The following is a 72,089-nucleotide window of genomic DNA, read 5'->3' on the forward strand; positions in this document are numbered from 1 at the left end:
CGTTTGCAATAACTTCCAAAGTTTCGTACACTTCAGGGAGCTGCTCTAGAATTACATGGATTGCTTTGTGTCGAACTGTCCATCTAGTTCGAGACAAGCTCACCAGTCTTTTCATTTTTGTTTCTCCGCTTTGCTTACATATTGATTCAAATATTGAAAACCTGTTAGCTGATGCATTAATTAAGTTATACAGGTGATTTACTATGGATAAGCAATTCCGAAGCTGTCTTATTTCTTCACAAAATCTCTGAACAGCCAGATCAAGCAAGTGGGCATGGCAGTGTGTGTACAAAGCTTTAGGCTCTTCTTCTTGGAACCTTGAGGCAACACCTTTGAATTTGCCGCTCATGTTACTAGCTCCATCATATGCCTGGCCGTGCATTTTATTTAAGCTTATACCCAACTGCTGCAGATACTGTTTAATAGTGTGATGTAAATTTTCACCAGTAGTGTCTGACACATCAACGAAGCCCAAAAACCTTTCATTGATTTTAATGTGTCCATCTATTTTAGTAATGTATCGAATGCAAATGCTAAGCTGTTCACGGGTTGAAATATCCGTAGTTTCATCACAAATAATTGAGTAGGCCAAAGCCTCACTCACCTCTTGGACAATTTGTTGAAGCATTTCACTTATTTCACTATTATCTCATTTTGTACCTGGGCACTTTTGTATGAATGGACTGGGGATTTCATTAATGTTTGGATTCCTTCCTCCATTTGAGTAGATCTCAGTTGTAGCAGTTCTATAAAGTTCCCCCTGTTAAATGAAGCAGTACTCTCATCATGTCCTCTTAAGGCAAGATTCTGTTTTCCAAGGAATAGGATGTTTTCAATTATGAATTTTAAATACCTCCTATTCATCTCAACCATTTTAGTATGTGCCGAGGACAACGAATCTGCTACCGTGCTTCCTGCTTTTCTATACTCATTGAGAAACTGTTTAGATTTTTGATGCATTTCACTATTCTCATATTTCCTGAATTTTTCCAAAGCTTTCTTCCAATTGTTCATGCCCAGTTTAGTGAATGACTCCTCCCCGCGACCAGACTTATGTTGACAAAATAGTCGGCATGGGTAACAAAATGCAGCGTCTTTAATGGGGCTATATTCGACCCAATTAAATTCACTGTACCAGGATTCTTTGAACTGCCTCGATTTGGATTGAATCTTGCTTACCTTAAAACAATCAACAGGCTGAAATGCTCCTTTTGCAATATCTGCACTTTGTACTCCCAATGAAGGATCTCTACTTTCGCCCTGGAATGTAGCATCACGATCTGGGCGTAAACAAGATGGCGATTCATCACCAACGCTACCTCCAGTGCTACTTCCCGCTAAATGTCTATCTTCATTTACACTTTCACTTGAATTTCCAAGTTTTTTAAAGAATGTTAGTACAGAGGACCAAGGGCGGATCCAGGATTTTTGTGAGGGGGGGGGGCGGTCTGAGATTTTTGGGAGATTTTTTTACACATATGATTCATGTTGGTAGTCAAAGCTCTGTAATTTGACATATAATGTTATTATTGTATTACTAATGAAAAAAAGGGCTAAAAGTGATAAATGAAAAACAATGTAATATTTCCAATAAAACTGTATATAATCTGACAAAAGTTGTAAAAATACAAAATTTTATCTTTAAAGTACAAAATCGAGTCTTCTGTTTTTTTGGCTTGCAAATCTGTTAATGACTTTTTCGGGGCATACTTCGATGTCCCTGTGCACGTTTAGCAGAGCGAGTTCCAGTCAACCTATCCTCTGCCATCCTTGTTCTGATCCATGACTTCAATTTTCTCAGAGTTGAAAAAGATCGTTCTGCCGTTTGCTGTTGGAAAAAAAAACAATAAGTTCTAACAGATTGGCAAAAAAAGGTCAAATGTTTCATACCAATGAAAAAAAATACTTTTTACTAAACAACCACACGATTTAAGAAAATACTATTAGTTTTACTGGTTTTAGAAATTATCTGCTAATAAATAATTTTGAAAAAATAGTATAAACAAAAATTACTTACCTATTGAAATTGGAAGAGTAAGCAGAATTTGTACCAAAGCCCTTAGAAGAGGGTAGCTGTTTTTCATTTAATGCTTCAAAACATTTCATTGCTTTTAGTTATAGTCTTCATAAATTCATTATAATTAGGAATGTTCTTGAGGGAGCATACTTCGTTCATAAGTTTCAGTAGCATCGTGTTTTTGTTCAATGACACTAAACTGCAATACTTCATACATATGGGCTCAAAACTAGATTTCATATCCACTATTTTGTCCAAGTTTGTCGGAACGGTTAGGTTCAGCATATAACACTCCAGTGAATCGCTTGAAAATCTATCTGTCATATCTGCAATAATGTTATCCAGGATTGTTATGTATGCGGATTTTTTCCAATGTTGTATTGTACATTCCCGACTGTCACTGGACGTTGAGGGGTAGTTTGGTCTATTTACTTGCGGTCCCACAATTTCTTGGAATACGAACTTCTATGCCCATAGACTCCATAGTCTTTTCAGCAGTATTGAAAATCAGAGAAAAGAATTGATCAGGATTTTGCCTTTTATTCTGAAGTACTTTATTGTGTGCATTACTTTGTCTCTTGCTGAACACAAGTCTATGGTTTCTGACTGAAGATATTTACTAAGAACACAGGTTGCATCCGTTATATCACTAAGACAATGCATAGTTATTATAAACTCGCAAGTGGAGATAGAGCACAATAAGCAATTTGCTTTGCTTGCTGTTGAGCTATCATTCCACTTTGAGACAATTTTAAGTGCCTCGGCTATTTTTGTTAGGTCTTCTGTAAACTCAAAAATTGATTCATGCCGTTCTACCCAACGGGTCTCACAATATCCTCTCATTTGATGTCCCAGTACTTTTTTCAAAATAGAGTTCCGTTTGGCCGAGGAGGTGAAAAATCTAGAAATCTCTTTTACAGTTGCCTTACTGCATTTCTCACGCTTTGGACTTTATTGCACTTTGAAATAGCCAAATTCAATGCATGATTACTGCAGCCACATAAGGTGCTGTTTATGGCAATTTTTTTAATTTCTGTCACTGCTCCTCGCATGTCAGACATATTGACAGAGCATCCATCACAACCGATCCCTACACAGTTATTCATGTTCAAACCAAGCTGTTGCATGAATTTCAGCACAGACTGTCCTAAAACCTCCCCCGTGATAACAGGTTCAACTTCTTGATCAGAATAGTTCGTACCCGTACCGTGGAGATCAACAAAAACCTACAAAAGTCTTCTCTTATAGCATTGTTATACAGGTAACGTAAACTAAGGCTTAGCTGAGAAGTATGAGACGCATCTGTTGATTCGTCAATATTATGCTATAATATTTAGCTTCTGATACTCGTTGAGTTATCACTTCCAAAATTTCATCAGAACAACATTTTATAAGGCAGTTAGCTGTTGTCTTGCTGATGTAAGTGGCGTTTGCTCCTGCAGACTTCAAATGATCTTCAAGCTGAACATCCCCGCTATCTATTCTAAATCGCAAAAGTGCCCTGAAAATTGCCGTCATTTTTGTTACTGGGTCATCTCCAACTTCAATCAAACTGCCATCATCCCTATGACCTCTAAGGGGTATGTTCTGCCTACCATGCAACAAAATAGTTTTAATTATTGGCACAAGCCTTGCACGATTCTGCATGGTTTGGGCCTTCCTATTTTCGTTTAACAAAATTAAGAATTTCTCCCTCAGGGTTTTCAAAAACAGATTATAAAATGTTTGGCGTCAATTTCAGCATCTTTGTGATATTGTGTCGCTGCCGTGACTTTCTAAATCTCCGTCCTTGCCTGAGAGTTTAGCATATTTCTGTAGAGGTTCAGTAACTAATTTCTTTAAAGAAAACTGTATGCTGTCCTCCAACTAACTTTTGATGGCATAGTACTGCACAAAATTTACAAAATATAGCCCTTGCTTAGCTTCTGAAAAAACTAACCATGGATACTTTTCAAAATGGCCAATATTAGCTTTTCTTTGTTCTTCCCGTCCTCGTTTTTACATGAGAGGATGTAGGAAACTTAAAGTCCTTTTTAGGCTTCCAATGATTAGTAAAAAATACTATACTTAGTATGGTCACTCATCTTAGAGATGTTGTTAATGTGAGACCCCGATGTCGAAAGAGCACATGTTTTCGGAGATACTAACTTGTGAATTGGAGGATGATGGCGCCGATTGTGGTGGCAGCGGCACGTCTGTAACGTCATGCTGGGTGGAAACCTCAACATTTGAAGAAGGAACTTCACTGTCTAAACTTTGGTCTTTTAACAAGATAAACGATCCATATTGCACAAAAATCTGTTAACCACTCAAAAAGCTATTAAACACAAGCGAACGGGTACTTCACGATATTCACGAACCGTACGCACTGAATTAACTGAGTGGCCGTAGTAGGCGGTGTGGTGTAGGCCTATCGTTGGGGCGGGCGGACTAGGACGACTCATGCGCACGCACCGCTCCCCCCACCCCTTCCGGTGATCATACGCACTGTTACCACCTCCCCTCTACTCATACACGAAATTAAATCTACAATCTTAAGTACAAAATGTATGTTTGAAACACCGACAGTACCAATTACGAATAGTGTGGCCGATGAAAGCACCCTTTACTAACGAAACAATATAGTATTACTTTAAGCTTAAATCTTTTATAAACAAACAAAAAATTTGAATTTGTGACTACCGAGGGGGGGGGCGCGCGCCCCTCGCGCCCCCCCTCTGGATCCGCCCTTGCAGAGGACTGTTTCTTAGACATGATAACAAACGAACATCCGCAAAAATTACACAAACAATAGCAGCTCAGCTAGTAACAATAAGCTTATTGAACGAATAAAACGTGGCGACCACCTACACAACACAACACACGCGCACTGAGCTGGTATGATATCCCTCCGCCAGGCGTCGTCAATGCTCGGAGGCCCTCGGCCGGCGTCGGCTGGGCTCGGGTGCATTCGATCGGCTGCTCCAGCTCGGGCGCAACCGGCCAGAGTCGGCTCACCGGCACTTGTAAATTTAGTTGTAACACGCGCATACTTTACACACACAGAATCAAATTAGATGCATACAGAAAAATAGACTAACGGGGGATCTATATTAGTTATTCATTCGTAACTTTTAGTGTATACATATACGTAATTTAAAGATAATTTATATTATTTTTTTCTTTTTTTGCATAATGTTGGGGGGGGGGGCACGTGCCCCCCCGTGCCCCCCCCGGCCCGACGCCACTGCTTGGGATAGATTTTGGCTATTTTTAAATTGTTGGGGAAAATTCCTTGTTTGAATGATTTATTAATGATATCTGCTAGGGGGCCACATAGTTCAGCTTTCAAGAATCAAGATCTTTATTGACCATTAAGTAATACAAAATTACAATAGGCTTCGTCAGTTCCAACATTAAAATATCACAGCTTGCTAATTTAAAGATACATAAAATAACAATACTAATAATAATATAGTAATTTTTTGGTTAGTTCACATATTATATAACAATAACATATTATGTGCAATAAATAACACAAACACCAATACTAATATAATACAATACTACATTACATAAAATTTTTAAAATACCCACATTTAACTGTCACTAATATTATATTCTAAAAATTCTCTTATGGAGTAAAATGCACGACTTGACAGCCAACTAGAAACCTGCCTCTTAAATGAATTAAAATCTAATAATCTCCATGATTCAGGGAGTTTGTTAAAAAATTTTATTTGTAAATATTTATGACTCTTTGCATATTTTTCTAGTCTAGGAATAGGCAGGACTAAGTTGTTTACATTTCTTGTTTGATAACTATGGATACCATTAAAACAGAGGAAGTCATTAATATTCTCTTTTACATAAATTAAATGATGAAAAATGAAAATGCAGGGTACAGTCATTATATTATGAGTAGAAAAATAAGCCTTACAACTACTCCTAAACCCTAAACCAAAAAGGATTCTTATTGCCTTTTTTTGCCATAAAAAAACTCTTTCCGCACCAGTACTACCTCCCCACAAAATATTTGAATACAATAAATGAGCATGAAAAAAACTAAAATATGACATTTTCATCAACTCTTGGCTTACACAGGTCTTTAACTTTCTCAATAAAAAACAAACACGTGCCAATTTAGAGATTCAGTTGTTTGTATGATCCTCCCATAAAAGCTTCTGATCAATAGTGACACCTAAGAGTTTTATTGGCTTTGTCATTTTACTATCTATCTGCATTTGTCTTAAAGTAAACACTATATGTTCCGTTTTACTTTCATTTATTTTAAGATAGTTAGAATCAAACCATACATTGGCTGTGTTTATTACTCTATTAGTTTGATTGAGCACTTTATTTAAACAATTTCCATTTACTAAGATAGAGGTGTCGTCTGCGTACAGTATGGTATCACAATCTAAATTAACAGGCAAGTCATTAGTATATAGTACAAATAGCAAAGGACCTAGGACAGAACCCTGTGGAACTCCAGCAAGAACCTCCTTAGCAGATGAAATCTGATTTCCAACCGATACCATGTGCAATCTGCCACACAGATACATCTGAAAAAATTGTAATTGCTCGTTATTTATTCCGTAATATTCAAGCTTTTTCCAAAGAACACCATGAGAAATTCTATCAAAGGCCTTGCTTAGGTCTAAAAGGGTCATTCCCACAAGTTCATGATCCTCAAAGCTCCTTAAAATCTTTGTCACAGCAATATCTAGGGCCTTAACTGTAGAGTATCCTGGACGAAAACCAAACTGGCTACATGAAAGAATTTGATATTTATCAAAATAATCTAATAATTGTTTTTTAACGCAAGTTTCTACAATTTTTGAAAATACTGATACAATTGTTATGGTCCTATAGTTATCAATACACATTCTATCACCCTTCTTAAACAAAGTTATACTTTTGGATGTTTTTAAGCAGTTTGGAAAGACAGAAAACGACAGACAAAGATTAACTATATACACTAAAGGTTTAATTATGAACCTTTGCAAGTCTTAGCTAATTTTGATTAAATCTCGTCTATACCAGCTGATGTCTTTGGTTTTAGAGAGTCTATGATTTTTTCTGTCTTTCTGATTTACAGGTTGAAATTTAAAATTATTTATTGTTGGTGATGGCAAGTCCTGCTGTGTGATGTGGTTTGTATTATTATGGCTATCTTGGAGTGTTCTTTGTGCAATTGTAGAGAAGAAGTTGTTGAAACAGTTTGCTACTTCCAGTGGCTGACAAATTTCTTTTCCGTTTGTATGAAGGTGTATCTGTTTATCTGCACTATTGCTAGCTTTTTGTTCTGTGTTTATTACATGCCAGAATGCTCGGGATTTGTTGTCTGCTCTATCTATGTAGGATGTTGTATTTTCTTTTCTCAGCATTTTGAGTTTCTGGTCGTATTCTTTTTTCCTGGCTGCTGTTTCTGCTTTATCTTCAGCTCGACCAGTACACTGTTCCCTCTCTAGGGCCTGGACATATAGGTTTTTTAGTCTAGCGCATTCCAAATTCCATGTCTGTGTGTGAGTATGTTTTTTTAACTTTGAGAGTTTAATGGGACAGGTGTTATTCAGTGTGGATTGTATAATGGTCTGGAAGTTGTTGTATTCTTGATTGATGCCTTTAGTCTGCAAAACAGAATCCCAGTTTTGTGTACTTAAAGACTGTTTGAATTGTTCTATTGATTTTTTGTTAAATATTCTCTTTTCTACTTTATTGTTACTTTTGTTGATTTTAAATGTGTTAATTATGGCAGACTGTGCTGTGTGGTCTGAGAGGCCTGCGTTAATGACTGCTGCCTGTATGAGTTGGGAGTCCAAATTGTCGTTGTAAATTGTCAACATTTATATCTCCCATAACTACTAGGGGAGCATTGGTTTGGAGCACTTTGTCTAACTCATGTGTTAGTATGTTAATGGCACGATCCAGGTTTGCACTTGGTGGTCTATACACAGCAGGTACTTTTATAATTTCCTTCCTGAATTTTATCTCAAAAGTGGCAGTTTCACAAATTAGTTCTGTATTATCTTCACTTGTCCCTAGGAGCTTTACATGTTTTTCAAGGCCCTGCTTTACATCCTGCCACACTTACTTTGGAGTGCCTTTTCCTAGTAAAACCACCAATGAGTGAAAAGCCTTCAATGTGTGTTTGTTTTAGGTTAAGGCCATGTTCTGTTAATATTAATATGTCAGGATCATTATCATTTAGAAAATGGGATAATCTGTCTATTTTACTTGAAAGCCAATTTATGTTTTTGTGTAATAGTTTTATGTTTTTCCCAGTATTTGTTGTGTATTCCATTTTTGACCCAACTTGTTTGTGTTTTTGTTCATAAGTATTTTCTTGTAGTCCTGATTCCAAAATGTTACCGTTTAAAATTTATGTAGCTTTTGTGTTTTTCATTGGGTTGTTTGGCTTTGACTAAAAAATTATCCTGGTTTTTAATGAATCCTGGGGTATAATGAATGGTTTATTACAGTAACATAAAGGCTCTTTGAGTTAAATTATTTATTGGATGATGAAATGTGACAGAACTCTTTGTGCTTTTGGCCAAACCCCTAAGCAAGAGTGTTTTAAAAACCATTCAGGTTATTAAGGCAAAGTAGAAAGGAGTGCTTGCTGATGATCTCCATGGCACATCTGGTGGTGACAAGAACAAACCTGCACCTTACTGTGTCAGTAGGCCTACACTACATTCATTATTACTTCATTGTTCATCCGTATAACCAAGAATGCAAGAATAAAAAAACAAGATTCTAATGTACATGTAAAAGGCATCATATCCAATATTAAAAAAAGTTGAGCTAAATTAAATTGTTAAAAAATGGGTGCACATTTAAAAAATAAAACACTGTTCACTCCCCTCATTTTTACAAGTGTAACAAAATTCTGAAGTACATTTTGAAGAGTATTTGGAAGTAACAATACTTTTAATGTATTACTTGGTTTTTTATTTGTGTACATTTAAGTGGACTCCTCCTTTTATTTATTCTGGTCAGACTTGGGACTTTGATTTGTGACATCATGTGTATTTGATGATACAGAACATGGGGTATAGTATTCAAATAGAATAGTTCTAGAAAAATAATTAATAATTATAAACAAATATTCATTAAATTTATTTATGTAATCAATTTATACTAAACTGGGTATTACTATTTGATTGAAAATACTATTTTCTGAAGATCCGTAGATAAGATATTGTTTTGTGTTACTAGAAATTTTATTTTGAATAAAGTGCTATTTATTGTACATTATATACAAGATTTATAAATATAATTTAGATTAAGATTTTAAGACAGAGTATAAAAAATGGCCAGTTGTCTTTTTAAATAAAGAATTTTTATGTCATTGTTCTAAAATTTCCTCAAATTCTTTAACTCTCAGAAATACCTGACACCTTGCATGGATCATTCTTACATGCAATCGTCTCCTTCCAATCATCATTAGTACTTGGATGATTATTCTTGAAAACCAATTTAGGAAAACACAATTTTGTTAAACATGCCATGATTACAGTTGTGGTCTGAAACGTTGATAAATTATGCAAAGGTTAGAGGTGTTTAATAAGATACAGCAGTTCAATCTTAATATTCTGTACAGATGTTTTCAGGAAATTAACTATTTCAAGTACAAAAATAATTTCCTCTCTTGTAAATTATAAATTTGATTGGTTTATTTCTGGTGGTTTCAATAAAATAACTTTCCTTGTGACTGTTCATATATTTCTGATAATGGCACAAAAGAGAGATTTTAACTATAGCCAAATTTATATAAGTACATAAAGCATCCATTTTACTCTAAAAATAAAATAAAATAGGATAAGGCATATACCACTAATGAAAATTTGATATTTGCATACTTAATCTGAGATACTTATAATACTAACTGACTGATTTATCAGCACCCAGCCAAAACTATATTGTATGTTTTGTGAATTTGGACATTTTATCCTCTTTACTTATGGACAAAGAATGGAAATAACTGAGTCGAAAACCTAGCTATCAAATTACAAGTGACGACATCATCAGATTGTTTTTAACAATATGAAGTCAAGACTTTTGGACTATGGCTTCCTGATAATCGATAGCATTTTAAATGTGAGTGGTGGCTAGCTTTAAATTACAGTACCTTTAATAAAAAGTGGCCAACTTGAGATATATTTAACCTAGATAATGGGTGAGTACTTTTATGAAAATATCTGTCTCATAATGTCAATAATACATTGATTTAATGGAATTTAAAAACTTCTTTGTTATTATTATAAGCAATATGTTCTGAAAATTTAAGAAAACATATCAATCCATACATAAGAAATATTCAAATACAAACTTCACTAGCTAGTACATTTTTCTGTGCACATTATCCATAAAAAAATATTCATCCAGAATGTACTGCACCAAAACTTCGTTGAGTTTTGCTCCATAATAAACATGAAAACTATTTTATTCCCTTATTTTTTTAATATGGTTCCATATATTTTTAAATGATCACTTAATTTAAAGGCATTACTAGTATGTTGTTTTAAAGAGATTTTTAAATTTTTAAAGTATCATAAAATATTAATTTTTTACATTTGGCTATATGATTTATTCTAATAAGTTTGATAATTTTGTTATTGCATACACGTTGACAATATTAACAAAAATAAATTATTAAAATCCATACAAATTATAAATATCAAAGACGAGATATCTTGTGAAGCACTACACAAAAATTAATAAGATACAATACATACAAAGAATACAAAAACAGTATTGCTCACATGTATCGTTATCAAATATGTCTTAAGACAACTGACATAAAACCAGGAGCATTTTACACTGTAGGCTACATGAATTATTTATCAACTTACGGATTAAATATGCAATGAGGGTAGCATATCGTAATCCTAATAATATTTTAAATTCGAAAATGCCTTTGTTTGTTTGTTTGTTTGGTTTTTACGCCTAAAATATTCAACCATTGTACTGAAATTTTATATAGACATTCTTACGGTGCCTGGTAGGAAATATGGGTCTATTCTTATTTCAAAAATCCCTTCTGGTAAAAATTCCCATTTTGTCTCTAAATTTACAAAATTATAATTGAAAGAGCCTGTAAAATGCAATCAACTGTTCTGTGAAAACATTGTTTTTTGTCCTCCTCCGTAGACTAATGGTTATAGTCTCGGCTCTCTAACCGAGAAGTCACGGGTTCAAATCCCGGGGAGATCCAATCATGTAATTTAAAAAATAAAAATCAGTGCACTTTGGCATAGCTGACGCTGAGGCTTAAATGAGATAAAAAAATATTGTGGTCTGATAACACAATCATATGTTTAGTTAACTACTATTTTCAATTTGTTTACATTTATAATGTGAAAGCATAGAGTAGGCTTAACAGTAACAACAATCCTTATTTCAACCTTTACTGGAACTGCTGTTGAGCACAGGGTAAGAAAATGTTCAGATAAGAAAATTAAAGGTTTAAGTAAAAATATACTTTTAATTGTACGTTTTTACCAAATATTAGGTATTCTTACCAAAGTATTTAACAAATATATAAGTAAAATATAATAAGTATAAATATGTATAAAACAAAGTTACTATTCAACTTTTACCTTAAATTTGAAGGCTGTTAGACTGTTATAAAACCCATTTTAGTGATCTTTTTTAGTTTATCTTAGTTTGAATTTTATATTTATATATATATATATATATATTTCTTTTTTTATCAGGAAACATGGCAAGATCACTATGCAGCAAAAAGTACTAAGACTCAAGTAAATTATAATGGCCATAAATATACACTTTTTCACAAATTTTCTTGGTCATGGCAACAAGGCAAACTCAACATTGTTATCGAAAATATAAATCACTCAAACCAAGAAGTTCTCATACACGTGTAAAGCTACAAAATTGATTTGAAGCCGCGGGTATCTGCTAGTTAATTAGATGTTTTTAACTTTACTGTTAATTAATATGATGATAACTTTAATTATGAGTTATCACATATTTATAAATGATTGTAGAAGAATTTAATGTATGCAAAATGATGAGTTTTGCAATATAAATAAAATTTCTGCAATAGTTTATGAAATTTATGGGTAATTCTTATATGTTGATTACATGTAATCATGATTGCTATCAACAGTATAACTGGAACCTAATTAAAACGCTGCCCTTTATAATCATAACTGATAAAGGAATGTAAAAATACAATTATTATGATGATTTGTTAGTGATACAAACAATATTTTGATTGTTACCATAAACATTTATAAAGTAATTTCTCACATAACAAATTCTTTGTTTATGTAATAAAAAGTTTGATCTTACAAAATGTATAATAAAATACAATTTCACCATAAGAAGCCCTTTTTATTTCTCTAAAATCCTCAATATTTCATTTTTAGACTTTCAAAACTAAAAAAAAACTATATATAGGAATGTAAAAAAGATGTACTTGTATAGATCATCCTATGTGGAAAATGTTGGAGTCATATATTAGATAAGTAAATTTAATCAAGAACAACGTAAAACATAATTATGTAATAAATAAAATGTAAAATATTAGTAAAAAGTACTTTTTAGGTTATATTCTATAAAAAAGTAATTCAGTAAATAAATTTAAAATGTCTATAAATTTTTTATCTTTAATAGTTTATCTTGCTTTATTTGAATAGTCATTATAAATACAGTACCTTTTTCCTTAGATAACACACACACAAAACACTAAAACTGTATCAACAATTTAAACACTGCAATGTTACTACATAATTGTGTTTTATGTTTATTAATGTTAATTAATCTATAGTCAATTTTTAAGCACTTTTCTTTTTTTCAACACTATGATAATACTCTAACAAACCATTCAGAAGGCATCATGTTCCAAGGCTAAAGCAGACACAGATACAAACTCTATTTTGTTGCCAGTATAAACATGGACAGGGATAGTCTTGTCAGTGGCATCATTGCACAAGCAGGTGAGAGGAGTTACTCCAGTCAAAATAAAATGCTATTCTTTCTGTTTGCCTTTTAAACCTTGTAGTATAACAAGTATAGCTCGATGGATAGTATAAGACCTGTGATAGCATGATGTGAATTATATTATTTTTGACCAGATTAGTTTATATTAAACTTACAGTTATTCTGTACCTTTTATTAATCATACTATTTGTAACATATAACATGTAAATTTTACTAAAGTAGGTATAGTCTAGAAATATGATGATTTAAATGATGATAAATTCAACTTTGAACTTACCTTTGCTAATATAAGTAAATATGCTTTTTTTTGGACTGGGAGTTTTAAAATTTCAAACTTAAAATGATAAAAGCCTCCTCCCTCACCAGAATTACCATAATTTTTAATGAAAAACCTTTTTTAAATTTGTGTGTTGTATTTTTTTTTTTGTCATACCATGTAAATTTTGTCCTGAAATAACTCATACTAAAAACAGTATAGTCTAGTTTATTTGCTTCAAACATTTTCATAGCTACAAATTAAATAAAAATCCTTGTGTCTGCCCAAGAATTTACTTTAATTAAACGAATTCAAAACAAATACTTTAAATAATATACATTAAACATACAAGTATTGTAGTTTCTTTCTAAACACTTTTACACTTTTCAAATGAGAAAATTAAGCAACTTTTTGTAATATTTGAAGAAGAAAAGTGTTATCAAATATATTTGGTTCAATTTCAATCAAACTTATTTGATCAGTATAGGGAGAGAGAAGGACACTTTTTGCACATTATACCTTATATTTTTTATTTTCATTCTTGTATTCTTGAATTGTACATAAGAATGACTGTGTGCTCAAAGTCTTACTCAAACACAAGCTGAAGTAAAATTGAGTGCAGGGAAATAGTGACAGTCAGCCAGCAGCACAGATCTGTCCATGTCACTAGCTGTGTCATGGGTATGCCAAAAGTATGCTCCCCTCTCATTTTTGCCCTAATAACCTGAATGGCTTTTAGCAACCCTACACTTGCAAGAGGGCTTGTATAATGGCACAGAGATATCTAAGCCATGTTTATTTAGTATATTCAATTTGGTTCAAAAAGCTTGAATGCTTTACAATCAAGTTCATAATATAGTATTTCAGAATCATAACTCTAAACAGTATTGTTAAGTCCATTAAGGGTTCACAACATTAAATCAGACTGTGAAAGATGAAGCAAACCAAATTTCAATGAATACACCACAGCTTTAGTTGTTGCTACTATGAACAGAACACAGTTTAATAAAGTACTTAGCATAGTTCATTTTATAATTTCATATTACGAATAATCTCCACTGAACTATTTTTTAATTACATAAACTAGCTGATAACTATCGCTTTTCATATATTGCCTTACAGTATCTATTTGGTCTAACCTTGATTAGATCTTTGAAAAAGGTGGCTTCCAAATAATGTTATTGTAACAGTCCTCTCTCTACACACTAAAATACTCCCAGAATCTCTGAGCTTAATGATAACCACTGAGGCAACCTTGATTCCAACAGGCCAATGTAATTTGGTTGGGCCGTTCTCTAGATATTGAATTTCCCATCAGTGTCACTGGGTACATTAATAGTAATAATAATAACCATTTCTATTGAAATTTACAACATTAAGTTATGTACTAATGTTAACAATACTCAAAAATTTCAGTTTACAGGTTTTTTGTACAACTTAATAACTTTTTGATATTAAAAATATATAGAACTAAGTATAACCTTATCACTTACCACCATGACTTATGACAGGTGCATTTTAATCTCACAAAGGATGTAAAATTATTAATGCCAAGACAGAAGCCTGATTTAGATTGTTGACCATGGTCAGTGACAATTTGAAGAAAACTAATTTTGATACAACAAGCACTGCCACATTAGCCTTCAATAAGAACCTTATAAGGGAACCTTTCTTGGGCTGTGAAATGTTTTTAAGTGTATTCCTGACTGAAGTCAGTGGCAATTGGAAGAAAAACCTTTTTCTGGTGCAACAGGTCCAGGCATAGTGACCTCCAAATATGAACATTATTAGGAAACCTCTCATCAATCGTGAAATATTCTTAAGTAACACACCTTAGGTCACTGTTTGGTATTGGTAGAAATCCCCACTCCTACACTACTCGATATCGCTACAGCAAGCCAGCCATGAATTGATATACATGTACACCTGATTGACTACTAGAAAAACTAAAATATAATTGATGATATGATGATATATCTTATTGTTTATCATACAAATCCACCATATAACAATAAAGAAGACATTGAAGATTTGCACAATTTTCAAATATGTAATTAATAAATATAATCTTTTAGAGTGATTTTGTTTAGAGTGATAAACAGTGATGCTCAGAATAGTGTGTGGATTTGAAAACAATATGCTGCATTATAACAAAACAGGAATATTATTTTCTTTTATTCTCATATTATATTCTTTTTAATGACATAACAAGCATTTCTGATACAAATGTTATTGGAAAATATTTATTTCCCATGTATATACCTCCACTTTTAAATAATTGGAACTTAATTTTAAAGAGCATTTTATTGGAACCCTGAAGTTGGAGTGTGGAACAGTTTCTATAAGCACCAATGACTTGACTTAAATGACTTAAATTTGTCCATGGTGTTATTTGATTGAGTATCTCTTATTATTTCAAAAGTTACTATTGAGGCCAGTGGACATGAGCTCAGATGTTTTAGAGTGCATAATCCTCTCTTTATAAGCACCTATTATAAAATGTCATAAAACCCTATGATAATAATTTAAAGTTGTGAGTAGGCATATTTGATGTAAATATTACTTCAAAAGGATGCATAAGCCTCCACAAACCTGATGCAATGCAGCTAATTTGTCCTCCAATTCATTATTTCCAATCCAAGTTCACTACCTTTTCCTTGGTCTTCCCAAAAATTTTATTAGTTTATATTTGGTGCTAATACCTATATTGTAATATTTTGGTAAATAAACAATTAAACTTGTTATACTATTAGGTCACAAAATAGCATTCAATAAAGGATTGGTATTTTTGTGTGTGTTTCTTTCGTAACAAGAACTAATGTACAAGATTAAGTATGTAGAAACTTAATATTGAAATTATTTCACTTCTTTTAAAAGATCTCATGTATTGCAATGTTGATTACAGATGAAATGATAGTTACTCAGAATTACGGAGTGTACATTTTACTGGCTCTGGTAATAGTTTCAGGTAATGTATAAACCATTTTATATGTTAATGCAATATAAAAGTAATTTAATGTGACAATATTTTTTAGTAACCCGATATGTAGTCAATTTTTAGTGTTTCATACTTATAAACCCAATAGTGTGCAAAGTCTTATTTAATACAAATTTCAAATACCTAAAGCACTAGTAGGCTAAAGTGTTCTTGATGTTTGTAATTTCAGTGCTTAAATTAGTAAGATTTTGAAATAGTTTTCTGTATAAATATTATTTATGTGTGTAAATTTGTTTGTTACCAATTTGTCTTACTCAAACCTTTGATCTTGGATAGCCAGCACTGCTGGTGACAATCATTTCTTTGCCAGTTTGATCATATTTAGTACCAGTAATTTGTTTTATCCCCTGAGGTCTAGGAAAAAAATGTACTGGATATTTTTGAATTACTTTTATTTATAAAATGTGGTTCTGGAATTTCAGCTACTAAGCTTTTTTGTGACTCTCCATATTGAAAAAAAAACATTAATATTTACATTAAGAAACACTCATACTAATTGATAAATCTGGAAAGTCTATTGTACAAATAATGTTATAGAGCACTGTTGCTACATCCTTCTGAATGATAACGTCTCAAACCCTTCCAGATGTGAGAAAATTACCTAGAACTTTCATAGAAGTACATTGCATAGATGATAGATTTACTGAACTCTATTTTAAAATTTAATAAGTAATAAGAGTTATAAACAAGGCTTTTTGGCTCATCTGCCACAAGATATAGATAGATTTTGTTGCAGTTCATAATACTGGTACATTGAAACGTATGTCACTGAACCACCTGGTTCTGTAAAAGCCACAAGAATGTATATTAAACTAACTCTGAAACACTCTAAAAAGTCCACATGTTTTAAGAGTCTATCACTTCCTGACCTCTGACAGCTCCTCACCTTTGGAAGTTCCTTGCCTTTGGGAGATCTTGGCCTCGAAGACCACCCGGCCTCTTGCAAAGCTTTGGCCTCTGGCAATCTTTGGGGTCTAGTAGACCATGGCCTCTATCAAACCCTGGCCTCTAAGAAGCTCCTGTCTCTGGCAGTTCTCGACCTATAGAAACTTCCGACCACTGGCAAGTCCCAGCCAATGGAAAACATAGCACCAGAAACTCTATATCCCGGCCTCTTGCAAGCTTTGACCTCTGTTGGATTCCGGTCTCTGGATGCTCCCCTTTACTGGCAGCCTTGGTTTTAGGGAGTTAATAGCCTCTAGGGCCTCCCATGCCAAGTCATGAATTAATGCATCCCAGGTCTCTAGCAGGTTCTAACCTTTGGCAGTTTCTGGCCTTTGGCTGTTCTTGGCCTCTATAACCTCCCAGCCTCTAGTAGTTTCCAGCCTGTGGAAGTTCTCTCCCTCTCTCTAGAAACTTCAGTCCTCTGGTACATACAAGTCTCTGGGAATTACTGAAAGTTATAAGAAATAAGGCATAGCACGTTAAAAAATAATTTGTCACTTTTGTGGTGGGAAAGTCTTTTAGAAAAGTGGTTTCTGGTACGAGCTCCACTTATTGAAGTAGGTTTTCCCGACCTTACCAATCCTACTTAACCATCATAGATTTCCCAATCTGTTTATCATTTGGGGATAAAACTTCATAATGTGGTGACTGCACACAAGCACTTCAGAAATATTCTTATTAGTTCTTTGTTTGAAGTTTGTTTATAACGATGGAAGGATTGTGATGGAAACAGGATTTTTCCGGACATTTGCCATCGTTCAGTGATACAAAAAAGCTTATCAGGTTACACAGGTCCTCCTGATCCTTTACCTAAAGAAAAAAATTAGAACCAGGGATGGAGGTTTTTAAATTAAGAATTGAGTTTTAATAATGGTTATAAAAAGGTAATAGAGCTTTTATTGGTGACTTACAGGAACAACAGGTCAGCTGTTTGAAGACCCTGAAAATCCAACCGTGTATTGCTTCCAATGTAACTCTGGGATTGACATTGACTGTATAGAACTCCAACCTCTCGATTCTACCAATTTCCATTACAAACCTTGTTTGGATACTGACAAATACAATGGAAGCATACCATTTTGTAGGAAAATTGTCCAGAAAAGTGAGTATCATTAATTATACTTTAATGCCATGAGCCTACCTTTATTACGTTTAGTATAAATGTAAAATAACAGTTAAAATCCATTTCCAATGCCAAATTTTATCCATTTTACCATCCAAATGAATGGACAAAACTGTATGTATGTTATTAGAGGTGCAGACAACAATCAATGCAAAAAGACCAGTTCTAATACCTCAGCCTAAACTTATACTCAACATTTACTGTTCCAGAATCATTTTTAGTAAGTTATTATCAAAACTTCAAGATTTAAAACATTTAAAAGAAGAGGTCTATACTAAACTTTGGATTGCAAAAACTACTGGAAAACTGAGTGGCCATAAGCAGAGCCGCAGCTACATATTTTTCCAGGGGGGCGAGCCCTAAATTTGCCGTCCTTTTCCACCACTCAACATCTGCTGTAAACAAAATTTTTTTGCTGCTTCTAAATCAGCATGTAAATAATCCAGAAGTACTTAATTATTATTATATTTATTACTAGCAGTTACTCACCGCTTCGCACACAATTTTAAAAATCTATGAGCATCTTTCTTAGCGAAATAATTTATGATGTGATATAATGGAATCTTATGACATTTTTTTCACTCAAATGTAGGCATATATCATAGCAAGGAAATACAAACAGGTCTCAGAAACCTGCTTTGTTCAAAAACATATACTTCTGGTCCTTTTAATTTACATCCGTTGAAAGATATCTCCAGTTGAGTTTGTCTTATTGTCCCATTAAGGTTATTGATAATTAAGGTAAAAAAAATTATTTAAATTTCTTCCATTATCCTGATATCCTTCCGCTGGCTACAATACTTTTTGAGAACAACTCAAATATAAAATTTACCTTTTACGTCTTTCAATGCATTAAATCTTGTGTTTATATAGCTAAAAACCTATATAATTTAAAGTCTAGAAATAATATATTTCTCGAGATATCTTGCCACATGATACATTCACATTTTTTACTAGTATTCCTACGACAGATTTCAGAGCAGTGTTAAAATAATAAAAGTTTGGGCGAGTTAGAGGGGGTATTACAACATAAGAGTGGATTGAAGTGAAACACTGTTACCCATTGTTGACGTTACAGTCTATTATATTTTAGTTTTACTCTATGAATACAAATGTCACTTACTAAAATCTCAAATTATTTTGCACAGTTAGTGAAAATGTATTTATAACAGTCTACGTCAAAGTCTAGATATTGGGGTGCAAGGGTAGATCAATAGGTCTAATCTACAGCGGTATGATTATGTTAAATGCAGTCATAAACTAGACTAGACATAAGGGAGTGCTAGCTCTGCCCGCTTTGACTGCAAAGGCTGGTAAAGAGCTCTTACATATCCTGAATATCCTGTCACTGCGTAAGCAAGCGTAAACATCCTGTTAGAACTAATTGTAATGAGAGGTTTCTCAGCTTTTTGTGAAGGAACAAAATTTGAATGTTAAGACAAATTTAAAATATGTTTACATTTAAGGATAAAAAATTCAAGAAACATAAAGAATTAAACCCAAACTACTATTTTTAAATTTTATTCTTTTACTATAAATATGTATAAAATATTTAGAGTTTTTTCAAACAGCAACATTTTGATAATTTACAGTGACAATTACTAGCAACAATTTGTATGAAGTTAAAGACAGGAGTACAACTTTTGAAACTTATCTTGACAGGATAGAGAATCAGTGAACTTTAAAAGGAATATTTGTTGTCTTATGTTTATTGCTCAGGGCGGTGTTGCTACAGTAGTCTGGCGCTTTGTACCTTCAAAATGAGCATGTACCGTCCATGGTAAATTAACAAAACCTTGAACTCTGTGTTAAAAATTAAATGTTTGAAATAGCGATTTATAAATTACAAGCCCTGGTTAATAACTTTAAAAGTTCCATTTAACGTGATCAAAGTAGACTCTTTTGAACCGCTCGGTTAAGAATAAAAGTTGAGATGGTAATTTAATAACAAACGTTTTAATATAAGTCTAAAATTAAGTACTAAAACAGTACATTTGTACCTATCTTGCATGAACATTTGGTCTTAATTGGGGGATCTCAAGTTTCCGAGTTATGCTTTGTTGTACTTTGGTTGGTAACCACCAAAAACCGTTACTGACATAACTGGAATTTATTATTCAAAAATAAATTGTTTTATATTATTATAAATTCAGAAATAAACAATCTAAATTTAAATTAATTCCCGCAATTCTGTTAGTTATTTTGTGATTAACGTTCAAACACTGGTCTCAGATTTTTTACTCCATAGTAAACCGATTTGTAGACTAAATAAATGCGTATACTTATGCGTAAACAGTAGTTGCAATGCAACGACTCGGCCTTCTATAATTTAGCTGCCCCTACAATTTTTCCGTCTGGTGCAAACAACCCCCTCTACCCCTCCCCCTAGCTGTGGCTCTGGCCTTAAGTTGTAATTTGACAGATTTTGGGCCTCAGTTAAGATCAATGTTTAAATCTGGTCTGTGACAGGAGCTCTTATTTATAGATATTATTGAGCTTACTCCTGACCTGGTACTGTGCTGGGTTTTCCCCTATTCTGTTTGATAAGATCCTAGAACTTAACAATGGTTCATAAGGACAGGAACAATAATGCTAGAAATAGCATTAATGTATTATATGTGGATATTATATAATACACTTCTCCTTCAAAACAAAACTTTAAACAAACAACATAGCCATTGATATATATATATATATATATATATATATATATATATATATATATATATATATATATATATATGTATATATACACACACACTCATTTGTGTATGAAAAATTTATAAATCAATAGTTAACAAGTTTTTTGCAAGAATGTTACTAACATTCTTTTCTAAATATGTGTCAAACTCTGTTTTGTAAAACTATTTTTGAGCATTTTTCCTTGCTACCTACAAAAAATCTATGTTAAGCTGATGAGAAATGCTGACTACATGTAATGGAATTTATAGTCCCGATTTGAGACAAATCAACCTTTTTAGGAGTAGAGAACTGCAGTCTATGAGCCAGACTGGAAGAGGAAATAGAGTAAGTATAAACAATAGACAGTGGCAGAGGATTCTCCTCTTACAACTTTCTGACAGAATTATTAACCTTTTAAAAACAACTTTAAACTGAAAAAGAATGTTTTTGATCCTACCATTACCACTGTGAATAATATTTCTTTTCTCAGAGTGTTTATGATGAGTTTGTTTCTTCCAATTAACACAAACCCAACATTTCTATATGTAATCACTGCACAGCTGATGATATGTTCATAGAGTGGTTTATACAGATGAATTAACAGCTGAGAGTAGTGAACCATTATTTCAGTTGCTCATACACATTACATGTTTCATACTTTTCATATTTTATATGTTCAGTTTCTTTACTCAAATCCAGGCTGTAAGAGCATTAGATTCTGAAGAGTTGTTTCTGACAAAAATTTGGGGCTAAATATGACTGAATACAGAAATTTATATGCTTCAGAATTTGTTTTCTTTATGTCAGTGCTTCTGAAATATGAGGCAAATTTAATTTTCTTTGCAAAGTTCAATCAGCGGATGACACATACAGTTTTTATTACATTTAGAATACCTGATACTGGTTATACCATCTGTTACGAGTCATCTGTTTATATTTAAATAGCTTAGATTGCCACAAGTTAGCTGTAATAGAAAGTGCTATGTGATTCTTTTGATTTTCCCATTGAATAATGTTGGCTAAATCATCTGCTTCAATATCGGTTATTATGTTGTAGTAGTTATTGAATCAGCAATTCAAATTTTCCTTATACATACCACACACTAATTGAAAAATTTTACTTTTAGAAATATAAAAATCTTAAATAAATTAAAATTTGAACCAACGATAATGATTACAGCCTAGAGTTCCAGTAATTTGTCTGATCATATGGCAAAGTTTCTGATAGAAATTTGAGTCTAATTCAATTCAAAATTGTGTTTTCAGAGTTGACATAATTTTATCTGGATCTATTCACTACATCATGGCTGATTATTAATTTTTAAGTTTCTGAATTGACATATGTTTAATTAATATCTCATCGGAGGGAAGGGTAGGTAACTTGGTTTTGATACACGCTGTTTATTCTGGAATGCACTAAATTAAAGATTGTTTTGCTGACAGTATTTCCTCGAGATAACTTGGAGAGAGTAATCCGGAGATGTGGGTGGGTGAGACACCCTCGCCTTGACTGCTATAATGTGAGGAACGAGGACCACATTGAGACTATCTGTCAGTGCTTTGAGAATGGCTGCAACACCTCATCTGTCCTGCAACACTCAATGGGATTGATCACATTCGTGTTAATTGCTCAGACCTTGTTTAGAACCAGGTTTTATGAGTAATTTGCTCAAACTACTAGATTTAAGAACACTTATAGCCACTTATTTTTTTGTGGGACTTTATAGAAATCTATGTTTGCAAAGGACATTAACTTAGGTATGGATTCCTTTTGGCAGTAGTCTTCATTGAAAATTCATTTTATTAATCTTTAATGTTTAATTTAAAACTCAAATTAAAAAAAAAAGATAAAGTAAAGAATATATTTGGAAGTGCCTGTACCTGCATCTATATGTTTTAAGAAGTTATACTTTCAGTCTAGGTCAGAGATAAGAAACCTTCAACTGTGCCTGTGACTGAAAGACATTTTATCAGCACTGTCCTGTAACTGTGCTGCCCTTATTCTGTTTGAATAGGCAAAGATTTAAGTAATGAGGATGGATAGAATGATGTTGAAAGAGAGCAGTTTCTCTTTCGCAAGTAAAGGCAATACGAAAGGGAAATAAACATATAAAGTTTAACATACAGTATACAGACTAGAAACTAATAAAGGTCTAGAATGTGTCTTGTTTTTTCTAAAGTATTTTATGGATAATGTGCTGAACTTAATCCAAATAATGTCTATGCAATTTAAAAATGCCCAAACTGGAATAATAAATGTACAAAATAATGTACAAAATATTAGATCTGTATGACTAATAGTCTATTGTAATGATATGTTGTACATTATAAGAAAAAAAGGCAAGGAAACGGATCAAAATAAATAGTGGAAGATAGAAAGAATGCTAGTACTGGTGGATTGGTGGAAAGACTTCGCAGCTATAAATGTCATATAATTAAGTTCATATAGATGCCTAAAAGATCTCTTTTACTGATTCCTATAAAGAGACTTTAACACTGAAATAACCTAACGTTAAGACGCCCAGGTTAAGTGTTAGAGAGGGCTTCTTAGCCCTAACTTCGCCTGGTAAAATAAGACATTCTTTACTTTACTTTCTTTTTTTTCTAACGTAATAAGTTGCTATAAGTAACTTAATAACAAAAAGTTCCTAAATTGTTTAGGAAGCTCAGGTTTTTGGATCACCAGATCCTAACCAAAGTGTCATGAATGGTGGGAAAGCACAATTCCCACACATTACCAAACACACTTTCCTCAACATTATACTTTCAAAATAGAATCAACCTCATCCATTTTATATTTAGCAGCATTCAAACTACTCAACACAGACCCTCAATTTACCACCTGAAAATCAGTGACATAGTGGTGTTAGCACTGGGGAGGGGGTTGGGGTCAATCTTTGTTATCATATGTCATCCAATAAGTTCAGTGCAGTGTACCACAGACACAGAACTACACTCTCTCATTCATGCACTACACACCATTTTCATCCAGCCAGACATAGATTCATGTACTCATGTTGCAAACCGGTTGGTTCAAATAAGAACTATTGGAATGTACTTCTGACTCAGGACTTAAAAGAGAAACAAATTTCTGTTGATAAAGTAATATTCTGTCTCTCCGCTAACATCAAAGCTGTCTATCAAACTGTAGAGTGTCCTGGCTCATCACTGTTTCTCCCACAAAGTACTTCACTTGGTAGAACAATATGCACATCAGAGCTGAAGGAACTGCACAAGATTAGGGTTATACTATATATCCATCACAAGAGTTAGGGTTGGGTGAAGTCAGAGATTATTATAAGCATATCTTTCCTCTCCTATTTCTCCTTTTTTTCTTGTCTGCTTCCATTTATGATTGGCAATGTTGAAAACATCAAAAGCAACTGCATTTCACACCCAAGAAATTTACTTCTCAGTCCAGGTGGGACAAGACACTATTAAACAACTAGTGTAATGGCTTATACAAGCGTTGGAATCTTCCAACCATTACATCAAGGACAATGAAGCAAGAGAAGTGGTGTGTTCATACGTGTCTACCCTCATACACATTGGTGAGGTTATTCTTGGACAGCAAAAACCATCATCAAAAAAATGCACACACAGAACGATCTCAAATCCTTTATAATTCTCTGACCTTCGCAATGTTGAAAATGAGTGAGGGCATTTCTAGTCCAAGCAACTGACTTCTCAGCACAGTAGAAACACAACACTGGTGTGAAGACTTACACAAGCTTCTCATCTGCTAAGCTACAAACAGTGAGCAAGAAAGGTGCATATTCTGGTGCACCATCATGTCAGTAGAGATATTCATGAACAGCAACAACTGTCATAAATTACAAGCACAACAAAGCCATCTTAAATTTCTGTTTAATTCTTCACCATTTAACTATACATAATTATATTTTACTGCAACCGCTTAGAGTTTTATTACTTTAAAAATTAAAGGCATATGTTTAAATAGTACATTATGTTTATCCTAACTTAGTAGTTATGATAGCTGTATGATTAGTTTATGATATATTATCATGAAATGATATTGTTGTTATTTTTAAGTAACATAATGTAGAACCAGTTGTTTAATTGTAAAAATAATATCTTTATTATGTATATTTTATTTATTTATTTACTATTTAAGGTTGGTTTTTGAAAAGATCGCCTTATGTTTAAAAATGCTGTTGTATTTATTTCTACCCATTATTACCGAAGGAGAATGTAATACAGATTTTTTATAAGACGAAAATTAATTTCAATCTTTTTATCTTGTTACAAAGTTATGAACCTCACTGTTATATATGCACATTTAAGTACTACAATGCTAATGCATACTATTATATATGAAGTATGAAGGTTTCCAGAAATTACAGAATTGGACTATATGGTATGTCCAGACATTAGTCACTGTGCTGATTTGTAACCAAATTGTTAGTTATGCTTCCTCACCAGCATATTCATGGATGTTTGATCACCAAATACTGTAAATTTGGATTTTTTGTAAAAATCTCTTTACTTAGTCATTCTTAAATATTAACCTTAAAAAATTTCAAAAACTATGATTTCTAAACATACTTAGTGTTGACTTTGTGCATACCTTTAGGTAGCTACTTAACAACTTCACTGTAACACAAGTCATTAACCAACTTTAAGACGGGAGTAGTAGTAAGGTGCATCCACTGAAGTTAATGTCTTAAAGACAGTTTGAATTTACATAACATCTTCAAGAAATGTTCACAAAGATACAGAAAGTGGAGAAATATACTGAATGAGAAAAGTTCCATTTTAAAATTAAACTACACAATACTAAACCTAGTTTAATGTATTAAAAGTGCAACTAAAATATTTACATAATTTTACCATTTCTATTTATGGTCAATAATGTCCTTCAAGTAGTGTCCTTATACATCTACACAGGACTCCCTTCTTTGTTGTATCTTACAGTTACCTTCCATAACATTGTTTAAGAAATAGCAGTGACCTTGTTTATCATGCACTGCCTTAGTACCATGATATTGCGCCACAAAGACTTTTAGATAGCCCCATAGCCAACAGTCACAAGATGTAAGCTCTAGGAATCACACATTGTGTCCTGGAAATAATTGTAAAATTTCATTGAGAGTTCTGATGTAAGGTCATAGCCAACGAGGGGGTTTAAAGGGTACGGACCTTCTAAATTTTTTAATCACTTTTTTAGTAAACGATTACGGTATTATTATTTAGATAATTCAGTATTACTGATATGTACTGCTGAAAGATCATTCTCAACAAAAGAATGGGCAAAGAACTTATTAGGGAACAAAGTGGGGCCTTACTATCTGTCCACTATGGGAAAATATCAGTTATCTGGACCACAAAAATTTTTTTCTGGCTACATTCTTGTTCTGATACGTGACGTCACACCATCCTTTAAAATCCAGACAGCTTTGGTGTTTATTCCATAACTGTAACATCAAAAAGTCTCTGAGCATTCCACACGCAAGTTGAACTCTTAGTAACGTCCTTTCCCTGTCGTCCTCAAAATAATACAGCCCAATGATCCTGAACCATGCAACTTCCCAACAGTCACTTTTTCCAAATGAAGAAAGGTTGATCAATGTGAATGTTGAGTTTAGCTTCAGTTTATCTTCGTTTGAAATCTGATGCTGCACTAATAGGAAGTTGATCTGGAGCTAAACTAAATATATTCGCAACAGCAATTAAGTAATTATGCTTAGTGATAATAAAGCATTTGCCTGAAGATTACATATGTCAAACATCAAAGTACATTCAGAGTAAGAATAATAGGCTATCAATTTGACAAAAAAAATAAAAATACAACCAAAGTCAAAGTCAAAATTTCTTTATTCAAAATTTGTATATATATACAGTTACATACACATACAAACATTGAATGGTGTCAGCTATAACATGCATAACATAACACACATTTACATAATAAACTAGCTGTTTCCCGCGGCTTCGCACGCGTCTCTTAAGCTTTGCCCGTATATTTCTTTGCCTTCAAATAGTGTTTGGATATTTTAATATACGTAACTACTGTGTTGTAATTGCAGTTTATAATGTGCAGGCGCTTTGATAACTTTTATATCTTGCAGTACAGCCTGGTGGTTAGTTACATCAATGGGCATTGCGTATAAACCTTCTACATAGAAAAATACAAATTTTCATAGTGATCGGTCCAATAGTTTCTGAGTCTATAAAGGACAAACACACAAACATTCATTTTTATATATTATGATTGCAGAAACAGTTTAAACAAAATTTGTCGTTTCTCTTAAGCTTACTCTATGCTTTAAAACTATAAGTGTAAAGAAATTTATATATAAATATATTTTTTGTCGCATTATATATGTTTACAAAGAACAGCTGATTAAAAATTTGAAAAGACTCTTTCACTTAATAACATATGTTTGCTGCAATGCATTTCTTACGGGTATTTCTGTAACCAGTGGGGCGGAATCCTGAATCGGGAAAGGGATAAAAAGTATCCTATAACCTTCTACAGATCAAGACGAACAAATTAAAAAAAAAATTAGGCGAATCCGTCCAGCCGTTTGTGAGTGATGCTGTTACACACGAACAGTTTCATTTTTATATATATAGATGGACATAATTAAATTACCTTATTTTAACAGTGTATTTCACAACCACATATCAGTTTATAAAAAACTCATCAAAAGAATACAAAGATTTACTTATAAGATATTGTTTTACTGTTTTTTTAAAAAGTAAAAAACTATCAATTTTAAAAATATGTTCTGGTAAGCTATTATAAAACTTAATACCTGCTACTTCTGGTTTTTTTGAGGTAATTTTTAGATTTATATGTAGTGCTGCAAGCTGATTACAATTCCTAGTTAAATAATTGTGCGAAGCCCCCAATTTTGGTAATGTGTCATTTATTTTTTTACTACAAGTACCGTTTTCAATATATAAAGTCCGTAAATTGTTAGAATGCCTAGATTCAAAAATAAATGTCTTACCGATTCTTGATGGTGTAGTTTAAGCATAATCCGTATGGCTTTTTTCTGTAATATCAAAATTGTTTGCAAGTTTTTATCACTTGTTGCTCCATAAAGCACAACGCCAAAGGAAATGTGGGACTGTATATGAGAATAATAAACCATTTTCAAGGTATCAAGTTCACAGTATTTTGAGAGAGTATATAAAACAAATAAACCCGAGGATATTTTCTTTTCGATGTGCTGTATATGATTATCCCATGTTAAGTTCTTATCCACAATTAATCCTAGGAACTTAGTCTGGTCTACCTGTTTTATTTGTGTGTCAAGCACTTCAATTGAAGGTACTACATCATTTCTGTTTTGCCTAGTTCTGAAAGAAATAAAATTTGTTTTATCAGGATTTAAAAATAGATTTTTACAGTAGTAAAAATATATTTTAGTACAAATAATTAAGTATTGATATTAAGTTCAGATTGGATACATTTTGAATTTTATTTAAAGATGTATGAGAAACAAGAAGATTGGAATCATCAGCATACAGAAACATCCTACTGTTAATGCTAGATACAGATTTCGGCAGACCGTTAATATAGCACAGGAATAGTATTGTTCAAATTTATTATTGTTCTCAAGAAATTCAACAAGCCTTATATACATGACTCTTTCATATATTTGAGAGAATGTTGGTAATACAGACAATGGGCGGTAATTATTTGTGTCAGTTACCTTTCTTAAATATTGTTTTAATTTTAGAAATTTTTAATCTGTCAGGGAAAATGTCACTCACAAAAGAAGAGTTAATTACATGAGCCAAAGGCTTAACCAAAAGATGCTTAACATTCTTAATAATGGGCATAGGAACTTCGTCATAACCAGCAGAATAATTATTTTTAAACAATGATATAATTTTGTCCAGTTCAATTTCGTCAACTGGTGTTATATGGAAATGCTTATCAGACAAATTTTGAATGACAAAAGGTAAATTTTTAGGATTTGCATCCTTTTGAAAGTTTGGAATTACACATTCATCTACCATACCTATATAATAATTGTTGAAAATGTCAGATACTTTGTAAGGATCAGAGGTATCCTCACCATCTGTGATCAATCTAATTTTACTCAAAATTTCCTGATTAGGTTTTGTCTCATTATTTATTACTTTCCATGTAGACTTACAAATATTATCTGAGTTCTTAATTTTGTTGTTGATGAAATATTTTTTTTACTTTTGAGCCTTTGTTCGATACATCTTTTTTTGTAATTTAATATTTGCTTTGATGCTCTGTCTTGTGTTACTCGAATATTCTGGCTTAAGTGAATTAACTCCTCTTTATCCTTCCTAAGTTCATTATTTATCCAGTCATTTTTATTCCTATAAACCCTAGTTCTTAATAATGGGAAGCATAAATTAAAATGATAAATAAATATATTGTAGAATAAGTAATATTTTTGATCAACTGGTGCAAGATATAAGCTCAACCATGATTCTGCCTCTAATTTCTTTTGGAATAAGATTGTATTTTGTTTTGTAAATTTTCTTTTTAATTGTTTTAAAACAATGCTTTTGCTTGACAGTTTTAAAAGCAACTTCCACCAGTTGAGCATCATGATCTGATAGCTCTGTTATCACACCAGACACCGCTACTTGTGACCTATTAATATTTGTAAAAACATTATCAATTGAGCTTTGGCTTTCCAATGTAACTCTTGTTGGGAAATCAACTAAATATTGAAAACTATGCTGAGTTAAAATATTTTTTAACATATCACAAGTCCTAGAATTCTTTAACATGTCAATATTAATATCCCCTGTAAGTATAACATTGTTATAGTTTTTACACAAGATACCCAGCGCAATATCAAGTTTTCCTAAGAACACTTGGTCATAAGTAGCTCCAGGTGTTCTATAAAGACCAACTACAATAACTGAATATTTCCCAATTTTACCTGAACTGAGCAGCATTCAAATTCCTTTTCAGTTACAAGTTCTTTAATTTGATGGATATCTACTTTTCTAAATTGATGGGGCACTGAATCTTTACAGAGAATCATAATTCCTCCACCTCGGTAAACTTTGCGACAGTAAAATGATTTGATAGTATAATTGTTAATGGTAGAGTTAATAATTTCTAAGTTGTGTAATTTGTGTTCCGAAAGGATGACAATGTCAGAATCAATTTCATCCAGGATAATTTCAAGTGTCAATTTACGTGATTTAAAGTGCTGAATGTTTTGATGAAATAGTTTGAGTAAAGTGATCGGTATTTCTATTTTTTTTTTTTTGCTGTGTTAATAATGAGTTTGGAGGAGCTATTTACATTTAGGTGCTTAATTGATCTAGAGTTGGTTATCTCGGGGCAGTCAGTATTATTTGAGAGGAGTTTAAAGGTAAGGTGTTTAAAGAACAAGTGATTACAGGTGGTTGTGAAGTTATTTGAGGATCATCTGTTTGTGAGGTTGAAGGTCCAATCACAGGGGAAGTTAGAAAAAAAGGACATGGTAGGAGAGGTGTACTGCTTGATTGAGGAGTTATTTTCAGATTAGGTTGTTGGGGAGTTACTGGAGATACAGATGTAGGTAAAGTGGTATCCGCTACAGTCTGTTCTTCCTCACAAGGTGCTGCAATCACTTGTTCCACAGATTCACTTTGGCTGGCGAGTAGTTCTCCAAGTTTCTCCAGGAAAACAGAGTGAGAAAGGCCCCTTCTCAGCTCTCTCGTAGACTCCTGATTGTACGAAATGATGTATACCACTGCCTTGGTTTGTTGTTGGAACTCCATGATCCTTTTGGTGAAATGTTCAGGTTGTACCAGGTCTCTCACACAACCCGTCGGGGAACATACTAATGTCTTAAGGCCCTTCTTCTTAAAGTCCTCAATGAGTTGGTAAAAGACACTGTCATAATCTTCTATTGAAGGTTTCCGCAGTAATTCGCTTTTGTTACAAGACTGTAGACAGAGGCTTCATCTAACCGTCTCAGACACGTCAGCTTTTCATTCACATAGTCAGAATAGCGTGGCCTTCCAAACTTGCGTCTGAAGATTACAGCAACACCACCTGACATGTGTATCGGATGGTCAAAGTCCTTGGAAATTGTATGGCTGAAAGCGACTGCTGGGTCCATTCTCATTTGGTCTATGACATCTTCCATATCAGCATTCACCACGTTGATAGCACTTTTGTGTGTGCTTCTGTCAAATTTTGGAGGTTTTTCTTGCGGTCTCTGAAGCAGATTTTGGCTTGATCGATGATGGATCTATGCAACAGGTTCATTGAAATAATCCAATGCCCCTGGGTCTGCAGTCACCTGCTTCTCTGTAACCAACCACCAGTTATATACTGTTTGGAAAGTAATCAAAATGTTCTAAACTGTTATAAGTAAAATATCCCTTCCAGCTCAATTTAAAGAAGGGTAAATTTCACATGTGGCCATCATCTCTAAATGTCAAACCGAAGATGCATTAACAGTTTAGATATTTAATTCACACAACACTGAAGGGGCAGTAAATTCTAAATTTGTTCCTTGTTCATTTAATCATGACACTTCCAAACACTTAGAAACTCCATAATCTCAAAACCAGCGTCAATTTTGATCTATGTTATGATATATCCAAGATTAAAATTTTGCCCAAATGCGAATGAGTGCCATATTTTTATTGATTAAAACTGGCTAACTCATCCAAGCTATATGCAAGTTCTGTCTTTGTATCAAGTTTAGTCTGAATCTATTGAGAACTACGAGTTATCATGTTCAAAATTATGCTCGCAAAGTTGTATACTACTTAAAACTTTGTACGCCCGCTATCTGGAAATCTTACAAGATATCAAAATACATGTAAGTAAAAACATTATTGTAAATGACCTGACAATTCTAAAACACTTTTTTGTTTTGCACTATATGCATAATAACTTATATATAAACACTTATTTTCCAAACTTTGAATAGCTACCATCTTACATCTTAAAACATCAAAAGATATCAAAAAAGGATAAGAATAAAAGTTGTTTATAATTATCAAAAAAATGTATATAAAACATCAGTTTTATTACACAATGTGTGTACATGTACATTATATTAATAAAATGTATAGTTTTGGGTCACAGTAAGTTGGCTTGGTAGATCATACTAAAATCAATGCAACCATGGGTTTATGTAAGACAAATTTCATTTCTCTTTGTTCTTCAACGGCTGTCACAATTCGTCCTAAAATTATTGCTATGTATTAGTTTTATGGTTATTTTGTTGTTTATATATTTTTAATTAAATTTTGTATTTATATTATTACTTGGAAAGATTTAAATTTCAACAAAATATTATAGAATTCATTATTGTTTTTTTAGTCCCAGGGTATATTACGTATATGACTTGTAGTAGGGTACGTGCCTTCCCTCAACAATACAGAGTAGTGTATTGGACATAAAGATTTATTCCTCCACCATCAATCCATGTGAAGGGATGGATAGCTTCATCATGTGTATAAAATGAAAGTTAAAAATGCAACATGATACGTACAAAAATAATGATCACAAAATAAATAGCTTAATTAAAATACGGTTGAGTGCGATTTCACAAATTAACCTGTATCCCACAGTGGTAGTATACATATTAAAGGTAATAAAGTTCCTCAATATTTTATGTGTGTTTATTAGTGTGTACAAAGCTTTCTAGTGGCAGGGTTCCACTTTTCACCCTCTTGAACATATGAGCAGCTACAATAAGGTCAATTTCCTCACATTAATTAGCTAAAAAAGTAATTGTGATTTGAAAACACCATTAATTAATAACATTTTGTAACTTTTAAAGGATTGTTATGAGATCTTATGGTTGATAGATTTTTGATATTTGAAATACCTTGTAACTGATGTTTATAGTGCATTTTTATTAATTGTATATTTTATTACATGAGAATATATTAAACTAAGAATTGAATACTTTTATCTATGATTGCAACAATTCCTAACGTTTACACGCAGGAATGGCGTTGCTATTGAGGTTCATGGCAAGAGTCAATGAAGATGCCATTTAATTGAGTACATTGGACTGACCGATTGACAACACAGCAAACCAGTGAGTACAGCACTGTTTCTCTTGTTCTCTAACATCATTTATTATTGATGAAGCAATTATAATTTCTTATTTTTAGAATACACATAGTTGAGATAAAATTATTATTTTGGTTATTACACCACCTTTTAGCGAAACATGTTTCTTTATTTGTATAATTTATCGGTATTATACATTTGTTTTAAGGAAGGTTATTTCAATACTGTGGGCCAAGCATTCTTTTGGAATGGTTAGTTAAATAAACTGACTGTTAGTTTATTGATATTGTCATTGTGGTACAGTAATCAATAATAAGAAGATGGGAGATAATAAGAGACACTGATGGTGTATTCTTTTAAACTCACCTGTTTCAGTCTTTTGATATTTAGGTTACCTTTCGATAATTGTTTAAATATTCACACAAAAATAATGTACAATTTAAACGTTTATTTATAACAGCTAAAAATAAGGATAAAAATTATTATTTATTTTCTTAAATAAAATGTGCTGTATCTGTTGCTTTAGGGATCAATGTAATCTAGAAGTCTAGTAAAGGAAGTAATGACATTTTGATCATAATTTAAATTAAATCCTGTCCATTGATTTTTAGTTATTACTTCAAATACAATACTTATTAGAAAGGATGTTTTAATGACTTGTTTTAATTTGTGAAAGTCAACAACATATCAACATATGTCATTATCTGATTGATGTTACTTTTCAATAACACAACATATTATGATACCAGAGAGTGGGATGTTTAAAGAGGAAGTGAAGATTTACTCTGATAGAAAGTTCCTTTTAGGTACTATAAAATTATAAAACAAATGAATTAAAACATACTTATAATTTGAATGTATTTTAACCCCAAATTAACTATTAGCTTATAAAAAGACAATATATTATGTAAGCTGTATATAATAAACAATTTTAGAGAGAAAATATATCCTGGAATGTATTGAAATGAAAAATTTTTAATCAATCAATCAGATTCTTTGTTTGCAATGGTAAGGCATAGTCATGGGGTTTTTCTTGTGCAATAGCTATGATTGTCACCTAGGTGAAATAAAAATGAAATTTAATGAAAATTCTCTTTATTTTTTTCAGGCAATGTTAAGAGTAAATAATCCTTTCTTGCACTTAACCTGGGATATAATTATAAGTACAAACTATTCATAATCTTCAAAGCAAATATCAAATTAAATCAAATAAATAATAATTCCAGAATAAAATTAATAGATCCTATGTATTCTAAAACTATCAACAAAATACTTAATAAAAGCAAAACGCACTATTAGGTTTATAATCTGTCTATATTGGAAAGCAAAATATATGATGCTGAAATATATATGATGAATTTTAAATAAAACATGTATAATATTAATTAGAATTAAAACGTTCTATTTTTATTAAAATGGTTTACTTTCACTTACACATTAATTCTGTCTGCAACAAACCAATACTAGCAACCCTCGGACACCACGGCCACAGCATAATTACTCCAAAAAATACAACTTAACAGCCGAAGCAAACTGATCTCCGATCCCGGCTCTCCAAAGATTTTAAAGGAGCTGGGAGGGAATTACACAAACGACAAGCAGATACTACAAATGATTTATTGAAAATAGATTAAATAGTTCCTCATGCTTCTTCAGTAGCAATGAAGTCAAAATAGTTTACAAAGTATTATGGAAATCCGGTTTTTAGGATAGGAAAAAGTAAAACTAGGATTCAGAAAGCTCCTAGATCGGGCAATTTTAATGCTGACATTTGTACAGAGTAAGGTGAGATATGCACATCTCACTTTACTATGTAAACTACTATGTAAAATGTAAACAAAATTTTCTGGGTCATGAACAATAAATTGTTAATTAATACACTTAAGCCTGAGATATATTGTTTAAACTTATAGATTGTAGAATATTAGTTTCTTGCGATAACTCTAGTATTAAAATGATTGATTGAAATTTATTTACATTATAAGAAATAAAGCAAACGTTCAAGCTTGCAATGATATGTCTCATACTATAGTTAATGATTGCTTGTTCTATGAATTATATATCTTATAATTCAATCACCAATGGAAATAATAACTAATATAACGGTCCTCTTAAGTTGCCACTTAAACTTTAGGAGTTGGATCAAGTTGCTGACTACAGATGGAGTTTGGAGGAGTGGGGAGGAGAGTATGAGACAGGTTGTGTATTAATTTGGCTCCACAAAACTTATGATTTTACAGTGATTTAAAAAGTGTTTTTGTGTGAAAATTTCAGGTAAAGTTGTGTAGTTTTTAAGGTGCTACAATTGGAAGGTGGTATTTTTGATGTTTGACTCTTTTATAATTGTAAAATCTCAAAGAACTTAAAAAACAATTGTGATAATTTCCTGTGTTTTGCAACTTTATAGATAAGAAAGGTCTACCTTCTTATCAGAGACAACTGACCCTTGGACTTTATAACACTCTACCCAATATCAACAGTCAATCTGTTATCTTCCAATCAGTGGGGAAACTTTGATTGAATGAATTTAACTTCTGTTGTCAGAGTTCTTTGTAGCTTACCTGGTTAAGTAACAGACTCATAACCTGAGGGTCTTCAGTTCAAAACCACAATCAGTAATATACTTTTTGCAAGTTTTTAACATCATAAACAGAGATGTGCCACTAAATTATATGGCATCTTATTAATGAAAATTAATTTATTTTTGTAATATTATTATTGTACCTAGATTTTACAGTGCATCATATTTTATTATAATTTTATTAACAATTACATTTTGGAGTGATTGTTAATGGTGACGCTAAGTGTGTCATTAATGCTAGAGTATTTTGCTGACTGTGCACTGGCACGCATACCTAGCAAAGCTTTTTGAATCTAACATCGTGTATTATAATTAATGTGCTATTATTACAAACTGAAAAATGACTAAATTTAAAATAAATGATTTAGTTATCGTAAAATTAAGAGGTCACCCTCACTGGCCTGCTATAATTACTAGTGTTGAAAAAAAAGGAAATGCCAATATTTTCAATGTTTTGTTTTACGGAACAAAAGAAACTGGAGCATGTAGAATTAGTGAGCTGAATAATTATGAAGAAAATAAGTCAAAACTTGTCCAAACAACAAAGCATGGGTTTACATTGGCCCTAAAGGAGATTGAAAATGAATGTATGTCTCGAAAGCAACAACAAAAACTTGCAACAAGTTATGTGAACAGTAGCTCTCAATCACCCTATAGATTAAATACTTCTAACATCTTGACATCTACTCCAATAAATAATATAAAAGATACCACAGATTGCACTAAGGATGCTGCTGTAAATACAACATTGGATATAGACTTAAACTATCAACTTAATGCTGTTACTGAACGGTGTATACAACTAGAACAAAGTTTAATGGAAGGAAAAAATAAAAATAATAATTCTGACTCTGAAACAGTTTCAGAAGATAACAAAACTCAAGACTTTCAAACAAAAATACTGATTCAAGAGTTAAAAAAATCAGAGTTAGAAAGAACAAACCTAAAAGCTGTTGTGGAAATTTTACAAAATGATAATAAAAAACTAACTAAGGACCTTGAAGATATGAAAAATCAAAACCGTACTTGTGTACATTGTTTTCCGCCATTGGCTAGGAAAATTGAGACAGCCATCACACCAGCTTATCAAGAAATTGCATGTGATAATAGAATAAATATTAATAAAACAATGTTACACAAGAAAATTTGTAGTACAGCAAATGTAAAAACATCTAAAGTTCTAATCTTGGCTGATAGCCATGGAAAACAATTGAGTAGTCTGGTTCAGCGGAGAACTCTCCACAACGTTTCATCATGTGTCCGTCCAGGTGCCAAGTTCAACTCAGTTGTTGAGGAAGTGCTAAGTTTTGGCAAAGATTTAAATAAAAAAGACTACTTATTAGTAATTGCGGGCACAAATGATGTTGAAAACAGTAGCATTGAACAAATATTGAGTAACATGCAAAATCTGATAGAAAGTTCAACATTTTCCAAGCTTATCCTGGCCAAGCTTCCAATGAGACATGACAGACATGATTTGGATCTAAAAATAGCACAAATTAATTCAGAACTAGAGAATATTATAGCTCAAAAATGTCAACATGTTCAGATACTTCCTCTTGATCAACTGCCTCGACATTACTTTACAAGACATGGGTTGCACATGAATAGAAGAGGGAAAGATAAGGTAGCAGAAATAATAGCCAAACTACTGCATGGATCTGGCTTGGAATCAAGGAGTGAACTCAATTCTACAAATGAAAATAAAAATAAAGCCCATCTTAAACAAATTGAAAATAAGATTGAAATCCTTGACCAAAATGTGAGAATTTCTATAAAAAAACACAAAGGGGGAAAATCAGTGGCTTTTGCACACTGCATTTCACGGGACTTCCACAGTGAAGGGCATATGAGTGCTGGCGTGGCTGCAATCTTCAAAGAAGAATTTGGCCGTCCTGATACCACAGATTCCTTATCTAATTATCTTGCCTACCAACAGCTGCCTGATGGAGCAACAGTCTATAGTCTGCTTACAAAAAATAATTATCATCAAAAGCCAACTTCACATGACTACGACTCAGCATTCCATCATCTAACAAGTGACTTTAAAGACAAGCAACTTAAACACCTCATTTGCTCCCCCATGGGCTGTGTTAGGGATGAAATTCAAGTTGAACATTTTATAAAAAATATTATTAAATTTCAAAAAAGTACAGAGGCAAAAATTACCATAGTTACACACAATGAAGAATCAGCAAGAAATTTAAAAAATGGATTAACACATAAAGAATTTTTAATTAAAGTAAGAAGAACACTTCAAGATGAGGTATCAGAACTTCACTCAAACGAGTCTAACAGTTCTCTACTCAAAAATGACTCTTCTCACTCGTGCAGCACTCCTCAACCAACCATCACAGAAACTTTTTTAGCCAATGTAGCTCTGGAAATGGCCCCTCATTAAATTGTAACAACCAAGACAACATTCAGATTAATTTTACAATTATGCATCAAAACGTGCAACATTTACCCTCACGGTTGGAAATTTTAAGAATTAATTTGGACGAATTAAAGCCAGACATCATGGCAATTTCTGAGCACAAAATGAGTGAAAACGAACTAAATATATTACAAGTTCCGGGTTATAATATATGTTCTTATTATTCTAGATCTTCAGTGGGCGGAGGAGTAATGATATTATCCAAAACACATCTCAATACTAAAAAATTAATAATTCCTTCAGTTCAAAATTTGTTGATTGACAAAATATTTGAATGCTGTCTGGTTGAGGTATTACTAGAAAATTTTAACTGTGTATTATGCTGTATCTACAGATCCCCAATACCAATGTTTTTCCACAATTTTATGTCAAATTTTGAAGTTTTATGTTCTATTTTAACTAACAAATACAAAAATGTAATATTAACTGGGGACCTGAACATTAATGTTTTAAAAAGAGATAATTATTACAAAGACTTTGTGAGTGTACTTAAATCACACAATTTAGAATATAAAGTTGACTTTCCGACAAGAGTAACATTACAATCAGAGACAGCTATAGATAATATAATTAGTAATATTAAAGATTATGAACAGCAAGTAACAGGACTCATAACACACATCTCAGACCATGATGCTCAATTACTTGAGATTTTTAACTTAAATATAAAAAAGAAAATTTCAAAAAAATATTGCAGGAATTTTAATCCAAATAATATTGTTACCTTTAGTAAATGTTTATCTCAGGAATCCTTTATGGAGGTATATCAGTCAACAATTAACACTAAGTATGAAACCTTTTTAAATATTTTTATGTACCATTTTAGTAATAGTTTCCCAAAACTTATGGTAGATATCAAAGATAAAAAAATTGATCAATGGATCACTGACGAAATAAAATGTAAGAAAAACGAAATCCATCAACTTGAAAAAGAATTTAGAAAAAATAAGGATGAACATTCTAAACTTTTAATCAAACATTCCAAACAAGAATTAAAAAACTGTATAAATAGGAATAAGAAACATTTTTTTAATAATAAATTAAGTAATTCTAAAAACAAATCTAAAATGACTTGGAATCTGATTAAAACTGAGATAAATAAAGAATCAACTGCAAAGCATAATATTAACATTGAACAAGATGGAATTTTAGTAAAGAACCCTATTCAGATAGCAAATTTATTCAATGATTTCTTTGTATCAGTAGTTGAAAAATCTGTTTTACCAAAGATTCCTCAGGGTAATAGTAACTTACTGTTAGAAGACAATTTTTCAACCCAATCTAGGTTTAAGTTTAAAACCATAACAGAAGAAAATCTTAAAAAAATAGTTAACTCCTTTGAAAATAAATTTTCTGCTGGCAATGATGATATTTCCATTGATATTGTAAAAAAAGTCCTCCCTGTTATATTGAAACCCTTATTGCATGTGATAAACTCTTCTATTATCTCTGGAATATTCCCTGAATCATTAAAAATTGCTAGAGTAGTTCCCATTTTTAAAAAAGGAAATCCTAATGATGTGTCATGCTATCGTCCTGTGTCATTGCTACCCATCTTTTCAAAAATACTTGAAAGAGTTGTTCACTTTCAGTTAGTAGATTATTTAGTAGAACACCAACTCCTAGATAAAGAACAACACGGTTTTCAGTCAGGTCGATCAACAATTACTGCAGGAATTGAGTTCATCCAAACAATAATCGAATCAGTTGATAAAGGGGAAAAAGTTTTAGGTGTATTTTTAGATATGACTAGAGCCTTTGACAGTGTGTCTCATAAAAAACTTTTAAAGTCATTAGAAAAACTAGGGATTACTGGAAAACAATTGGAATGGTTTGAATCTTATCTCAAAAATAGACAGCAGTATGTTGAGATTGAACATTCAATATCAGAATTTTCAGAAAAATACAATTACATCCGCAAGTTCAATTCCCAGAGACGAATAATTAAACATGGTGTGCCGCAGGGGTCTGTCCTGGGACCTCTCTTGTTTCTTTGCTACTTGAAGGGTTTACCTGGAGCGATCCCTGTTGGTAGTACTATGTGTTTGTTTGCTGACGATTCGAATATAACAATATCAGGAGACACTAAAGAAAATGTTGAAGTTTCATCATTTATTACTTTGTCAATTGTCAAAGAATTTTTGGATCATAAAAATCTCCTACTAAACTCAAGTAAATCTAATTTTATATCATTTTGTACAAAACAAACAAGGAATAAAATAAACCCACAAGTAGCTATAAATAACGAAATAATAGAACAAGTTGAAGTAACAAAATTTTTAGGGCTTTTAATTGACGAAAACCTAAGTTGGGATAAGCACACTGATCATGTGGTAGGCAAAATGTCAACAGGCTTATTTGCTCTGAGACAATTGGCAAAGTACTGTAGCTTGGAAACATTAAAAATAATATATTTTTCTTTAGTTCACTCACATCTTGCTTATGGGATAAGCATATATGGAGCAACAAAAAAGGGAAATTTAGATAGAATTTTAATACAACAAAAGAAATCATTAAGAATTATGTGCAAATTAAAAAGAGAAGACTCAGTTAAACATCTTTTTGCTAATCTAAAAATATTAACTGTATATGGGCTCTATATTTTAGAAACTATGACTTACGTAAAACAGAACTTTGACCCGATTTTATCTGTAAATAATCATATTCACAACACTCGATTAAATAGACAGGTTGAAACACATCATTTAGATTTTTTTAAGAAAAAAACTAAATATATGGGAACAAAGTTTTTGTATATGCTACCAAGGCATATTTTACTGGAAAATAATTTATCTAAATTCAAATCTAAAGCGAAAGATTATTTAATAAATTTATCTCTTTATTCGCTAGATGAATATTTTCTCAGCTAGAATTAAGCAATTCTGACCTAACTGTTGTAAGGAATCTAGGAGGGGCCATTCTATGTTTGGTATAACATAATATATTTTAATATAAATAAAATCTATATTAAAGTCCTATCTAGTATTAAGTCTTGACCATTTGTAATTTGACGCTATTTATTGTACCTTTGTACATAATATGAATAAAGAATGTTTGAATCTTGAATCTTGAATCTTGAATGGAAATACTAGATGGCCTATAAAATGTTAGTTCTTTTAAAATACACATGAAAATCAGATGAAGTAAAAAAGTTACCATATTGGATATTTCAAGACAAAGCTTGCATTTATAACTAAGAAAATTTACAAATTAATAGGATTTCAGACATTTGTTGTTACATTATATGTTACAAAAAGTGTACAGTAAGTTTTGAAGATTGAAATCTACCACTCTGCTGGTACAGCAAAAGCATGAAATTTAGTCTAGAGTCCATGCTTGTCATGCTAAATCCAAACAATGTCACAGAAGCAAGAGGAGAAACATCATGTCACATGCATCAGCAAAATTGGAAGACTGACAAAAAAAGGCATTTCGTGTGGTATTGTGGCACATCATCTGAAACAAAGAGTACAGGAAAGCGACAATTGGGAGGGGGAGAGATAAAGGACAGTCGCCTCCAATCTCATGTTTTGGTCTTGGAAGCCAATATCCACCTGCAACAATAAAGTGCTACCTACAGTCTTCCAAATAATCCATCATAAATAAACTTTAAACAAAGAAGTAAACATAAGTATTATATCTTGTGTTTACATAATACAAATAGGAGTAGAGTTATGTTCAAATTAACATAAATAAGATTTTTTTACTTACTTTTGATTTTGCTCAGTTTGCCTGCTACAAAACCTTGTTCTATAATCTAAAGATGATAACAGTGATCGAATTATCTTACACACCATTTTATTGCTCTTTCCTCTGTTAAATAATACCATCAATTCGTCTTCCAGAATAGCTGTAACAGGTGCTTTATTGTGATTTATAAATTTCTTCCGCACCCTCAACATATCATGTTTCTTTCAGTAAGGATTTAAAATTTTAAAGCTGTGTATCAGAACTCTACAGAATCCAACAAAGTTCTTGAGTATTACATATTCCCATGAACCCAAAACATTGAATAGTGTTTGATACAATGTCAGACTTAAATTTTACAAGGTCATCTAGTATTAGCAAGTCTGCAAAATTACAAATCAATCTTTAATTATGTGTGGTCATCTTTAAATTGCCTAAATTGTTCTTTTATACAAACATTTCCCATATTATTGCTTATGTGGAGGTAATATTGAAAATCAAGAAAATGAAAGCAGATTAATACAGCATCAGTGTTGCCAAAACTGATTTCTCAACTTTTTTTACTGATTTGGTAACTGATAGTCTGTATCCTCCGAGAACTTAGAAGACACCTTCCCAGAAGTAAAGTAGAACGTGGTTCTAAGAGAAATTGATGACTATGGATTTGGAAGTTTGCTGTGAGTGTGAGTCCCATTCATCATTTATCAATTTAGAGCATTAATGGTGCGTTAATACTTTGCTTTTCAACATATAAAACCCCATTTATTATAAACAAATAATGCACCATAAATAGGATGAAGAATATTTCTTACAAAACCTTGTTAAGCATGATATGTCATAGCAGAATATGATACCAGAGTATGCAGACATCTTAGGAAATTGAGGCAATGGAGCAGGAGGTGAAGTGGCAATACCATTTGGTGAGAGTAGCCATAGTGTTCATCCACCATGGATTCTTGTCCAAGACTTGCTTAAAAAGCAAAATATAGCTGGTCATTTTTAGAACTGATATTGTAACATGTGAAAACAAAGCATCCACAGAAAATATATTCTATCTGACAGGATGCCTTACTAGAACTTTAGCCTAAATTCAACACCCCTCCCTATTTGCTACAGTCAACCAATTGGAGAGGGAAACCTTATACACTCAAAGTTTCTGTCTCTCAAAGATATTGTGACACGGCACAGGTCAGTTTTTCCTACAACTCCTATATGTAGGTAATTGCTGTATAAGTGTGCAAGAAGGCTCAACAACTCTGCATTGGTGGGAAGTATTAACTATATTGAACCCAGTCTTAAATGTTGTAACTTCATAACTGGAGGCAGTTTAGGTTATTGCAGAAGACAGAGACAGAGTGGTGGCTTGATGGTGAAGAGGTTCTTGCTGCTAAGAAATTGCTGTTGTTTACACCATTCCGCTCAGCCAAGAACCCTTCTCCTTCCTCACCTTAATCACAGTTTTGTAAATGTTAAAATAACATTAAAAACACGAGATTGTTGGATCGCTTTGTTCATGTTGTTGGCAGTATATTCAGTTTGTCCTCATAAAAATAAAGTATCTCCCTACAAAAATATGAATTACAAGAGAAATATGGTGGTATGATGATTGGCATCAGAGACTACTGAAAAATAATACAAAGCTGTTGCCAAATGTACAGTAATTGGATTATGCATTATTATGCTGTGACATAGTGGTCACAGTACGATGTTGGCGGAACTGTTGTAGTACATGAGCAGTTGCTGAACACGAGGAGAGACATAAATAATTAACCGATACGATATGCAAAGTAGGCAGTGACCTGTGTGTTTGACACACAGTGGGGTTCCTGAGCCGTGTGCTTGTACACCTACAATGTGATTAAGTATAGATCAGTATTGAAACCTGACTCAACCTTGACTAATGCTAATAAAATAGTGCTTCAATTGTGCACAGTTACATAGCACTCACAGTCTCTTGTCTGTTGCCTAGTAGAATCTCTCCGCAAGGGTTTTCCAAGTCAACGATATGAATTTTCTAGATAGAAGAAGGTGACTACCAAATCTTTAGGAGCTCTAAATATTCCACTAATCCATACACCCAATCCATGGTGTTAGCTGAGTGAATTAAAACTGGTCATTATTGTGGGTACCAGCAGCCTTTCTTTTCTCTCCTGTTCCCTATTCCCTATTTCCATTTTCATTTGTTCCCATTATGTTGTTGGTAATGTTAACAAATTCTTAAGATAACACATATTAACAGATGAACATTTTCTGACATCTACATCCTATTTGCATGCCCATTGAACAAGAATATACTACTCCAGTTGCTTTCTTTCAGCACATAGCAATCAACAATAAGAACAATTTCATATTGTTCTAAGGATTAAAAGATAGTTATTCTTTTTAGAGATTGATAGATTTATCAGATTTTACCAATTGCAGTAATTTGTGTTGCAGAAACAGAACCATGGTTCCTAACTACTCTGTTGTTTTGTTTCTCATATCCACTGCAGTCGTTAGAGGTTAGTTTAATAACTTATAAATCCATGTTTGTACAGTAATCACTAAACTATAATTATGGACACATATATGGTAACTTACCTTGTTAACGGTTCCAAATACACCTGACAATGGGACTTTGGTCTTGAAACATGTAGTGATAATTCTAAAAATCAAACTTTGGAACTGTTGACTAAGTAAGGTACAATATATTTGTGTAATAACTTGAACATAATTTTCCATTTATTCAATAAACTGTTTAGTTTCTCCAAAAGTTAAACAAAATCTGCAAATTAATTTCTGTGAGAAAAAAGCAATGTCGTTATGTTTACAAAATATTAAATCATTGAATATGTATTTCTTAAAATATGACACAATAAGTCTATAACCAATTGATCAAACTGCTGGGTTAGCACATCTTCTGGGCTGGATTAAGTGAAAATATCCAACTCAAATTAAAACAAAATCCAAAAATCCAAATCCAAAATAAATATTCCAAATTTTTGGGCCCGGGCCCACCCAGAATTTTTAGAACATAACCAACAGGAAGTATTATTGAAAAACGGGTTTTGTTTTGTTTGTATTCAGAGCTAATCGAGAAAACAGTTATAACCTATACAGGTTAAACATTTATTTTATGTTATAATCATCTTGTGAACTGCTAAGTTTTCATTGTGGCTAAAGATAAACTAAACATTAAAGTGTCATTGTTACAAAGAGCGTAAATTGTAACTAATATAAAATGAAAAGATCACTGAGAACATTTTGTGTTAGTGAAATGGACATTTATAAGAGATCTGAATTGTAGAATTTATTTATTTATGTGCCACAACCAATTAATATGAATAAATATTTGCTTAAAAGAAAAAAAAATCCTGTAATAATTATAATTCATCAGTTCAAACAGACATAGAATCTGACAATGGCAGGCCTAAACTGAGTACCATTTGTGAAAAGTTTGAGTAGCAAAAAAGTATAAAAATAAAGTTTTATCAGTCTTGTACCTCTAAAACACAAATGAGCCCAAGTTGTGACAATTGGCCCAAACAGCCCAGTAGTAACGTTTCCACACCAAAACATTAGTTAGAAACAAAGATCGTTTCAGAGATCGTGGAAAGATGCCCTTGGATAGAATATTCAATTAAAAATTATTCTGTTTTTTTGCTTAGTTTGTAGACATTTTTTGACACAGGGCCAATTAATTAAGTATGAGTTAGTTATAACTGGTTACAATGATTGGAAACATTTAGGAAGTATGGTGACATGACATGGAAGTTCCAATGTCCACAAAGTATGTATATGTAAATACCATAGATGGAAATCTTCCAACAAGACTGGTGTGATTATTAACTACAAAAATTAACTAACAACTCAAAGAAATACAAAAATAGAGACATCCTTAAGTCAGTTATTAGAAGAATTATATTTTGCGGAAGACAAAACATTGCATTGCGCGGGCACCGCGAAACTGAGCTAAAAGATTACGAAGATAGGGCAGAAAATAGTGACTCTAGTGACTCAGACAGAGAAGCTGATTCCGAAAGTAATATTACACAAACCAAAAGGTCTAACAAAGGAAGTAACAAACTAAACAAAGGCAATTTCAAAGAACTGCTAAGCCTTCTCTGTATTGAAAATGAAACCTTAGACAAAAATATTAAAAGCTTACCATAAATAGAACTTATACATCACAAATGATACAAAATGATATACTGGTTACTAGAAAAATAATTGCTGATCAAATTATTTCTGAAATTAATGCAGGTAGCAGGTAGCAATGTTTACAGTATAATAATGATGAGGCTCGTGATGAGGGTCACTGTGAACAGATGAGTGTTTATTGCAGATATATTCACGATTCTAAAGAAAAAGAACGATTTATTGGGTTTGTTTGCACGAACTAAATGCACAGTACTTGGCTAGCAAAATTAGAGAGTTTTTAATACATTTGCAGCTTAACATTGAAAACTGTGTTAGCCAATCATTTGATGGATCCAGTGTCATGTCTGGTGAATTTAATGGCCTACAAGCTCTGATGCGACAGCTAACCAAAAACCAATGACCATACATCTATTGCCATGCCTACAGGCTGAACTTTGTTCTCGTAGATGTTGCCAAAAATGTTCCTAGCGTCGATATTTGGGCTCCTCAAAGCTATTTATTTTTTTCAATCATCATGTGTTTTACGGCAAGAAATATTTTCTTTCAAGAAGAAGACAAGAACTGATAATAAACACTTAGATTTAACCCAGCAATGTGACACAAGGTGTGTTTTCAAATATAAGGGAGTCAATTTTTTTTAAACTGAATTCACTTCTGTTGTAAGTTCTATTAAAAAATGTGTAGCAAGCAACAAGGGAAGTATTTTATTCGGAACTAGGCAGTACAATTTTTATTTTTACTTATATTTGTTCAGTGAAATGTTTTTCTTTTGATCCAAGTTGAACTACCACATTGAGAATATGATGTAAAAATAGTAATATAAATAATTCTTTCCTGTTTTTCAAAAATGTTTTAAATTATAGAAATTTTTCTAAGACGTCAGAAAACTAAATTTGACCTCAGGAAGGCCTTAAACCTCACCATTTTGAGAACAAACTTTACAAAATTTTCCATCTCCCCGAACTCCCGACCATAAAGTTATATATATACATGGACCCATCCAAAATAAAATTCCTGGAGCCGCCTCTGCTGTCCACATGCTATCTCAACATTTTATATGATCCTTATTTTTAACCTGTCAAGATGTTGGGTATTTATCATGATACTAAACTGATAAAAACTGTCCAGAGTAACTGTTCTCTTAAAATTAAGATTAATTGTCTGCTTGGAAAATTTCTTAATGGTCTACTTTGGTCTGTTTCATTTGAACTTAACTATGGTATTAAACTTTAGGGCAACTCAAGTGCAGCCAAAAAAGCTTTTATTTGGGAAAAAAGGAATAAGAGCTATCCCTTGTCACTCAGCTTCCAACTCTTGTAACCTTTCCTGATCTCAAAATCATGAAACTGAGTTTGCATGTGTATACAGGGCTAGCCTGAGAGCGAAATAGTGTGGTTGCAATGATGAACTTTGGCGTCCCTTACAATGAGAGTTAAGTAAAACAAATTGTACTTTTTTTCAAGCCTTAATAGTTGTGATGTAGTGAACTTGGGTTAATAGCAAACTTCTAACTGATTCTTATACATTATTTATTGCCTTGACAGATAAAGAATTAAAACCTATACCTGTAAAGAATGAACTATAATTATGCAAACATTTTTGTTTTGTTTAATACCCTGTAAAAATATTAAAATTACATTAAAACACAAACAGTACATTTACACACATACATTGTAAGGTACGTCACATTACATACATACACTTAGAAATGAATCTTCCTAGCTTTGGCAGCTGAAAATGTGCTTATTAGCCCATTATAATCTAAAGATGATGAAATATGTTTTTCAATTGACAAAATTGCAAGGTTGTTGAGTATTTCTTGTGAAAGAGTGAGTATACCTTTGATAGGTTTTTATTAGTTTTAATTTTGAAAAACTTCGCTCTGCCGACACTACCGACATTGTCATAGTCAGGAGTACTCGCAAAGCAACCCACACATTTATGTAGGCATCTATAGTTACAGTTTCCAAAAGAAAGTTCAGCTCGTGCACTGGCATTCTCTGGTCTAAAACAATAAAAAGAAACTGATCAACTAATTCTGTTAAGTCCGAAACTTTTGAATGATTTTTATTCTTTTTAAAACTATTATAATTTAACCCTGCAAATGATTTTAATAAATATGATAAGTTTTGGATTTCCAAAATGTACAATTAAAATGTACCTTTGTTTGGCATGAGGTTTTTGATAGACATTAGCTCCTCACATAACTTTGTTTCTTTGATGTCACTGCCTTTCTCATCTGAAAGTAGGCCTTCTAGCTCTTTGCATTTAACAAGCAAGTCCTCCCTCTTGGGCAATTCATGAGTTTCAAAAAGAAACTCAACTTTTAACATTTTTGCTTTAAGTTGTTCACATTTACCCTGCAAAGCCATATTGGCAGTCTCAACTAATGGTATAAAAATTCAATTTTAAATCGCTCTTGGGATCAATAACTGTTTTGTTATTGTCTTCATAATTAAATTGCTTTTTCTTCCTTCTGATGAGTGGTGTTCTAAAGCTTACTTCTACTTCTAATTCTTCAACCAGCTCTTTGGCTTTCACTAATCACAGCTGAAAAATCCATTTTCACAGAAGTCTTTAAAAAAATCCAACTGACTTCAAAACAACTGTGGCTTGAAGGAAGTTGACAGTCTTTGATTACATTATCTTACTAGCAATGTTTATTTGAAATAAGATATCATACCACCCAGTCAATAACACTAACAAACCAAAATCTTCAATTACTTCGGACAAGGAATTAGCTTCACTTCTAAATTTTAATTTCCAGAGGTCTTGGAAAGCATTATGAGTTCATTAAGATCACAAATAGTTATTTAAAAATAATATTTACACAAAACAAAAGACTAATAAACACAAGACTCAGATTAATTACTAAACACTAAACAGTATTTTATATATAAAGCACACATATGAAATATTATTATTTTTTTTAGATTTCAAACTGATACATTTAACAACATTTATCACAACTCACTCTGAAAACCGACACCAGACAGCAGAAGTGTGTATCAACGCGTGCGTACCTGTTAATTAGGGGAGTGGTGAGAGACTCACGGAGTCACCGACGTGAATCAGACGTAGCATCTTATGAATTTTGTAACTCGCTTATATTCAATTATCAATTCCTCATTTTATTTGTTAAAACAACGCAGAGAAACAATTGAAGCATATTAAAAACAAAGGGCTATACTGACAGACATGAATTGGCAGAAACAAAATAATTGAAAATTCCAAGTTCAAGGTTTTCTTGGACTGCTCCACCAAAACGCTTAGTAAGCAACTGACAAATTGAACAAAATCAGCTCATGTATGAGGAGCTGAAATTAGCAACAAAAACCTTGAACTTTGCAAAATTCCAAATCACAAATTTTCTTACGCGTAATGCCACGAGGCCTCCAAAAGAGGAAGTGTTGAAATTTTCTAGAGAAAAAATTTAATTTAAAATGATTCCCAATCAAAGAAACTCCCGCAAAAGATTTTGATGCTGTTGGATTCAAAGTTTAGTCAGATCAACATTAATAGTGATAGGGATTTACAAGTCTCCCAATGGAAATGAAGATCAGTTTTATTTTTAAATTTAAAGCATTTCTCACTGACATGACTAACCATCAATGTGATTGATCTTGATGGGTGATCTCAACGTGGATGCGATGAGCAAAAACCATCCATCCACCACTACATTTACTTATGTTGTTTAGCCTTGAACTGTTAGTCAAAACTACAAAGAGAGTAATGGCTACAACGTAATCGCTACTGATAACATCATTACCAACGCCAAAAATGTCACAGTGTCTGTGGTCAACACAACAATCTTGAACCAGGAGGCCATCATTTGTGGAAATCCGAATTTAAGAGAATCAAAAATTACAAAGACGATAAGAGACACTAGGTCAGAAAATATTGCTCTCCTCCTCAGCACTTCCCTTTCAAAAGAAAAGTGGAGTTTTCTAAATTGGTTACATTATGTAGAGCAGAGTTTCAGATATTAAACGATTGTTTAAATTCTCATCTCAATAAATGCTGCCCAACAAAAATAACAACAGATTGTCCAAAGAAGACAAACAATAATTGGATCACCAGAGGCATTTTAGTTTTGAGAAAAAAATCTCTCCAAAATTAACAGAGAAACAGATAATGAACAATTAAAATTTTTTTCGAAATTATAAAAATACTTACGGAAAGGTGACCCAAGCTGCAAAAATGTATGATGTCTCAAAATCAATTCTTTCCTATAAAAACGTTTCCAAAACTATATAGAACATTATAAACAATAAAAAAGAAGAATTCCAACAGATCACAGTCAAAATCGGGGACAGACTTATCTTATGTGTGATGCTTCAGGGATTGCTGCAAGTTGAATGGATTTTTCACGTCTGTTGCTAGTGGGCAGAATTCTCATTCTCATTCATTACATTCACATGGGAATCCTGTGCACAGACAAGAGTCCTGTTGCCACAATGGCTTTGGCTCCTGTAGTTCAGGAAGAGCTCAATCAAGTCATTCAACAACTTCCAGCAAAAAATTAAATGATCTTGAATCGAGATCTATGTGGTTAATTACAAAATGCCTAAGATATACTGCCAAACCTCTTACTCAATTAGTCAGTTTGTCTTTTAACTTGATTGTTTTTACTTCTTCATAAACATTGCTAAAGTGCATCCAATTTTTAAGAAAGAAGATTCTTGTTCAATTAATAACTATTGGTCAGTCTCAATTTTCCCAGTTTTGAGTAAGATATTCAAAAACATTTTTTTAACCAGAAAGCTTAACTTCTTGAATAAACACAACCAGCTTTTTGAACACCAATTTGGATTCAGGAAAAGTAAACCGATGATGTAGTTGTGAGTCTGGTCGATATGGTTGTAGAGGGATTCGAACGTCCAGATCACACATTAAGTGTGTTCCTTTACCTTTCTAAAGCATTCAACTGTGTTGACCACAAAATACTGTTTGAAAAACTTGATTCTTATGGCATCCGAGATGTGCGACTTAGATTATTTTTAAGCCAAAGAGACCAAGTGGTCCAGATCTTAAACCAATTATACAAATCAATTCAACTAAGCTATGGAGCACCTTAAGGCTCTATACTCAGGCCAACCTTTCCTTGATATACATCAACGACGTAATTTCATCGCTTCAACACAGTAAAATCGTGCAGTATGCTGATGACACGACACTCTGTTCAGAGATAAGTATGTTTGGAGCAATAAACTTTTGTTGATATCAACAAATTTTTCAATCCTTCAACAGCCTCAATCTTCAAACTCATCGAAATCAAATGTGTTGAATTTCACATTACTACCAATGGAGTAATGTGGTACTACGGCCGTCATGATGGCAGGTTCCATATTGGAAGAAGTTCATTCATCAAAATTCCTTGGAATACACCCCTGTGTATATATACAAAGTAATTTGTTACATGTTAAAGAACATGTTGGTATGTTTAATAAACACTGTTTTTATCATAGTTATGAGACCAGACAACGCCTTAATTTAGTGATCCCAAATGTTAGGTTGGACAAGACTCATAAAAGTTTTAAACTTCAACAATTCATATTTTTTAACAAGGTACCATTAGCAGTAAGAAAATTAACTTGTAATAAATACAAAAGTCTGATATGTATTTGGTTAAGGAGAAAATGTTTTCATACTACTGAAAAATATTTTAACTGTGATTTTAATGATTTAAGAATTTGTATGTTGTTGTAATATTATGACTTAGCTGTATTAACTTGATAAAGCTTATTGTAGTTTGTTTTACTTAATAGCTAACAAAGAATTTGAATCTAAGTTTGATGATGGTGCATGTCACTCCATCGGATTTGGCTGAGCTTTAGCGAATATTTTTGTATTGGTCTTATGGATAACCATGATGGGAATGAAATTATAGAAGATCTAGATAAATTTGTAAACAAACAATACATCCATAAGAGATTCAAACATGTCCTCAACACATACAATATCATTTTATAGTGATTTGGTGTGTATAATATTGTTATTTAAACACAAGAATCAAGAATCAAGAATCAAGAATCAAGAATCAAGAAGTTTATTAGCCATTGGTCACAACAATATGAAATAGGCATCGTCAAAATATACAGCACTGATATTTACAACAACAAAATTAGTTATTACAATATTGTACTATAATTATACTAATTTTATGACCAAGTAACAGGTTTAATATAATCTATGAAGAGTGTGCACATGGTTATTGTTAATTTACGTTATAGCTAATACAGTATAGAACAATCAGAAATCTACAAATCAAACTAATCAAAAAATGATATTTATGTAAGAATCTAAAAATTCTTTTAAAGAGTAGAATGGATTGCATATGAGCCAGTTACTTAATCTTTAGTTTAAAAAATATTGAAAGGAGTCATTGTAGCAGATGCAGGCAGCTTATTATAAAAAGTTTATGCAATTGAATTTAAAAGAGTTGCCGGTTTTTGACTAGCCTGTGCTGAGGAGATCTAATTTGTTTTTTTACCCCTGGTATTGTGTTGATGAAAATCTTGTCTGGTATTGAAAATCTGTAATTTGTAATTTTGTATAGACTAGTATATGAAAAATGTAAAGGTTAATAACTGTCATGAATTTGAGATTGATAAAAAAGTGGTTTGCAATGTTCTAGAGAGCTGCTTCCACTGATGGTTCTAACTACTTTTTTTTGAATGAGAAGAATATCATTCACAGCATTGGAGTGACCCCACAAAACAATGCCATAGGAAATGTGTGATTGAAAAAAGGCAAAATATGCCACTCTCAAATATTCACAGCTAACAAAATCCCTCAGTTTCCACATTAGATACAAGACTCTAGATATTTTTCTACATACATGGTCAATGTGTGATTTCCAATTAAGCTTGCTGTCAAGATGAAAACCCAACAATTTTACAGATTGATCTTCATAATTTTCAGATAAGCTGAGAAGCAGATTTGCGTTTTCTCCTGATTACATATCAGTCTATTAGAAGTGAACCAATTTAAAGCCAAGCTGTGAGATGCATCCATGTTTTCTTTCAGAGTATTCAACTGCTTATTAGATGAAAAAAGAGTGGTGTCATCAGCATAAATAACAATGTTAGACAACACATTAGAGGGCAGATCATTTATAAAAATGATGAATAAGAATGGTCCTAAAACTGAACCCTGTGGTACACCTGTGGCCACAGAAAGAGTGGTAGACTGCTGAGCTTGAACAGAAACATATTGTACTCTATTCGATAGATATGACTGCAATATATTAATGGAATTTTCTGATATACCATAGATCTTAAGTTTGTCGAGGAGGATGCCATGATTCACGCAATCGAACGCCTTACTTAAATCAATGAGTGTTAAAGCAACTGACTCCTTTTGTTCAAAAGCATGAAGTGCTTTAACGACTATTTCTGTAACGGCAGAAGTTGTAGATTTATTGGTACGAAAGCCATGTTGGTTATTACTGATTATATTATTGGACTCAAAATGTTGATTAAGTTGATGATACATTATAGATTCAAAAAACTTTTGATAAGATGGGGACTATAGAAATTGGGCGATAGCTTTGGGGGCAGAGATCTGTCCCCTTTTTTGTAGACTGGCAATACCTTGGAAATTTTTAGAAGATCAGGAAAATAATCCATGTAATAAGCATTGATTGAAGATGAAAGCTAATGGTGAACTGATGTGTTTTATTGTGTTCTTGACAATATAATTAGATATACCATAAAAGTCGGAAGTTTTAGAATTTGACAATTTAGCAGCTACCTTAGTTACATCAGTTGGGGTAATTAATGACCAAGTAAATTGAGGTACACAGTTAGTTAAAGTGTTAGCCAGTAGGTTGGTTGCCAATATGTCAGTGTTATCAATGTTAGTTTGAATGTCTGCCACCGACTGTATGAAATACTGGTTAGTTAGGTGTGGATCAAGTGTTGTTGGTGTCACACCTGTGTTGTTTGTGTTTCTGAGGAAATTACCTCCAGGCAGCCTTACATTTATTACTAGCTCCCTCTATATGATTTTCAAAACAAGCCCTTTTTGCTAGGTTGAGCTTTTTTTCTATACTCTTTTTTTGAAGAATTTTATAAAGGTTATATGCGGCTTCCATATGCTGAGACCCAGTTTTTCTAAGATTCTTAAAAACATCAAAATAACCTAGCATTATTTCTCTACCTCTTTTTAAATCTTCATTGTACCACAAAAGTTTCTTTGTCTGCTTGCTTTTTAACACCAATTTTAACTAATGGAGATGATAGATACCAAATATTGTTATATGTTTTTAGAAAAAACTGTTAAATAAAGTTTCCAATGTCAATCTCTTTTCTTTTATAGGTATCAATTATTTCCCACCTTTCACTCTCCAAACTTTCTGCAAACAATTTAATTTGTGTCTCATTTTGCTTACGCATACATTTTTTGAGGATGTGACTGTCTCATTTGGTCTACATGATCTATCAAGTTTTAGATTTAATAGAAGAGGATTATGATCGGAAATGCAGTCATTCAAAACTTTTAATTCATAACAATCCCTTGAAAAATTTACGCGAGGATGTTATCGAGACACGAATCATTTCTTGTAGGAGCCTTATTTATAGCTACCAAGTTAAGAGAGCGTAAGATGTTTACAAAGGTGGTTGTCACTGTGTCAGTGGTTTTATGGAATGGTATGTTGAAGTCACCTCCAATGACTAACTTAGAGGTTATGTTGCAAAACCTTTTTAATAGCTTGTTCAAAGTTATCAAAAAATAAGTCCATATTACCACAAGGTGATCTATACAGAGAAACTATCGCTACTTCTAAATTGGCCAATTTTATTCCTGAAATTTCTAAATTTTGCTCTAGATTAAATTTGCTTAGGTCTAGTTCACTATATTCAAGCGAATCTCTTATAAAAATACCAGCACCCCCATTTTTTTGAGGCTTTGCGACACACCAATACTTGCAGCTTTGTAGCCCTGAGGTGTAAATAAAGATATCTGCTCTTCTAGTAACCAGTGCTCACACAAATGCTTATAATATCTATATGCTTAAGTTTAGACAAGTGTTCTAATTCTAATAATTTATTACGGAGACATTGGATATTAATTTGTAAAATGTTAAGACCGATGTGCAAGTTTGATTCAATGAGTGAACTAGATTCATTGTTAAAGGTTGTTAAATTTTGAAACAGGACAAGGGGTTTTTCCATTATTTTCAACTAAGGTTTTTTTATACCTTTTTTATACCTTATACACAGATACGAGACCTAATTTAATAATAAAAAAAACTGGATATATCATATGGCAAGATATGTTAAGAAAGATCTCACAAGTAGTCTTTAAATTTTGCATGAGACTTAATTTCTACAATAATGAGTTCTATGATGCTTCATTTTTGTGTCAACTTCTTTTTTGTATGATTTTATGTCTGTATACCTGTCTGAAAGACATCTCGAGAATGAAATGAGCAATAGATTAAAAACTGTTGTGTGCAATCTCAGGTTTGGTTTAGTACACATCTACCTATCATATATTTTAAATCACATCTTCCATATCTACAAACAAAATAATAGTATTAAAAATACATAATTAATTAAATAAGTGAAAAATTATTTATATGATTTCCGGGACATATTGGGGATAAAAATGCATGTGTCAAGATAAAATTATGTAGTTATTAATTTCCATGAAATTTATTTTTCACTTGGTTACATATATATATATAGTGTAAAATGTGTATATGTTTAGTAACTGGTGAGGATGGTGAGGATGTGAATGCAATGGCCAAGTTCTACTGCTATCAGTGCAACTCGCAGACAGATCCTGACTGTTTCCGACTCTCAGGCAATGCTTCCATCACTTATTACAAGCCTTGCAATCGTCCGATTATTGATGAATCTCTTAGAGATTCCTTCAATGGATATTTCTGCAGAAAAATTTCTCAAAAAAGTAAGATGTTTTACCGCTATTCTAGATGTAATTGTTCGCACTGCTATTATTGTAGATTGAGCAAGATTAAGTTAAATTGAAATCCTCTGACTAAATACATTATTACTTTTAGCAATTTTTCAAGGTACTGCATTTTAACAATGAATTTACATGTATTTATATTGTAAATCGACAATTATTGCAAGTGTCATATTTCAATTATTTACATGTTAAAACAAAATGTGTTAATTTTACTATTTAACAACTGACATCTCTATATCATGTCTAATTTAATTAAAAGATGTGAAAATGTCTAGCAAAATGTGACCACGAAGGAACACACACTTACAGGCTGTTGTGTATTCAAAACTAATGGTTTTAAACTCCATTTCTCAATAAGGGTTAATTTCACAAGAAATGATTAAATAGCATCAGGATGAAAATTAAAATACAAGAGTATTTCAAAACAAAATCATTTGCTTTTGTCAAGAAGTTTCCCAGCAAGTGTTTCTGAGTGAGACTTCTACTAAATTGATTATACACAATTTTGTAAAACACATAGAAAGTGTTTTATTTATTCAAGCTATTGTAGAAAACCAAAAATAAAGAAACAAAAATGCATAATATGTTTATGAATAATTCATTCTTAATAAAATTAACAGAAAAAGGATATACAGGTGAAAATACGAGTAGTTAAAGAACGAAGTTGTCGCCTGGGGTCGAACTGGGCCATTATGATGTTGGGCTTCTTACAGTAGGGGTACTAATTTAGACAAGCAGCTATCACAATTGAGTTAATTTATGTGACAGTTTGGAGAATCAGTGTTAAGTGAAGAAATGTAAGTTTTACACAAGTACTTTACCACTTTTAATTGATACAGATTTTAAAGTTGTAACAGTTTTATCATATTTATTAGTTAATTGTTATGTTTTATTTTATTTTTTTAGTGCTAGCTAAAACTTGAATTTGATTTCTTAAATATATTTTTATGACGTTAGACCATTATAAAATAAAACTTTATTAAAAAAAGAGGACCTACTTTTTTCTTTTTATGAGATTATGTATTAATAAAATAAACAGAAAATGTAAAAATGAAAAAATGTAACAGAAAAATCATTAAATAAGGTAAAACAATCATTAAATAGTTGATACCTAGAGGGGCTTATGTCTATCCGAATTCGTCAGTACAATTATGGGAAACATTCATAGTGTATTAATTTAACACCAATTTTATAATATGGCTTATCAGTGTCAACCGCAGAGTCTATTCCTAAAACTGTCATTGACATGTAACAGTTTACCCTCGAGACGATCTGGAGGTGATAGTGCGGAGTTGTGGCTATGTCCGGCACGAGTCCAACTGCTACCAAGTTCGTACCAACGATCACCGAGAGACGGTGTGCCAGTGCTTCAGTGATGGCTGCAACCCTGCTACGCGCACGTCACAACCTGCTCGATTACTGCTGGAAGTGGCCACACTCATGTGTGCATCACTAGGACTGATGATCTCTCATCCAGTTATCGATATTTCATAAGATATGTTTACTAAAATATGTTGTTAATCAATAAATGATTACACAAAGACAAACAATGATGTTTACGGTAGAAACAGACCCATAACCATAATTATACAAGATACAGATGTGTTTTTGAGGAATATTTTTATATGGTATACAGGAGGAAATAGTCTAAAGAACGAAATCGAGTGTTGGCTTAACCTCGAATTTGATTTCTCTCATATATTTTATGACGTTAGACTGTTAAAAGAGGAATTTTAGGTTTTACTAAAAATAGAAGACCTAATTTTTTCTATTTACGAGTTAAGTTTGAATTATGCCATATATTTAAATATTAAAACATATAAGAGCAAGATTTATTCTCTCTAAAAAGGTTTACTATGGACAGTAGTTATGATCAAAAACACACATCAGATGTGTGACTAATATGATTTCAGCTGGTCTATTTTCCAGTATATAGGTACACTCCTTTCCCTGAAAATTAGTCCTCCAGATATGACAAGGGTCGACGTGTCCGAACAGGATGAGGACTTATTCTTAAACTTTTGTTAGAGGAGACAGTGACATTAGCCTAGTTTTATGTACAAGAGCCATCATGATCTAACCTAGTAATGTTGTGATCAATTTAACCCCGTCTCGGGGAATGATGTAACTCTAGAGTGTCTGTGGCAACTGAAGCCTGTTGTTCACCCTGTACCTTTGGTAATTGCATTCGAACAGAACAAACATCTCTCTCTAGCAGTGGTTGCTGCAATGGAAGTCTTTTGATTAGCTGATTCTGGCTTGTGTGGTTGAGTTGGCTAAGGAATATAAGTAGTGTTTAAACGAGGTCTGAGTTAATCAATATGATGTCGCATTTCAGTTCCATCTTTGGTCATAAGACAGTAGCTTATTGGTCCAGTCACACAAGTGATTCTGGTATGATTCCATCTCGGTTCCAATTAGATAGTTCTTTGCAAAAACATAGTCATTCTCTTCAAATCTTCGTGGTGATGAGCCTGAATAGCTGTAAAATGCTTTATACATGTTACTTTTTTCAGTATTATCATGGTTGTAATCAGGGAATGCTATCTAATATTGTTCTAATTTTCCTGCCATAAGGTACCTAAAAAAAGAAAGCTGGGACGAAAGTAAAAATTTAGATGAAACCATTTTGCCAGTTAACATTTATTATGCGTCGCAATGAATATTTTGTCATTGAACCTTTCCGCCTGACCATTGTAGGATAGATAGGGGTAACTAAGATGTGACGTATGCTATTGCTGGAATCAAATTATCTGAATTTTCTAGTGAATTGAATCCGAACTCATTATCAGATACAATTGTGTCAGGAATACCATGTGTTATAAACAAAGTTTGAAGTACTTTTATTACTGATCTAGAGTATGGTACCAAAACTACATCTAACCACTTACTATACGAGTTAGCGACAGTAAAAAAACTATTTATTTTGGAAAGAGCCGGCAAAATCAATGTAAAGACGAGATCAGGGTTGTTTTGTCTCTTCCCAGGGTAGAACTAATGATCTTGGAGAATTCTTACAACTTTGCTGGTATAATTGAGAAGATTTTATAATTACCTTTATGTCTTGGCCACTAAATATAACTTCATGCTAATGCCTTATACTAATTCGAACAATACTCTCAAGAAGATGTCAAGAAGATTTAAAAACATGCTGTCTTAGTGAGGGTGGTATGATAACCCTAGTTCTCCAGAGTTTCCCCAGAGTAATTATCTGTAATAAGAAATAGAATATTGACATAAAATAAATGGTGTTAATTTCAGATTATAGTTATGATCCAGCCAACCACGCAAAGAAATATCATTGTCAGAAAAGGGTCTTTTCCTGCCTCTTTTGCAGATATAGGCTATACGCGCCAAAAGTTACCTGATTGAATGTATAACACATAATTCAAGACTCATTTATCTCCTTGGTCTTCAGTATATGAGTGACATGGAAGACAACTTAACCTATCAGCATTTTGAATAAAAACTCCAAGTTTGTGTATTGCATAAAAGGCATGTCCGTTTAAAATGAGACTCCATCAAATCGTCTAAGATGACAATATGCTTGGTATTTGTTTACTCGTAAGGAAAAGTGAGCTATGATCGGTTTTGATGTATGACAGTTCTTAAAATTCCACCAATGATAGAAATTGCTTCGCTATCAGCTAACTGTGCACGTCTGCGTTCTGGCTGATTCATCGTAAGACAACAAAATGCAATCAGAACTTCTTTTACCCCTGAAATTGACTCAGCACACAACCAATACCGTACGGAACGGTAATATAATAGCCTTTGATTATATTAGTTGTACATAATTGTGTAACGAATAGATCCAAAAATGTAGCATAAAAATTTACCCCAGGGGGCCTGAATCCTGCTTACAGCCTTGAACTGATTAAAAATTAATATACAATTGGAGAGCTAAACATTTTTTACATATCACAATTTTCTAATTTAGCGTTTAGAATCAACATTAAGTATGCTTGTTTTATCTTATATTTATACTTTTAAATTTTTCGAGTTTGTTCAAAGAGGTTTTAAATGTAAAACAAAGAAAGCGCCCGGGAAAAATAAGCGTGTAGCAGCACAACCACTATAGTGTGAATGATTGAGGAATGGCACGTCAGTCCGACTCCACTCTATTATTGACTTTGTGCATTATTGATACTGATGCTTTAGTCAATAACAGTCCTACTTGTTAAGTTCCTCGTCCCATTTCCTGGTATTATTGTAAAATATGTTACAAATTGTGTTACTAAATAAAAAAAGTATAATGTTTAAAATTTAAATATAAATTTTTACTACCGTGTTCAGCTAGATCGATATAACAAAACCTGGCCAAAGGATGGATCAAAATACTCAACATCATACACTATGACTAGTGAAATGTTGTCATATAACATATTCTAACTTCATAGTCCGGTGGTAATGGTGGTGTGTTCAACGACTAATATATTATAATAAGGGGACTATATAGTTGTTATGTTAAGTTGTTAATTCTTATTTGTGTAAATAAAATAAACCGATATTTGAACAAATGTCAAAATTGAGAAAGTAATAAAAAAATTAGACTTTACCAACAAAGATTCATTATATTTATCAACTTACTAACAATTGGCCGCGGCCCGGGGTTTGCTCATGTATGAGCATTTCTGGTTCAGTAAATTATATTTCCAACGCTAATGTTGAGTTTGTCTTGTTGGCACGACCAAAAATATGTGTGTGTGTGTGTGTGGTGTGTGTGTGTGTGTGTGTGTGTGTGTGTGTGTGTGTGTGTGTGTGTGAATATATAATATGTGTGTGTGAATATATAATATGTGTGTGTGCGTGCGTGCGTGCGTGCGTGTGTGTGTGCGCGCGCGCGCGTGCGTGTGTGTGCGTGTGTGTGTGTGAATATATAATATGTGTGTGTGAATATATAATATGTGTGTGTGCGTGCGTGCGTGCGTGTGTGTGTGCGCGTGCGTGCGTGCGTGCGTGCGTGTGTGTGTGTGCGTGCGTGCGTGTGTGTGTGCGCGTGCGTGCGTGCGTGCGTGTGTGTGTGTGTGTGTGTGTGTGTGTGTGTGTGTGTGTGTGTGTGTGTGTGTGTGTGTGTGTGAATATATAATATGTGTGTGTGAATATATAATATGTGTGTGTGCGTGCGTGCGTGTGTGTGTGTGCGCGCGCGCGTGCGTGTGTGTGTGCGTGTGTGTGTGTGAATATATAATATGTGTGTGTGAATATATAATATGTGTGTGTGCGTGCGTGCGTGCGTGTGTGTGTGCGCGTGCGTGCGTGCGTGCGTGCGTGCGTGCGTGTGTGTGTGTGTGTGTGTGTGTGTGTGTGTGTGTGTGTGTGTGTGTGTGTGTGGTGTGTGTGTGTGTGTGTGTGTGTGTGTGGTAATTTTAATTTATACTCCGGTCTTAGTATTTTTTGTTCCAAAGTTAATTTTGCATATCTCCTGATCAAGAAAATATTTATAGATACACAACTGCGAGAAGCCTACCTTTGTCAAAAGACAACTTAGATAGGTTCCATAACAGTTTTTAAATGTGTGTATGTAACAGTAAGACTACATTGTCTCTTATATCAGCACTGCTAGCAGATACCCGCTGCTTGGAACGCAATTTAGTAGGCGTTGCACGTATATGACCACTCCTGGTTCGAGTGTATTATATTCCCGACTGCATTGTTGAGTTTATCTTGTTTCCCGATCAAAATATATATCACAGATCAGAGAAGTCAATTCCTGGTAAAAGTGAAGTAAGATTAGTTTTATATCAGTCTTTAAATTTATAGTAAAAGTTAGATAACAACATTCCCTTTTATACCTTATACTTCGTAATTGATAAAAATGTACATTTAAAAGTACATTAACATGACACTACTAGTTTGTTTCCTTATAAACTGAAAAATATTGTTAATACTTATAAAAAATTTAAATAAATTATTTTAAAATTTGTTAATATTTGTTGCTGGCAGTTCAGCGAACTTTTATCTAGCACAGTCCTTGCCAACTGCTTCAAAGGTCTTTGGAGTCAATTCTGGCTATCTTATGTTTTAGGACGTTTCATAAGGTAGATGAGTAGGCCTACTTACCTAATCGCTGAAGTCTGAAACGGCTTTAAAAATAATGGTTATTTCTACCATTATTACAAATTACTTATAGTAGAATGTACTCACTATAAATGTAAACAAACAAAATAATAAACAATGTTTACACAGAACAGTGTAATTTAAATTTTACAGTTACTTTAAAATATTATTTCACAACTTTAGAGACCAAGATGGCATTTTTCGCTACTTTAAAGACCGGTGGGGCGTAGCTTTGAAGGATTTTCTAAATGAGAATAGGCCTATATTCATCCCAGGGACCGTAAGAATGTCTATGTAAAATTTCAGTACAATCGGTAGGATAGTTTGTGCGTGAAAGCAAAAAAACAGTCACTTTCGCATTTATAATATTATTCAGATTGGGATGAAATTGTGTTATGATTTTTATTTATTTAAAGTAAATTTTGAAGTTATGGTGATATTGTGAATATGGCATTATTGCAGAAACACGTCTCAGCAATAAATATTATGATAGGGTAGCGTGTTACTTATTATATACTAGCGACCCGCCCCGGCTTCGCACGGGTATAACATATATAGCCTATGCCACTCACTAAAAAAATGATTAAAATCGATCCAGTAATTTTGATTTATTCATTACTGCCCGTGGCCAGCACGCGTTAAATTTGGAGTAAAACAATTCTTCTTTCCCTATACCATGAAGATTTCCTGCTATCTTTGGAATATCTAAATTCATACCTACATTACTTATTTGGCCTACTTTTTACATTTCTGTCTATTTATTTTATTTTTACAACAATTATTACATTACAGAATGTCTTTATATACAACTTTCACAGCTTTCTTGTCGTTAGACAATACAAACATGTTTTCTCTAGAGGTTACTCTTGAAAGAGCGACATACAGTTGGCCATGTGAAAAACAATCAACGCTCAAATCTAAGCCTGCAACGTTGAAGGTTTGACCCTGCGACTTATTAATGGTCATTGCAAAAGATGTCTTTACCGGAAACTGTAAACGTTTCAATTGGAAGGGTAAATCCGATGGTATCAGAGGGATTCGGGGAATCAATACATCTTCTCTAATTCTAATTCTAATTCTAGATAGTTCGATTATTCAGTTCTCCGAAATCTGCTTTTTTAAATATCGTCTACTATCGGCTTCTGTAATCTATTTTCAGTTTAAAATATTTCCAGGGACATGGGTTTTTGTGTTGTTGTCCTGATGAAGAAAATATACACCTACGTAGGACCTATTACGGCCTAGGGAGAAGTCCTACCCATTTCCTATGTACTTTCGGTATAAGGGAGAAATTCTTAATAGGGTTACGCAACATTCAAAAATAAAAGTTTTTTGTTACGTTGAGACATGTTAGTATTAATTTCTCTGTTTTCCCATAAGCCACTGTTAAAATGCCGTATCACAATGTCAAGGAAGCCCACCAGTTTAAAGCAACGTATGTGAAAACATTCATAGCTTTGTTCATTAAGGTAAATGCATTAGATGATTTAAATTCATCACTGGCGCAATCTGGAGTAAAATGTTGATATTAACCTTTTATTTAAAATCTGCATTACACAACTGATCAAGCACTGTTTACTTAATATTTGATTGAATTTAAGTGTAAACAGATGTTTACACATAAAACTGTGATGTCAGTCGACATAAAACTGAAGGTGTGAACAGCTGTTTAGTCCCAGTTTAATATGGATTGTGAAACGTAAAAAGTACATTTTTTCTGAATTTGAAATATTTCAGGTAACTTTTCTTATACTTTACTTCATATAAACCTTCCTCTTGAATCACTCTATCTATTAAAAAAACCGCATCAAAATTCGTTACGTAGTTTTAAAGATTTAAGCATACAAAGGGACATAGGGACAGAGAAAGCGACTTTGTTTTATACTATGTAGTGATTATATCATATTTGCAATAAGTTTATTACGGCCCTCCGTATGAAATACGTGCTTTTACAATAGTTTAAAAGAAATAACAATAGAAACGTGCTGTGGTTTTTATAACGTAATAAATATCCTTCCATTTTATGGAACGGATCAGGTATAAATTACATTAGTTTAGATTATGATGTATTTTTGTAGTAAAGTTATGCTAGGCAATCTCGGAAATCAAACGTAATTCGATTAATAAAAAAAAGAATTGTTAATATTACTCGTGTACAACGACTTCCATTATTCACTTTACAAAGACCTATGCCAGTGTCATAGATCTGAGTGTATGTACAATGTAGTTGTGGTGATCGCCGTGTGGAAGGGGTGTGATGTTGGAGGAGGGGTGCAGAGTGTTTCTGGCGTGCTTTGTTCGCCTTTAATTAAACAGAAGAGTGTCTGCTGGTCTTTTGTAGCAGCTGCATTCTTTATTTTTTGCTTGTCAATGCAATGTCAGTCACCTCTCCCCCTTCCCATCGGTGATCTTCACTCTGAGCTAACTACTTACGAAATCCCCAAGGCCACTGTCACTTTTCAATGTTTTCACTATACCGAAACTATTTATTGATTAAATAATAAACACCACTTACTAATTGGTATACACATTTTACTATTAATTGATTTCGGATGAAAAACATTCGTCTCAGAGATGTTAGTTGATAACGAACTGACCGACAAACTTGAAATTTTGCATGAAACTGCATTTTCTATATAAGTAACATCCAGTTCGATGATGATGCATGTCAATCCTTGAGATTTGGCTGAGCGTTAGTGCTTATTTTAACATTGAGTAACCATGATGGCAACTTGAAAATCGCAGAAAGAATAGGCTAACTTTGTATACAAGCTGAAGACAATCGTATGAGATTTAACATTGTAACACATGCTGCCTATCTATTGCTATAAATATCCCGAGGAAGTATACATCCTGTAGATTTCAAATTTTGAATGCAACTAAATTTCTACGTAGACAACAGTGGTGGGGGTTCTACCATTCCACAAATTTGGTTGAGCGTCGCGTCTTCAGTAAAACCGGATGGCACAATTTCTTTTGTCTGCCGGTAATGTAAAAAGACTGTTCTGTATGATTTTTGTCTGTGTGTCTGTCCTCAGGATATCTCAGTACTTCTACATAGTAATTATATTATAGTGTCTACATCCGGTATATAGCCGTTATATTGCGAAACAAACGTTATCGCGAGGGGCTCAATTTTTAAACTAAATTAATATCTGGACTCTGCATTAACGACCCATATTGTTCTATAAGAGCTTCATAACTTATATGTTGATCACTATAGTTATAATTGTGGCTAGCTTCACTTCATAGAAACATTTTGCACGTTCAACTTTGTAAATGATGTTGAAATTAATAATTAATCCTCTGTTTCCTTATTTCCTTATCTCAATATTTATTGTATGACATTAAGAATTAATCTATAGTATATGCTGTATGTAATGTAGTAAATTAACCCATAACTAGAACAAAAAATCAAAACAGGTTAGATAAAGCGTAGACGTGTGATTCTTTTCTTGCCAATAACCAATTTCTATCAAGGCTGTTCACCTGGGACTTTGCTAACCCGCAACCTTAATTGAATTGTCAAGTTATCTGCCCGAGTAAAGCCCAAAGGAGAAACTGTGTGTTTGTATTTTCTTTCCATTATATATAACAGAACAAATTACGTCTGCAAAAATAGAATTTTGTTTTCTGAGAAAAATTTCCAATACGGCCATTTTATCTTTCCAAGGTTTAAAGGGAGATTAAGAAAATGACCAACAGGGTCGTTGTCAAACTTACAAACCAATTTTGACGAGGTTTAACACTCTGGTTTAATTTAAAAAAATATTTTCATTTTTTTAAACTATAATTTTTTAATTTACAACATTCTTTTATGAGGGTCCAAACTGTTATTGAAGTTCTGTTCAAATTATATGGATAATTTGTAATTATTTATAGAGCTTTTAAAATAACATAAAATAGCATTTCACAAAACTCGTTCAAAATGTGTAACATGTTTCATTTTAATTTTGAGTGATTCACATATGCTTGATAAAACACAATAATTATATAAATTATTATACAGAAGAAACAATGAATTAATAATAAAATATATAGCATACAATAAATAAATAAATAATACAATTATCGAAATTATGCATGTGGGTCAAGTTTATTAAAATATCTACACAATCTCTTAATTTTTAACACATTTAATGTTCCAGATGTTTAAAACCAACAACATTATGTATTATGGATGGACTTATTACCTAAATATCAATGAAGTTTCATTTGTTTCCTGATACTTCCAGAATCCAGAAAACAAATCTTATTTTAATTACACGTAATTTTGGATACATTTTACATTGTGTAGCTCTTCTAAATTATAAAAAAATTACAATTATCTCTCACCCATGCAAACTCTCTCAAATTCTGTAGTCAGATTATAGTCTACTGCATGGGGACACGATGTATAATTCTATCTGGTACTGAGCAAACACGCAATGTGCAATGAAAACAGAAAGTTAGTGCTACATATATTAGCACTATTTATTATTCAACTTGACAATACACTATTCGTATAATCCATGACGATACAGTTGCAACAAATTGTCGGTGGAGAGTATGACAGTACAATCGTTTCAAATCCGTCCAATCGAACCCAGATACTGTCGATTTGAGGCAAGTCTTACACAATACAGATTGATCGAGATATTTATTTAAGAACGAAGTCTTACAACGCGGTTGCCTCAGCTGGTTACCATGGAAACAGAGACTCCTGAATAAATATTATCGACATAAATCAATCATGCAACCAATTAGAGTGCAAATTTTTCTCTCGCTGTCTTATACATTTTTATTTTAAATTTAATTCTGAAACAGTTACCGGACGTTGTAATAAACTAATCATTGTAATAAACTAAAGATGTAAAAACTAAGTGGTAAGTAATACTTATTTTTCAATGGTAGTCTATGAAAGATCGTAGTTATTTTGCTATGAATAGCTTATTATACTGGATTGGAAAAAGTCTGAAGTACATTTAGTAGTTCCTGAAATACTCGGCAAAACTTGATGAACTTTTATGTATATATATATATATATATATATATATATATATATATATATATATATAAATTATATATATATAAAATATATATATATATATATATTAAATTTGTATAAATGGCAATAGCCTTATTTAATATCAATAACAAGTACTTTTTGCGATTCAATGTTTATTGAAATTATATATATATATATATATATATATATATATATATATATATATATATATCCAATATTTTAATATACTTTTTATTTGCTTTTACAACCATGGGGAATGTGCCACGCAGAAAGTCTTGAAAACATCAAATTTAAACACAGGTCGAGTCATACATAATTCAAAGGACTCTATGGATGCAAATCCGAATTCTCAGTGATGATTTAGTCAAGTGGCAACATTAGACAACTGGCTGGAAGTTTGTAAATTGGATGATGATATGCTGATTAATGTTCTTTTTGTGTATAATACAGCAAATTTACTCTAAACAATTTAGTAATCTTTATTTATTACCCTTCTTCAATAGCTGCAAGTGGGATAGTGAAACACACTGTTACACTGTACATTATTACATAACTGATCATTAATCAGCATAACATCATCCAATCATCACGCAGTACAGTATAGTACAGTATCATCCCTCCTTGCAGTTATTGTAATAGAGCAATAAATAAAGATTATTAGACTACTATTAACAAAATGGCACAGAGTATTTATCAGTCTTTAAATATTCACGGATGAGATTTACAACGGATTGAATTTTAATTTTGGATAACATTGTGGTCGAAACTAAAGTTTGTATTTTCTAATCTCAAATCTCGTATAGTTTGTTTTTGACGATATGTGGTCAGTTTTTTATAGCATTCTTCCCTTAATGGCATTTAAAACGTAAAACGTTTAAAACAATAAGAACGTATAAATAATCACGTATAATACCAGTTATATAAAACTATAATTAATTTTAGTAAAATTATTTTGCTTGAATCGATATAGGTATCGATCATTTTAGCCCGATATGTTAGTCGATTGTATTGTTGCCTGATACATAACTACAGCCATGTAAAGTAGGAATAGCGAAATACAATGATTAGATATAAAAAAAAGGAAAATTGTGCCGTATTTTGGCCGTTTTTATTCAGACAATCTCTCGCATGGTAAAAACTGTAAAAATTGCATGGATACCATTTACCTTAGATATCTTTACCTTCTCCCCTCCGAAAGTACACTATATAACGAGGCCCTTTTCCTTCCTCCACTAATCCGTATTATTCCACCCATTTCTCTACAGTTTACAGTTCTTTTACATACTTAAAGAAATCAAAGCAGTTATTGTCTATTTCAATATTTACAGTAATAATGCATTTTTTTTTTTTATTGTAGGCCTATTTACTCAGTCAAATATTTTGAATCAGTGTTTTAGTCAGTAAAGTCACGTAATTTTAATTAGAAAGTAAGTACCGTTTATTTTCTACAGACTTACATAAAAATAATAAAATATTTAAAAAATAGTATTAGTAGCAATTGGAAAAATATGATAAGAGAAAATTACCCAATATAATTTTTACCATGTTCCAATGTCCATTAAAAAAATATCTAACGCATGTCTTATGTAATAAAAACGGTTCCCTCTTTTAGAGACATGACAGTGATGCATTCTTAAATGAATCCAAGGGCTTCAAATTGTTTCCGCCTAAAAGGAAAATGTTTTTTATGAAAAATTAAGATGAAAAATTCACATTACCTGAAGAATCTGTTCCTGCGTGGTTAAGAGTGTGACTCTTGTCACTAATAATGATTTTTTTCAAAATCGTAGGACAGGATGGCGATTTATAAAAGAAGGACGAAAGTCACCCGCATTTAAAAGGTTTTTAAGGTTTTTAAAATATTAGAGCCACATATGTGTTCGAATTTTATTCGCTGATGTCTCTTTGAGTACCTATTACAATTTGTTTACAGTGTTCAGCTATTTCTGTTTGTAATATTGGTAGCCATAGTTCCAATATTAAAAACTTAGTTTAAGTTTGAAAAGTTCTCTTGACAGTATAATATTCAGTTTCACACCACTTTAGGTGATGATTCTCAGAGTAGCTTCTCGTATTGCCTTAATGTTTTTTGACTCTTTCATTTGTGGTCTTTTTGTCTCACCTATCCATTTCCTATCACGACAAAATAGTTTACTGTGAACACAGTTTTTGAGCCCTGTGTGATGTTTTTCGTTAAGTTTTTATAAGAATTCAACTAATACTTTTATGAGATTTTAAAATTGGTTCTAATGTTGCATTTTCTGTCAATTCTTCTAATTTTTTTACCAATAATCCTAGCACATAAGGAATTGACGTATACGCATTCTTTATGTGCTACAACTTTTTATACAACTTTTTTGTTTTCTGACTTAGATGTGTTCTATTATGTGCATGTTTATTTTTGTGCATGTTTAACCTAATACCTTGATGTTTTTTGACAACTGACGAATTGAATGTATGCCAACCCTATGAACGTAACATCTTTTTTGGAAACATGCAACTAACGATGGCAAATTTCAGAAATCCATTACTTTATAGGTCTATGTATTTACTGGCATGTCAATAGATCTTTATATCATTTCCAATTTCGGTTCGATCAAAAGTTGTTCTAAACTAAATGAATTAGGCCTCCGGTTACTCAATAGGATGACACTTTTAAACACATTGTTAAATTAAATTTTAATTATAATAATGTAATTAAATTAAATTTCAAACTAGTACTCATTTCTGTTAATAATGAATATTTTTATTTCTAATGTCATTAATTGAAATTGCATTTTCGAGTAGTCAGCGGCTCATTGGATGGTTAATTTTACAGTAGACATTCACTGTGGAAGAGGTTCCGAGGATGATGATATTTATCAATGGCCATTATCTTTCATTAATCACGATTCTGATACTATTTGAAAAGGCAGTTTCATTACTTCAATGCCACCTAGATGCGCGATAAATCGTATTTTCATATAATACAGGGTGACAATTAATTCTTAGTACGACTTTATTGCTTTTATAGGATAAGAGAATAACTTAACCAATTTCCCTTCAACTTGTAACACGTATACATTATTGGTTATTTCCAATGTACAATGTATTTAAGATTTGTAAAACTTTAATCAGCAATTTCTTTCAACTTAATCACCTTTTTGAATTCTGGTATGCAGCATTTTTTCAACTAGACCTTTGAAATGATGCATAACTCAACATAGGCTGTCATTAAAGATTTTCTCCTTACCTCCGACGGCCCGTTCCACAATGGTGACAATCGATCACCATGTACGAGTACACAGAGAAGTAGCTTACTATTACCAGTAACGGTATGCCAAAGTTGGTTACGTTATTCTCTTGTCCAAGTAATAAAGTCGTCGTAACACTGAATTGTCACCCTGTATAATAATAATAAATCCAGCTTCCGTATACTCGTGACAGCAAAATTAAAAAAGTAGTGTTTGAATTGACCTGGAATCTTTACACAACGTTGCATGTCTATAAAATAGCATATTTGAGTCTAACTCCATAAACCTATTTCTTTTATCTTCAAATTCCCTATATTTTTATCTACCTAGTATTGTTTATGTGCCGGTATTTTAATTCATTCACTATGAGAAGAATATAATTATAGCGGGATCTAATTGGATATGTTTATCAACTGTTATGGTACGATCTTGTAAAAGTGTGTTAAGTACAGGTAAACGAAAGGTTTTTTGTTGTCCAGGATGAACATACAGATGGATGATCTCGATAGCCTCTACAAAACAAATCAATCACCCTATATACGAAGATCAATGTTCCTATTTACAGAGAAGATTGGCAATTTCCCAATAAAAGTAAGTTCACCTTAGCGCGCGGCATTCCGGTGACATGGCTGTCTCCTTGACAAATTGGCCCATCAGGAGGAGGAAGGGTGGAGTGGCTGTGAGTCGAGAGCTTGACGGCAGGTGCATCATTGACGGCGTCCGGCGACCCATCACGCTCACAGGTAAGCAGCCGAGAATGGGTTATTGATGGGGTGGTGGTAGGAGAGGGGTGAGGGGAGGGATCAATCAAGGATGCTCACTTGTCGACCGCGACAGTAATACTACACAGTACAGACACTTCCAGGATGGGGGTTGGTGCGGACGTCGTAGTCCTCGTGCTCCTCTCCATCGTCTCCGTCGGTGAGTAAGAGATAATACAATATATTTTATAGAAATAATAAAAAACCATTTTAGTGTTGACAATATTTGTTCATAAAAACACTTAAGCCATTGAGATAATCTAGAAATTTATTAAAAAATTGTCCGCTAAATCCACGCTTTAAAATATTAAGTTTTCTTATTTCTCATAAATTTTCATCGTATTTATATTTAATTTATGTATGAAATTAAAATCGTAATAAAAGGTTGTACTATAAATAGTTCACTAGTGCGTTCTTAATAATAAATACATTTTCAAACAATGCCACTACGTGGATATTTATTTACTATCATTGCAATGCAATAAAACCTTGGTTAATAAAAAGTCCTAGAATACCTGAATTCATGACAAATTACAAATATTTTATTGATATTACAACATAAAGTTGCGTCAACACAGTTTAAAATGTTTTTTTTTCCAGTACGTGTTTTCTACTAATATCTTAATATTAAAAATAAAATATAGCCCAGTAAACCATAAGAGATAACCAAATGATTTTAAATAAAAAATATTAAAAAATGTATAAGATGTTTATTTTAAAATTTGAATTGAGTTAATGTTATGTCCCATAGTGTTCTTCCACTTTGTAGGAAGCCCTTTTCAACAAATTGAATAATTATTTGTCATTGGTTTTTAATTGAATAAATACATTCTGGGAGATTGTTGTAAAATCTGACTCCTGCTTGAGACGGAAGATCTCTAAATAAATGTTGTCGATGTTTTTGAAGACTAGGGATTTGATTATATCGTGATCTGTGATCCCTTAATTTAAATGATATACATTTAACCCTTACAACGTGAACTATTTGTTGTGGCAGATGTTTCTTGAAGAACACATAGACCGCTCATAGCGTACTAAGGTTAAATTTAGAATGTAATAACGTTTCTAAAATATACATACAAGGCAAGATCAATAGTTCTAATAATTTTAAAGCAGATTTACATGACTCAACTGTACTTTTGCAATGACTCGTATGGACCTATTTTTATAACAGTCTCTGAAACTCAATTACATTACAACATATCAAAATAGCAATACCGTATGATGATTGAGGATATAAGGCTATTTTAGATCAATTCCAATGC

The 72,089-nt window shown here is 32.6% G+C and overlaps 3 protein-coding genes across 7 annotated transcripts in view; all 3 read left to right on the forward strand.

The window, feature by feature from the left end:
- The first annotated feature begins 10,039 nt into the window (after positions 1-10,039).
- LOC124362416 lies at positions 10,040-25,211 on the forward strand. Of its 2 annotated transcripts, none has more exons than XM_046816891.1 (4): positions 10,040-10,181; positions 16,135-16,197; positions 18,086-18,274; positions 22,421-25,211. In XM_046816891.1, the coding sequence occupies exons 1-4, from the start codon at positions 10,178-10,180 to the stop codon at positions 22,639-22,641; spliced, it is 477 nt and encodes a 158-aa protein (XP_046672847.1). In that variant the 5' UTR covers positions 10,040-10,177; the 3' UTR covers positions 22,642-25,211. The 2 variants fall into 2 exon arrangements, with proteins under 2 accessions (XP_046672847.1, XP_046672846.1); XM_046816890.1 differs by lacking the exon at positions 10,040-10,181 and adding an exon at positions 12,912-12,969.
- Positions 25,212-32,834: 7,623 nt separating this feature from the next.
- Positions 32,835-57,309, forward strand: LOC124362417. 4 transcript variants are annotated; one of them, XM_046816894.1, is made up of 4 exons: positions 32,835-33,003; positions 44,105-44,184; positions 55,541-55,741; positions 57,018-57,309. In XM_046816894.1, exons 2-4 carry the CDS (start codon positions 44,130-44,132, stop codon positions 57,254-57,256), a joined length of 495 nt encoding a protein of 164 aa, XP_046672850.1. In that variant the 5' UTR covers positions 32,835-33,003; positions 44,105-44,129; the 3' UTR covers positions 57,257-57,309. The 4 variants fall into 4 exon arrangements, with proteins under 4 accessions (XP_046672850.1, XP_046672848.1, XP_046672852.1 ...); XM_046816892.1 differs by having other exon boundaries at positions 32,838-33,003; positions 44,120-44,184; XM_046816893.1 differs by lacking the exon at positions 32,835-33,003 and adding an exon at positions 35,154-35,252 and having other exon boundaries at positions 44,120-44,184.
- A 13,589-nt stretch (positions 57,310-70,898) lies between these two features.
- The window catches only part of LOC124363874, a 16,749-nt gene continuing 15,558 nt past the window's right edge, over positions 70,899-72,089 (forward strand). The window contains exon 1 of the mRNA XM_046819145.1: positions 70,899-70,984. Coding sequence (XP_046675101.1) covers positions 70,930-70,984 — 55 coding nt within the window. The 5' untranslated portion in view covers positions 70,899-70,929. The remainder of the gene's footprint in view (positions 70,985-72,089) is intronic.

The sequence above is a fragment of the Homalodisca vitripennis genome, chromosome 5 (assembly GCF_021130785.1).
Source record: "Homalodisca vitripennis isolate AUS2020 chromosome 5, UT_GWSS_2.1, whole genome shotgun sequence".
NCBI lineage: Eukaryota > Metazoa > Arthropoda > Insecta > Hemiptera > Cicadellidae > Homalodisca > Homalodisca vitripennis.

Coding starts and splice junctions, on each gene's coding strand:
- LOC124362417 (XM_046816894.1), top strand. CDS start 44,130: ATGGTTCCTAACTACTCTGTTGTTTTGTTTCTCATATCCACTGCAGTC. Junction 44,185..55,540: donor ATCCACTGCAGTCGTTAGAG/GTTAGTTTAATA, acceptor GTATATGTTTAG/TAACTGGTGAGGATGGTGAG. Junction 55,742..57,017: donor CAGAAAAATTTCTCAAAAAA/GTAAGATGTTTT, acceptor GACATGTAACAG/TTTACCCTCGAGACGATCTG.
- LOC124362416 (XM_046816890.1), top strand. CDS start 12,927: ATGGACAGGGATAGTCTTGTCAGTGGCATCATTGCACAAGCAG. Junction 16,198..18,085: donor GGCTCTGGTAATAGTTTCAG/GTAATGTATAAA, acceptor GGTGACTTACAG/GAACAACAGGTCAGCTGTTT. Junction 18,275..22,420: donor TAGGAAAATTGTCCAGAAAA/GTGAGTATCATT, acceptor TTTTGCTGACAG/TATTTCCTCGAGATAACTTG.